A 72,089-nucleotide genomic window follows, 5' to 3' on the forward strand; every position below is an offset into this window, starting at 1 on the left:
CCGATTTGGAAAATTCAAGCGCCAATCGAAAGCTCTCTTCACGAACTACTAAAAAAATGTACTTAATTTAAAGTTTGAGGTCAAGGTCAAGGTCAGGTCAAGGGTACAAATTGCAACTTTCTACAGTATCGGCCTTGCACCGTAGTTGCCGAAGAATGGAGTCATGGACTGAGACTGATCGCCCAAAACGTGTTCTTAGGCTACCAAGACAATATTCGTTGCATACAATATCATTCAGAGGTCAAGGTCAAGGTCAGGTCAGGTCAGGTCAGGTCACCAAAAAACAAAATATAGAAAAGGGCATGTGCGACACATGTTTTATGGGTCATTTTACTCATAGAATTCAATAGGCACACTCAATAAGTGATATGGACCACCTCTGGATGAATTTCAGGTCGAGGTCAGGTCAAGGTCAGGTCAAGTGAGGTCAAATTTTGAAGTTAGTTGTTAAGGCCTAAAAAGGTGTCTATCTGATGCAGTTTTTCACGGCGAATTGAATGGTGCTACTTTTGTTTCCGTACGAGGTCTAGAACTTCCAAAAAAGTCATTTTTCAAAAATTTTGTGTGTCGTGACGTCATAAAATTTTGAATAACTCCCACATTTTTGAACCGATTCTCCTAAAATTTGGTATGTAGGTGCACATAGACCACTTCTCTGACATATATTCCGGTTTTTTCGATAGACTCAAAATTTTGGATTTTATAATGATTTTCCCAAAAAAGTCAGTTTTTTGAAAAAAATTAGGCCAAAATCCAAAATTTTCAAAAAACTGAGATAGCCATTTGATAGACAAAGTAAAATTACGTATAACCTTTTTTGTTACGTCTTGATTCCTTTAAAAATGAAGATGTTAGCGGCGTTTGAACTTTTGCCGTTTTTGAGGCGAAAATGGCGAACATGACGTCACTAAAACGTCAATTTCTCAAAAATTTTCCGACGGATTTCGCTCAAATTTTCAGGGAATGTGTCAAATTGATGTAAGAAAAGGTACTGAAAGTTTAGCGGCGCTGCGCGCCGCCGTTTTTGAGATATCGCAAAAATTCGCGAGGGGGGGTAAAATTTACCCCCCCCCCAGCCCCGCGCGGGTTAAGCCAGGGCCATAACTATAACTTATTTCGCTTTATCATTTCGATCGTTTAACACAGAAACAAAATATTTAACACTTCAACAGCTTTCCGTCGAGTCACAATGAATCCTCTGTCCCAGTTTCCAACATAAAAATCAGCCATCAGCCAGATCTCCCATTCACCCATCTCTCATCGCTCGGAGTCGTTTCCGTTGCCGCCGTTCCGGCGCGTGCCATGATCCGCGCGGACTCGTGCCGTGATTCCCGCGCGGACTCGTGCTGCCATTTGCCTGCAGTTCCGCCGGAAGCTATGACCGGTAGGTACGGTGGAAAAATGTGCCGCCACGTGACATGTGTGACAAGGATCTGCCGCTTGTGCGGCGCCGCGACGGAAGCGGGGTGATATTTTCGGCGCAGCGAGGACTGGTTTGTGTTTTGGTGGCACCGCTAAAATAGTCAGTACATGAGTGGTTTATTGTGTTTCGGGTTACGAACACGTATGGCTATCACGGAGATCTGTATTTCACGAAACGTAATAACGGACTTCAAAGAACGCCGTTTGGCCTGCATTATTCGCCAGTTCTTGTTGTTGATTACGATTTCTGGAGGCGGAGCTATTTTTGTCATTGTTCTTCACATTCGCTAAAACAGCAAAGAAATGAAACAATCAACAATCACATCATTTCTGACAAAGACCTAACCCGAAAAGCTGTTGAATGCCACTTTGGGCAAAACACATTTGCAAGTAGTAATAAATGGACAAGTATTGCATCGAGAGTACATGAACCTCCAGGCTCCACGAATCAAACAATTAAAACAGTTACATTAAAGGCGTACCGGTTTCTTCTATTAGACTTCTTCAGCGCCGTTGTATGAAACAAGGAACAAGAAGTCTTGTTCCTTGTTTGTTCCTTGTTTGTTCCTTCTTGTTCCTTGTTTCATACAACGGCGCTGAAGAAGTCTAATAGAAGAAACCGGTACGCCTTTAATGTAACTGTTTTAATTGTTTGATTCGTGGAGCCTGGAGGTTCATGTACTCTCGATGCAATACATTTGCAAGTGATAACAGTAGGTAGCCATCGAAAGATGGCTAACTATTCACTGGTTATATCGATATTACATACTTGCAGATAGGAGAATGGATTTATCTAGATTTAATATGGTCATTTATTTACGTATTGATCATTCATTCATCTACTCATCATTCATTGCATTTTATATATAATCTCGATTTATCGTTCAGGAGGAGGCGCAAACCTAGCATTTCACTGCCCCAATGCCCGAACACACTGGCCTCCTTAGTTGATGCACTACTAAAAACGATTGCACTTACGGACATTTTTGCTTCCTAGAGGCTAGAAGTGTGCACTTCCGCTGATCTGATTTCAGACACCACTTGAGACCAGTAATCCCGATGGGCCACTCTAATTCCCCAGCAATGAATCCAAACCACTGTCATCATCACAACAGACAACCACCTGAGGCGACACGCGAGTCGTTCATTTCCATCCCGCCCTGCCAGTTTTTGTTGGGTCGCCACAAAAGTCGCCGCCGCGCCGCGATCACCGCAATCTGCGCGGGCGCTCATTGACAGCGAAGGCCGCCCCCGGGGCCCATCACACACTTATCTTGATGGCCTCTTCTTGGAGCTGATCGGGAGGGGGAGGGGGCGGGGTGCTTCCAGCGAGCGATTGTGCGCAGTGCTCCTTGTTCTGGCATTGTAACAGCGAGGGCGGAGGGCGCATTGTGCAATGTGCAATTGCAGACCATTGCCACAGCAAGGGGATATCAGCCTGAATCCTCCCTGTGCTTGAACGAATAACACCACAGTGGAATGGTGCGAGCAGTGTGTCATGAAACCGCAAATGTCAGGCAGGCTTACTTATCCCGCAGGCCGCAACGTCTACCTAAAGGAAGGAAGGAGGGCAATACAAGATCTAAAATCAAATCAAAGTGACGCAGGAAGGCGCAAGTACCTACACTCACAGTAGATGCAGGCCTTCTACCGCCGTTTGAGCCTCTTGGTCGAAACACACGATAAAATATCCCCCGTAAAGAAGAAAGCCAAAGAAACACATTCAAAAGAAGAAAACAGGCATTTACATATATAAGAAGTATTGCCTCGATAGTGGTAGATAGATAAGCTTTATTTCAGACTCTGGGTCCATACTCCATACAGTGGTGACTTTATTAACCAACTTCTCTTGAAACACCCATCTCTATTTCATGTTTTTACATCCAAAGCGCTGCCCCTGGCACGGACCTCGCTTAGACCTCAATGGTAAAGCACACATGTAGAATTGAAGGCATGAAATTTGCCGAAGAACTACGCTGCGCTTGTAGCATGACCGCCAAATAAAGACCATTGCACGCGAATACGCGAAAAAGTCATCACGTGCTCAGTTATCCGTATATACCTCCGAACGGAGCGATGGAGATTAACCCGAATCATGCCGCCGGTAAACAATCTAGCCAACTTCATGCGAGCTTTGGAAATGGACTCACGGAACTCTTGATATGCATTCACAAAGTTTCGGAAAGGAGCGTTTCTCTGGTAAAACTGGGCTGAACGGGACCTGAATCATGAGGAGACTGCCCCAGACTGAGAATTTGTTTCAAATGTCGGGCTGGGCGCGCATCAACTGAGTTCTAGTCCATTGATAAATGAGCCCTCATTTTGTTTTCAGACATGCATAAGTCATAACGAAATTATTTGGACGCGCAATGCTAAAATAAGGGCCTTAACAATCCGAATATCCCAAAACATACAAGCGCAGCAACTGTCCACCAATCATTAGTATCCAGTATCCACATACCTTTAAAAAACTTGCATTTGTTTAGCATAATAGTTAGAATTACAGCCACATTAAGAACAACTGTAATTTTGAATCACCGCGAAATGCGTTATGTTTATGCCACGGTGCGCAGTGTCACTGGATCAATAATAAGGCTGGTAAACCTTACCACACGGAAACAGTCGTTGGCTTGCCATCTTTAGTTTCTTCCCGATGCTTCTGGGTATGAAAAGAACTTCTGGAAACTTCGACTCACAAGTAACAACCAACATCCCGTCTTCCAAAGTGACAATAGTGCACTAAAGTATCCGTCACGTAGACCTCAACAAAAAGAAGAGCCTAAACATTACCTCACGGTGCGTAGGTAATTGGAGCCATTCCAGGACCATCCCTGACCGGTGATGACCGCCTCGGGCAGCCGGGGATACCCGGCGCTGTGGAACCGGGGCACCATGGCGCCGCGGGGCGCGGGCCGAGCCTTCCGCTTCTCGGGAGAGCGCCTCGGAGCGCCGGCACTTCTGGCGCGCCGGCGGCGATTGCGCGAATCGCGTGGCGACGCACGCGGCGCGCCGCAGTGGCCGCAGAATGGAGAGAGCCGGAGGGGCAGCGAGATGAGGGTGGCCGGGAGGAGGGAGAGGTCGGGAGGGGGAGATCGGACACTGTGGAGGTGGACTCATGTCCAGCTCCGTTTAGAAGTCCTGAAATGGTTTCCTGGATATGAGCCGAATTCGTCAGAGAAGATGTTTTATCTCCCAGCACTGAACTTCTCTGATAAGAAGACACCATGCACAAATTATTGCAGACATGTTGGTGAGGAGTGAGGACAGTGCATCTAAGCTCACGTTTGTCGAGTGTGCCCATTGTTCAACGCCCATCACATTCATGTCCAATTTTGTGCAAACAGAAAACTCAGACCGTCGCATCTAGCAGAGACAGAGCTCGTTCGATTCTTCGCTTGAAACATACACGACGTAGGAGCAATATAAGCTTAAAGCTTTAGCAAATTTCCGGATATCTAGCGAGCCCGACCCTGTGTTACCGTGGTTTATGAAACAGTCTTTTCGTTGAAAACTCATACCCGACAGGGCATGGCGTTCTGCCCTCACTGCATGAAGTCATGTTTCTGGCTACCGTCCGCCGCCCTGTTTAATGTCACCCGGTGTTCCGGCAGACGATGGCTAATGCACGACTCAGTTCAGGATGTCGTCAATGGGCAACAAGTGTCTCTGTGAAATATGGACACTTACACGGCAGCAAATTGCATATAATCGGGTCGATAAAGGAATGCGTGCGGACTGAAGGGACACGCCAGGTGTAATTTCATTATTTTTGTTGAAAGGTGTTGCATAAAAATAATCATCAATCATTATGTTCATTGGTAAGGAGGGCTGTAATTGTAATTGTTCCACTATCGCTCTATTCATAGGTAACCTTGAAACACCAAATGCGAGCAAAGATTTCCGGCCATTTCTTTTTATTTCTTTCATTTTTGTCAACAACTCGACAAGCGACGCTTTCAGAAATGCACGATGTGGTAGCGATACAACCAAATAACCAAGAAACCATTTCCAACTGTTATTTTGAGGTTTAATAGCGTCTTTTTACGCTGAAATGTCTACAGTAGGTGAGCAATACGCATCCACATCGATAAGGGAGGGAAACACCTTGGCAAACAAAGTCATACAGCATTTGCAAATGATGATGCGAACAGGGCGGCGATGCGTTAAATATGTAATTGCAGCGTTATCAGTGCATGACTCGAACCGAAAGTGATAGCCACTGCGCTTCGAACCGTTTGCATGGGCGCTGCATGACTCGAGTCACCGTCGGCGACTCGGTGGACCTCGGACTGCAGCCGCCGGCGCGGTCCTTCGCCGGCCCACCGTCCCCGGTTTGTATCCTGCCGGTCCTGCGCCTTGTACCGCCCCGGTGTCGGCACACATCCTCCCTGAGCGGAATACCCCGGCCACGTCAGAGCCAGCCGACGGACGGACCCGGCTAACGGGCACACGCGGAGTTTCCTGCTGCTCGGAACGCCCGATCACAGACCCCCCACCGTTTTCCCCACCGGCTGTGTGAGCCACACCAGCGCCAAAGAACCACTCTGGAAAGGGAGTTCGGAGTGGTAAAAGCACAGTCACTTGTGGCCATTGTTTGCCACATGTGAAACCAGGCTTAGCCCGATACTTAAAACGCAGAGCAAGTTCAACTTTCAAAATTGTTTTTTTTTTCTTTTATGCGCGCACGGCGCAATGCTTGTGGCATACACTTCAAGACAATATTTCCTAATCCTCCAAGTTCAAAATAAAAACCCAGAGTCCCAACCAAATACTGTCACCTAATCTGAAAAAAACGCAAGCGCCTCTGTCTGGGCTTCTTCAGATCCCATCAAATGCATCTCACAACGCGCGTCTCGGTCGATACTCGATACCGCAGACGGGCGGAGGAGCCCGCAATCTTTCGGTCACGTTCGGTTTCACAGTAACCTTGACAACGGTACGGCGGGTTTCCCGAGTTCGACGCCTTTCCTGTGGCGGTGGCGTCGGCGTTCTAGATCAATCTCTGGCGACTGGACCACGCCGACCACACTGGATTGGACTAGTTTAACCACAGGTGGAAACAGACTGTGATGTCTCCATGACAGCCTTCGAGGATTAGAGAAGACACCCTCAGTGGACTCTGAGACAGTTGGACCAGTCGCCTGGCGGAGACAGCCGTCACCGAGAGGAAATCGGTCGAGATCTGCGGTCAAACGGTTAGATATACGGATCCACAGCTCCAGGAACGCAGTTGGCGGACCGGACCAGCAGATGGTAGGGACAGGTGACTGTGTCTGGCCCGGTTGGATCTGAGTGATAAAGGCATATTATTCGGCGAATAATACAAGTACCAACTGATAACAGGCCAAAAACTTCAAACGCTGTCTTCTCCCAAACATGTCTTGAAATGTTTCGAAGCAGATTAATTCGCAGCTAGGTATACCTACGTTTCGCTGACAATATCGTAAAAGCATGGCTTTCACCATATGTTTTCTTCTTTCCCTATCGTTATGGTCAGATGACTGATGAGTGACTGACTAGACCTGAAGCGGCACAGAAAACAGCTATCTTGAAGAGCCGCACGTTCGTTGATGGTTCACTTTCCCACGGACTGTATTAATATTACAGACGCAGTCCGCTGCATGCATGTAAAAACTGAGCTATTTATATCAACAGCTGATGTACCTACTACCTAGCCTATACTAAAGGACCTTTCACCTTGCTTAGCCATACACCACGACTGCCAGCCGTCTCTGGGTGCTGCCAGCCCAGTCACCGAGGGTGTGGCCCAGGAAGCTCACTCCACCAGCGGTCTGGTCATGCGGTCTGTCGCCGCCTGAGCGCCTTTGCATAGGCCGTATCGCGCTTTGTTCCGGCTGCTTGTCGGCGCCGGAGCAAGCGCCAAACATGCTACCTGTTGTGTTGGAGCACGGGCACTGATTCCATCAGTGTCCGCTGAGTGTTCTGCATACACTCAGCTGGGAGATGGCGGAGTCTGGTCCGGTGCGGGCGCGGCCGGTGCAAATTGAACACCTGGATCTGCTGGGGTCAGGTGGCGAGGGGATGTCGACAATCCACAGCCCTCGGACTCAGTTCACAGACGTTCAGGGTCGTCCAACTTTGCTTGGGAGTAAGTTGTTTCCAAACAGACTTCGCATGTTTGCGAGTTTCGAAGCTTCAAGTCTTCTACAAACCGCTTACAACTATCCTATCTGCATTTGTCTACAGACATCCTTAGTCGCTCCGTCAACGTTTGCTCGCATTTGTCTACGACCCATCCACAATCCACTCCACATCCCTTCCACCACCTTCATTTAACCTCCATCCACCAAGATGGCACAGTTGTGGAGACAAAGCCTCTCAGAAACTTGTCTACCATCGTGGACATGCAACAATCCTAGGTTGCCAGCTCCTTCATGACGCACCGAGGTTGGCGAGGGTGAGTCGAAGTCGACTCGACTACTCGCCCGGCGAGGGCGAGCCGCGAACTCGACTCGCCCGGCGAGGGCGAGACGGCGGCGAGGTCGGTGAGCTCGCGCCGAGCCGGCCCGCCGCCTGATCAATAGGCCCCGATGAGTTCAGCGCGTCGTACCGGGAATGACAGATGTCAATAATCGATGGCTACGATGACGGGAGGCGCGCACCGACCAGACGTCGACGTCGACACGGGTCGAGAGAGAGAGAGAGAGAGAGAGAGAGAGAGAGAGAGAGAGAGAGAGAGAGAGAGAGAGAGAGAGAGAGAGAGAGAGAGAGAGAGAGAGAGAGAGAGAGAGAGAGAGAGAGAGAGAGAGAGAGAGAGAGAGAGAGAGAGAGAGAGAGAGAGAGAGAGAGAGAGAGAGAGAGAGAGAGAGAGAGAGGGAGAGAGAGAGAGAGAGAGAGAGAGAGAGAGAGAGAGAGAGAGCGACGCGCCGACAGGCGGGCGGGGGTTGATGGACGCGCGCGACTCGCGTGAAAGAGTGAGACGGGAGTATAGACACATGGACAGCTACGGCACACACTACGCAGTCGGGCCACGAACACACGAAACGGACTAATAACGGACAGAGTTCACTTGTACAAAAGAAGCTTAGGAGTAGGTACGGCACAAAGAAGTAACAAAGATTGGGCACGGAGGCACAGACGGAGCACAGACGGCGATACAGACAATGCCACGAAACACTCATAGCACAGCGATACAGAGCCTAAACACAGAGCAGTCATACACACACACGGAATGTAAAGCAGACGATGGACTGGGTCCTGCACTCGAACGGTGCGAGCTTAGAATCCGGATACATGGGGCTCAATGAAATAAAACTGAGTGTCTCTCTGTACGCTCCGTGTCTGTAACACCTGACAAAGTTTGAATGTGCGGCTTCCGATATGGATGGCTGGGTAAATCCGTAAAACCAATTACGTCTGGTTTAACGAGCAAAAGGAAAACAAGACGCGAATTTCATAAGCACGAAGGTGCATTTCAAAACAGCGGAAAAGCATGATAAAGTGAAGCTGCTTACTTTGCGATAAAACATGACCTACAAGCACATCAGATAGCCCATGTTTGCGCCCACAAACACTTTTACCCTATCTTCATCAACAATTACACCAAAACTGCGCCTACCAACTGCGCCATTTTCCAGCTGGGCGCCCTGACAACAGCTCAAGGTGAGAGCCGGCCGGCCGGCGTCAGCGGGGCGTGCTCTGAACGGGCCCGGCACGCCAGCGGGCCGGCCCGCCGGATCCCCAAACTCGGCCGCAGGACCGGTCAGCCCGACCCAGACCGTGCCATACAGATCGTGGGGTGGTATATACCGGACCGGTAGGACTGAGCCGTATCCGCCGTCAGGCTCAGAGGCTGTATAAGGCAGCGCGCCCTGTCACTATGCCGAACTACATGGCCCAAACTGGATGTGTCAGCGCAGATGTTAGCGCAGATTTAAGCAAGGTCGCAACTTGGAGCAAAAGAAGTAAGAGACATTTCTGCTGTGCTGTAAGCGTCCGTGGAACAGGCACGCAAACAGTCACCACATGTCAGCTAAAAACATATTCATTTGCACACCAGCTTCCTTCGCCAGCTCTTTTTACGTTTCTATGTCTTTGCTGTCAGGTTTCTTTTTGCCCTCAGTCAGCAGTCTCTCTGCTCTGATCTTCATCTCTTTCTCTTGACCCCTACTGCTTCTCCCACTCCTACACTATCCTTCTCCTGTCCCATCTTCTCTGTCTCTCTCTGTCTCTCTCTGTCTCTCTGTCTCTCTCTCTCTCTCTGTCTCTCTCTGTCTCTCTGTCGCTCTCTGTCTCTCTCTCTGTCTCTCTCTGTCTCTCTCTGTCTCTCTGTCTCTCTCTGTCTCTCTGTCTCTCTCGCTCGCTCTCTCGCTCTCTCTCTATCTATCTCTCTCTCTCTCCCTCTCTCTCTCTCTCTCTCTCTCTCTCTCTCTCTCTCTCTCTCTCTCTCTCTCTCCCTCTCTCTCTCGGAACGCCATGCCTGCACTGCAGCGCCGGCGGCCTTTCCATGAGCCGCCCACAACTGCCGACTCGGACCGACCGCGCACCGATTCCCAGCACACAGTCGGCCACCCGGATTCAGAGGAACATCTCTCGTCTCTCTGGGCTGCCCGCGGCATCTGCGGAGCGCTGCCGGTGATCGATCACCCGGGGAGCTGGCGCTCTGTCAATGCCCAGAAATATGCACCGAGGCAGCTGCACAGACTGCAGTGTGCGGGTTTACCGGTGTGGGGGGGGGGTATGATGGTTAGGTATGTACTCGTATATAAGCAGCGAGAGAACGCAAGTCTGTGAGGATCTTGAGCTCTTGTAACAAAGGATGGCGAGAATTCGGTTTCCATCAACGCAACAAAGAGATCATCAAACTTCTAAAGAGCGTGACCAGATTGAATCCAGATGACACAGAAGACTTACAAACATCAAATCACATCCATGGGAGAGTATGGCTAGCAGGCGATTTGCCCCATTCCGTTCATCGTTGACAGTTGATTTTGTGGCGATGCCTCATAAGGCGAACTGGCCAGCTACAAGTTCCACATAGAGTCTATCAGGTCTGGCGAGGGTGACATCAGGGTTCCCGGGAATACGGGGGGGGGGGGGGGGGGTCAGCGGGACCTGTCCGAGCCCAGATACCAAGGATGGCGAGGTAGCCTACAAGACACGATAAAGACAGCGAGGCACGTGGGACGTGAGACACCGTCGGCTTGCCTCAGTGAGTCACAGAATATCAGACATGGCTGCCGACTGCACGTGAGTAAATCCCAGTGCATACTCCGTGTGAACTCAGAGATGCTCTTCAGCTGTCTTTAAGAAGCTGTTGATGCTGGTTGGCTGGAATTTCAGATCAACTGGTGACTTGGAATCAAGATGTTTTGCCCATCCAAGACATCATGCTGGCTAATCCCCATGCTCAGTGTTTAGAATAGTATATAGTATTCACGCAGTAACTGATCATTTGGAGGGACAACGGAATCGAGCTTCCAATGTTAAAAGATCACAAGATGCGCATATATTTCAATCTAAAGGAAGCGCGCCCGGCATCGAGCGCGGTCGACTCTAAGGTCGAAAGTGACGAATAGTAGGTACTGTGGCTCTTTTCAATGTTATTAAAATCAATATAATCGATTTGAACGATTCGATAGTTGGTAACGCATCATTTATACAGACCCGCGTTACCCTTTTAAAAGGCCCTCCCAGCGGTGAAGCAGGGCCCCTCTTTAGACCCTCCCCTCCCCATGGTTCGACCCGGCGTTTCCCCGAGCTGTATTTTCGTTACTACACCGTCCCGTCGGGACCCCCAATACACCGGCCGTCACCAGGAGACGTGAATAATTCACCCTAACCACCAACATAAATAGTTAGCGCGCGCGCGCGAGCCGCTTCACCCGAATTCAGCCGGACGTGCCAGATCTATAAGGAGCTTGACGAAGGGTTACCAGATGGGTGGCCGGTTGCCAGGTGCTATACTGGGCTCGGTCGGCTGAAACGCGTCATGAGTTGTGACGCGGGGGGTCAGGGGGAGGAAGGGCACGTGCGGGGGAGCGGCGAAACATGGGCGAGGTCGTCGTAAATGAAACAGCTGCCCATTGCCCAGGGTGCATACCCAGTGGTGCGTACGAACAGGAAACATGACAAAAGCCATAAAATGAATTATAAAAATACAATTTTGAGCATAGGAATCGTTCATAGTAGTGCACGACCGTATAAAAGTAAATTGTTCTTCCCCATAACTTGACCTCCGAATCCTCTACTGTCTTCAGTGTAAGCAGGGACTACATTGTTTACCCAGCCTCTCCCAGAGAATAGCGGTTCCACTCCAACAATAATTCATGACTGAATCGGAACTTTCTCACAAAGAGCACAGACACTTGCATCAGAGCACCATGCCACGTATAGCGTGTTTATCACAGAGCCATTCCACCAATGACGTCACAGAGCAGGGCTTCCATCAGCCCGACCTGCGGTGCCTCGGGATGATAGGGGAAAGTGGGGTAAGACGGGCACCTTAACTTTGGAGCCATTTTTCGGCCGGTTAGAAACATCATAGAAACGGGAAACTGGGTGAAAACCTTTTTCAGACATTTTACTTTCATTTGCCAGAAGATGAGACTTAGACCTGATTCAACAAATAAACTGCAGCTATTTTTGCAAAACCTTGCAAAAACCCGTCTTACCCCACCCCATGGGGTAAGACGGTCACATGGGTAGGGCAAGACGGCCAGCTTCTTTCACCGATCAGCGCAGCTCGCAACAAATGCCCGAGATTAGCCGCATTTATACAGTCGCTCGTTGGTCTCAAGTGCTTCGGAAATGGCAGTATACGAGATTCGTGCAGAAGGCGTATGCTCCTATATAGGCCCTAGTTCAGAAGCCATGTAGAACCGTTTTTCACATTCATTATTCGAGAATAAACTGTGCCGAAGGAATATTGCTAACATGTCTGTGAGTATCGGAATCGAACATATTCTTATTAGAAATGCTTCTTTTTTCCTACAGCAACAAAAATATTTTCACCATTACAGACCCATTGGGTTCATAGTTGCCCGTCTTACCCCAAACTCAATGTCAGAAGTTCAGCACGATTTTTCGCTGTGGACAATTTGATGCAGACAAAGCAAATCCGCCGTAAATGAACACTGTTGGCATATGAGTGTACCACAAGTGATTGCGAGTTTTTAACTCTATAGTGCTGTACACAAAAGCTTGCACAATACATTATGGATGTTTTCAATGAAATGAGTGTTTTAAAGAAATCAAAATAAAAGATTATCGACTGAACACAAATTCACCAGACTTGAATGGTGGTGTGTAGTGGGAAAGGCAATTCTGGTCCTAACTTTTCTTGCTCGTAGCGCTATTGGTTTGGTCTGCAGAAGGGGTGCCCGTCTTACCTACCCTGACCGTCTTACCCCACTTTCCCCTACATGGTGGCTGTCAAACACATGTGCCACCTTCTGGTAACCAGGACCCGTCTCCATACGGAAGGAACATTAATTTAGGCAAAGATGGTGTGCCGCGTTGTACGCGACTCGTTGTTTTGAGGATTTGATGATGTGGTAGGCCTACTGTGTCTTGCGAGTTGCGAGTTGCGACTGCCTGTTTCACAAATAATAAATGAGTTGTGTATAATACGACTTCCTGTTACAATGAATAAGTCACAGTAACAGAAGCGTTTCATTGACAATCGAAATGGTCCAGGATTTGAAGCACTTCCTACTCCGATCCACCATGAAAATGAATGCATGCATGCATGAATGAATGAATGAATGAATGAATGAATGAATGAATGAATGAATAAGAATGTGCAGAGTCAAATAAAAGGAGCTGATTATAATTCAACTCATTTATGGTTCCGGTTTGAGTTGCTGAAGCCTCTCGATTCGCAGAGCTGCGTGCGAGCCAATTATTTTGCAAGCAGAAGCTCATCTTTCCACTTTACAACGAATGACGCCGATCATCGCAACTTACAAACGGTAAAACCGGCGCATCTTCGAAATGACGCGCATTGGTCGAACACTACGCGCAGCGACCAATCAGAGCCCAGGATGCTGCAGTGTGACGTCAGCGGAAGGCGTGCTGACGTCAGCGCATGAGTGGCCGCCGCCATTGTTGGAAGACTGGGCGGCCGGCTGATGTTGGAACAATGACGTCACGCGAGTACCTCGGAATGACCGGCGACCTGGGGACTGGGGTGGCGAGGTGGGCTTCGAGACACGAATGGACTGGACTGCACTGAACTGCACTGATGGATGGACACTGGACCGTGGCGATGATTCCGACAACTGTTTCAATCCAGTTCTTCGCGCAGAAATCAGACATTGCAATGAGGCCCTGGCCGAACTATTTCTTGTACGAAATTTGCGCGTACCGTTGAGCTTTTTTTGGAGTAAGGTAAGTGCACATGAGTGATTGATGCATTTTAATTCACATGGGTACCAGAACTTAGTTAGACTGCCTACCTATTGGCATTCAGTGAAGATATGGTCGGCCCGTCGCAGCTGCCACTTATCGTGTGTTTATCGTGTTTATTTGATGTTTATCGGGACCATGATTTCTCGAGTGTCTCCTAGCCTGACAACGGCTCCATTATGAGACACTAACACTAGATTAGCTGCGCTAACCGACATTAAAAGTCGGCCACTACGGCCAATCAATCTGGGTAAGCCCGCATCCGAGTGGAGGGGTCGTTATAAAACATTGAAACGCTTAGTTCTCCCACTACTCATTGGACCCACCGGCAGCTGAAACTGTTATCTCAATTTAGCTGACCGTCTTCCGAAGTGACCCAAACCAAAACCAGCTGTACACCGACCAAACTGTTTGGAGAATGTCTTTATTATTCCGGGAAACTTTCTACAAATGGACATCCGTTCAACGTATTGCAATGGTCATTCGCGCGGCGAAATTACCGTCGGTAATTAGCTGATTCGTTTACGTAACGTTCTATTTATAGAAACTGACAGTACTCGCGTCTGACATCATTGCCCAGAAAGGGAATCATTTCCGGACACCTGTGCCCACCATTCGCGGTACGCCGCCCACACCAGGCAGGCAACGATAAGGGGCAAGGGACTTCCACGAGGATCAACACTGCCTTAGTCAATATCTGACATGTTCCAATGTCAACAGCTGAGGTCTAGTTTGAATCCCCGCCCATATTACCGGCCCTCTGAGAGGTGGCAAGACGTTCTCAGGCGAAACAAACTAGCAGAGGCCCCACCTCAGTTTGCTTTCACCCACGCATTTCAGTGTCCTCAAATGAACCAACACCGTCCTTGATGACGCCACCCTGTCCTCGATGACGTCACACCCTGTCACCGATGACGTCACCGCCGCCGTCCGCTGACTCAGGGGTCGGCGCCGGGTAACGGGCCGCAGTCGCGTCTCGCGGAAAGTCGGTCCATCCGGTCCGGCGGCCGGTGTGCAGACCGGAAATATCCCCCCCGGATGTCCCCCCCCCCCCGAGGTGACCCGTTGTCAGGATGTGGTTTACGGATGTGGTATAAGAGATAAGGCCAGTTCACACATGGTTCGGTTCAGGTGGCTGCCTAACTATAGGTGCTGCATTTTTTTCCCCAATTTACTTTTGACAAGAAAAATGAGGGTGACGAGGGGTGGGGTCTCATCCGTCAGTGGGCGTTCCATAATGCCTTCGCGTCTTCTTCAAAGATATTACAAGCTAAAAGGGTTGGAAATCGTATTTAAGTAGGCATCATAGCGATGCGTAAGCATAACAAATTTAACTTATGGGGGTCCGATGGACCCCTCCCTCGGTTTTTCGCGAATGTCTCGCGTGAAAAGCGTCGGCTTGCGACACAACATTCAGTGCTCTCTTTCATCTACTCTGAAAATCGAATTACCCTGGCCCAAATGCCCGGTGACCTAAGACCAGTTTATCGAGACTGTCAGGCCAGAATTGCGATTCGGCGTATGTCAGCGAACTTTATCGGTGCGGTTCCAGACTTTGGCGATAAAAATCGGTCACTTTAACAAGTCCACCACGTTCATAATAGGAACTAAGACTCCTTCCACTGTGTATTCGTTATAGAGCCGTTTGCTCGACTCAGTTAAGACCATCACTTCCCAAATCCAGCACAGCGAGCTTGAACCGAACGCAAGGACATCGCTATAGAAGGTGCTTTTTCCTAAAACATCCCACCTAATGCCCGAGACCTGTTCCTAATCTCCTTCCAGAAGTCAGTGCCATTAAAAATGACCGCATCCTTCCCCGAACCACTCTGGAGCAATTCATCCCCATTTAGCGCGCGTTGGACTTGCCGACCGTTGTCCAAATGGCGAATTATCCGGCGAATTTTTCACGTCGAAAGAGCTGTCTCCAGGTCTGAACGCTGCGCCGATTTCGGAGCGGGAAGGGCCAGCGGCTTGGTCACCTTTCTGCTCTATTTCTGTCCCGTTCAATTCAATATACCCTGGTCCGCCCAGCCTGTCTATTTTGGTTTGCTCGCGTTTCGCTGGCTGGGCGCTGGGCGCTATTGACCTATTGACGCTATTGACTTGACCTGACCGACCCGCGGGGTCTCAGCTGGTTTGTTTCTCACAGCACGTGCAGTTGTGTGCCGCAGTGTCTCCGATTCCGGCCGGACCGTGTATTTTCAGCCACCGACTACGAAAGCACTGGCCGACACTTTTCACTGTACCAGGAGGAAAACATGTCCGCGCAGGCCTTGTAAGGTACGTCAAAGCAGCTCCTCTGGACAACTCGGGGGATCCTCCGCCGCCGGCCGGCCGCGGATTATCGTGTAAGCCCTTGCAGCCGTTTTTATTTTCGGTTACAGTGGGTCCACTTGGTCGCCATGCTCACAATAATCGTGTTTCGCCTGGATAAAGGTCCCATTGAAGCCACGGTAAACAGTGAAAAACGGCACGAAACGCGGTTCGCGGCTCTGCAAAACAATTCAGCACGCAGATTTAGCTGGTTTTGCGATGGCCACCGGACATATGTGTGGCTATGATGTAATGAGGTTGATATGCACTCCAGTACAACCCAAGCAGGTGGCATACATATAAGGTAAATTGCAACGTTCTTATCACAAGATATCATACTCACTAGAAGGCGTATAAAGGCTATTCGATTCTCCAATTCTACCGACCCCTGATATCATTCAAGTACGTGGAACTCACAATTCGCGATACAAAGCGGCGACCCATTTCTCATCCCTATCACTAGCGAATCGGCGAGAGGAAAACCGGCGAGGAAAAGCACCGCCTATCGCCGGCCACTCGGTCGCTGGAACGACTGGCCATGGCGCAGAGTCCCGGCTCACTGGAATCACTACACGGCCGGGGCAGGGCGAACATCTGTCCGCCCGAGTTCGGACAGCGCGCGCAGATGTGGATTAGGGTGAGAGGGAACGACCGTTTGTCATTGGAGATGGGTGGAGGGACGCCGATTTGTTGGCGGTCTTGGAGAAATGGGGCAGCAGTGCTATCCGTCAGGGAAGTGGGCAGCGATGCCACCCAAACACTTGTTGCACGGGTAGAAAAATGTCGACTGATGGAATCACCGATGGTTGAACTGATTTCCCAGCGAAGGAAAACGCTCGATCTTCATCAGAACTTCGACGAGGAATCAGCAACAGCAGACCTCAACGCAGCCTGCCGAACAGAGCAAGATGGCGTCAGCAGCCTCCACAATACAACACCTCACTTACAACTATCACTCAAAGGGAGAAGTTACGAACACTTAGATCTACTACATATGTCCAGAGCTGCAAACAGAAAGCATACGTCCCGGCGACAGCGGTTCGAGCACTCAGAGTTACACCGCACCGCAAAATATCCTGGAAATCCCTGCCCGGCAACAGGCCGCACAGCCTCACGGGCCTAAAGCCGCTGCGGTACGACGTCAAAACGTAGCAGTCAGCGACAGAATCGTCAAGATGCGCTGCCGGGAAGTCCTGAAGGCTGAAAATGTCACGTGGCATAATCACAACTCGAAACAACGCTAACTTTGCTGACGTGGTCTATCAACTTGCTATCAACTAACGAACTGCTGAAGGTCAAGGAACACAACAACAACAAACAACAACAAAGTCGGCGGCTGAAAGATCAAAGAGTCAAAACACACGACAAAGGAGTGCGACATTTCGTGGCGCATTGCAAGTGCAACATGCACACTCAATGCGATTGTTTTCGTGGAATGTGCATGAAGTTCATTATCTAACGGTCCGCCCTATCATGGTAATGGCCCGATAAGGTCCAGTGTCTGAGCCCAGGACTGAGGTTGCAGGACAAAGTGCCGAAATTTGAGCTCTGAATAGCTACAGACAACACGACAGGTGCTATCACCAGTGTAATGGTTCCCCTGCAATTGGTTTATGGGCTGTATGCTAGGAAAGCCACCAGTTAGTAGCTAAGTAGTGAGACAGCAGCTTTAGTTTGTAAATCATTTGGTTAGGTTGGGTTAGGTTTTCCAAAGACTTTTTAGTGAAGGTTTGGTTTTCCCTTCACGTGTGGCAATGCAAACATATCTGTTTTTCCCTTCACACTTGATAATCAGATGGGAAAGTTGGCCGAGGACCTCCAAACCTTGGAATACCCCACCGTCATTTTGATGACTTATGTAATCGGAACTTCTACCCCCAAGAAGCTAGATCCTACGCCATCATTACATACGAGTAATAGCGGATGCGTCAAAATCACCCATCGTTTTGTTCTTATTCATCAATTATCCCGACCGATTAATGCGAAATCCACACTTTATTAATTGCATTTAACGTTTCGGAAACCCCTATGTTTCGCCAGGTGGTACGAAAAACAGCCAACATCAGACCGACCCGCTCGCTTAGTTATCCTGTCACCAAACGGACTTTGCAAAGCCAGCCACACACACCTGCTTGTCAAGCTGCGACGGAACGGCATCAATCGAGCGCTGGAGTGACTCAGGATAGATTGAGTGAAGTAGCGACTGCTGCTAGCCGGACATCGGTCCGACTCTCGCCAATGATACTCGCTATCAGAGAACGGTGACGTCAGCGCGCGGCGACAGGTGACGTCACACACAACGTGCCGTTGTGGTGACATCACCTCTGGGCGACTGATCGGTTTCCCATAAAACCAAACGCGCGGTGGCTGCGGCCGCGGCCGTGACAAAGGTTTGATCAGACGTCCCTGGTCGGTCGGTCGGGCGGTCGGAGGTCGGCTTGCGGTCGGTCGGTCGGTCGGTCGGTTGAGCGGTCGGAGGCCGGTCTGCGGTCGAAACCGTCACCACCGTCGGTGAAATCACACAGGGCGGATGAGATCCCGTTAGTGGGGGGTTAGTCCGCGAGCGGTCGCGGGGCAAGTCGATAGCACACAGTCCAATCCCGGGCCAAACCGGCAGACAGGTTTGTTTAATACATTACTTCGCTAGCCATGACTTGCATTGCAATGCAGGCATCGCGCGAAAATGTACCATTTTGGCAGCTGGCATTTGGATTAAGGCAGTGCGAGTGGGGACTGACGTCAATTCAGATGGACTGGAATTAATTCTAGGATAGACGACTGGTGATTGAATGTATTCCGTGGATTCGCAGTGCATTCGGTGGGCTCAGAGCCACTGAACGCCGGGTCATGTTGAAAACAGGGGGATCTGTGTCGTTCATGGAACATGGAAACAGTCACTAGTTCAGTTCTCACAGTTCCTGATTGGTTGCACAATTGTTAAGGCCAACTGTCAGCTATTCTTAACATGAGACAGGAACATTCGGATTGGAAGGTAACCATTGAAATGAGACCCAATTCCCGGACGGAAACGAATACAGAAGGAATTCGTACCTGATAAGTTTTTTTAGTCTGTAAAAGATTGTTAAGTGTCTGCACTGTAAGGAAGCACGGAAATAACTCTGCGCACACAATACTTCTGCGAATCCTCCCAGCCGAATGTAAGGCCTCATCATCGTCCAAAACCACCATACCAAGACATTTTAATGAAATCCCTCGTGGCTCGCCCATCGAGATGCCATCAATCACCGACTCTATGACGGCTGCCACCCACCCACCGCAGGACCGGCTCCCAGTTCTGTGGCACGTCCTTCCCCCAGTTGCGTCACCTCCGCTGGACCGAATGTATGACGTCACACCCGACTGGCTGCCCTCCCGTGGCGCGCCGATTGGTTCCCCGAACCCAGCAATGACCCCGCTGTGTAAGTGCTGCGGCGGGGCCGCCCGTCCGTCCCACTGTCTGTCTGTCTGTCTGTCTGTCTGTCTGTCTGTCTGTCTGTCTGTCTGTCTGTCTGTCTGTCTGTCTGTCTGTCTGTCTGTCTGTCTGTCTGTCTGTCTGGGGGCTAGTCGATATGTCTGTGTGTCTGTCTGTCTGTGTTTGTCAGTGGGGGAAACTGTGGTCAAATCTTCTATTTTTGGAAGCCTTCCATTTTTGGAAGGACCTTCCATAAATGGGTATGCATTTTCCAAAAATGGAAGGCTTCCAAAATTGGAAGGTCTAATCTCAGTGTTCCCAACTGTGATTCACATTCTTTGATTTAAGTTACGGCCTTTTTAAATGTGTAACATTAATAGTTGATTTTGCCATTTATGATCATTGATATAAGGAGAAGCAGCAGTGCTAGTGTTGGTAATACAGGCATGCTATGTCAATGTACATAGTGATATAATAGCATGGTGTCCTGGCGCACTGCTCTCTTTTTCTACTTCTAGAGGACACATAGAAATTCAGAAGAGAAAACAGCTGGTCAATAACCAACCAGGAGGAACACAGCTATAGCCCTGACAAAAAAATGGTTTAAATTAAACTTACTATTCCTCATATAAATTGAAGATTCATGCTCCTTCGATAGAAATTAGAAAGTAACACGAAAAACGGCGCAGCAACGCCTATTTAATTCGTCCCATATTCCGGAAAAAAAAAAAAAACATTGAAAAATGACGAGACCTCCACCCAAATGTTTGGCAAAAGCCTTAAAAATTGAAATCAACCACACAATATGCTAATAAATGCAGAAAACGGCAACAAATACAAGTTTTACTCGCCACTACACTCCCGAAACCGCCGCACTCTGTCCAGACAATTCCGCACTGTAAATAAAGTCGGCGGTATCGAACAAGCATGGCCCGTCACTAAAGTACTTTTAAGGATATTTACTTTTCGTTTTTGATGCTTTTTGCTTACAAAATGTTTGATAAAGTCTTATAAAACCATCGTTTGTCGGTAAATTTTTGTCAATTTTCCACGACTCATTACTTTGAAAAATTACCTAAAATACATCCACGCTAGGATTTAGACATCCACGCTAGATTATGGACACTTCACTATGGCGAATAGAAAGCGACCAGGGGCGATAGTCGCATTTGCCTCATGTTCGGCGGAAATCGGTAAGTTCCAACATATGCGCAACATTTTCTATATTTGGGTACGATGACGTCGTCAGCGTACCCATTTTTGGAAGGTGCGTACCCATATATAGAAAATCCTTCCAAAAATGGAAGGCTTTCTAAAAATGGAAGATTTGACCACAGTTTCCCCGACTGCTGTCAGTAAGTCTACTCTCGTTTGATATGGCCTAGTGAGGTCAGGCCAGGTCATAAGATGAGGTAAAATAAGGCGAGGTCAGGTAAGATCAAGTGAGGTTTGATCAATTCTAGTGTCCTTATATGATATTAGACAAAGTCAATTATCAGCATAACTTGAGGCTTGCCGACATGTCTACTGTCTGTCCGTCCATCCATCCATCCATCCGTCCGTCCGTCCATCCATCCGTCCGTCCGTCCATCCATCCGTCCATCCATCCATCCATCCATCCGTCCGTCCGTCCATCCATCCGTCCGTCCGTCCATCCATCCGTCCATCCATCCATCCATCCGTCCGTCCGTCCGTCCATCCGTCCGTCCGTCCATTCCCTGCTCGCTAGTTGAACCGGACATACCCGTCGCTGCCCATTCCCTGCTAATAGCCTGCACACTGCCGACACTAAAACACGAATAATCATACGGCGGGCGGTGCGGCCCAGGGGTCACGAGTGGGCCGGGGGGGGGGGGGGCTGTTCTCGGTACCGAACCGCCCCCCCCCCAGTGCGTGCAGTCGAGTCGTTGGAGCGGAACGGAATGATCAGTGGGGCCGCCCGCCAGACGGAGGGTCATTAGAGAGGGTCCCTGCAGACAGCGGGGGGGGGGGGCGGTGTCAATGGGAGGGGGTGGCGACTCGGGGCTGGGGTGGCAACAGCTGAAACTAAAATAAAAGGCTTCGGACTGGAGGGTGACTGGATCCCTTTAATTATTTCACTTGTCTTGAATCATATAACTGCAATGAAAACCGTAAGCCACATGCTAATAATTATATTCAAAATAGGGCTAAGAAAATAAGACAACTGTTTAATTCGTGCATAGCACATCGTCAATCAAATGAAGCTGAATGCGTTCCAGGTTGTGATTGGGTAAAGACAATGTGATGGAGCGGAAATCCGGTTGCGTTTTGGTTGTATTGCATGGCTCATATTTAATCGAGCAGATAGATGTAAGATAACTTGTGTGGCATCTTGAGGAAGGACCGAAGTCGGAACATGCCCCCAATGGAAACAAGTAGGTATGGAAACCAGGCAACACCTGTGGTAACTTGTAACGCCATGCCGGCCAGGGTGTGAAATAAAATACCGGCGCAGATGCAGGAACTAGCCGAAATTCGTGCCACAAAGGACACTCCCCATTTATGCGAACAATATCCTGCTGAATGCATCACAAGGATATGCAAAATTAGCCTATGCAAAAAAGCACGTGTGAAGATGAGGGCGAGATACGTAGAGCTACATAAAACATAGCTCGCCCATTTACATGCGATCCGTGGATACATTATGAGTTTTTATTATTTCCTTGTTGAACATTGCTCCATTTAGATGTCGAAACACATTTCGCCTGTTCAAAATTCAGCGAGGACTACTAGCCCCAGTAGGACCCTGCCCGGGTCATCTTCATTTGAACAAGCGCTGTTGCTACGCTGTATTCAGTATGAATTCCTAGCATTACACTTGTGAGTAACTTATAGGAAGCACGGCATTACACTGAACATACGAGCCTCAGCATTCTAAAAAAGGCTTAAGAAATGTTCTCGGAATTTAAAAATTCAAATATTTAGGTGATGAGGTGATTGAGCTTTATAAGCCTAATGAACTTCAAAGAAGAACATTCGACATTTAAATTAAACAGAATGCATAGATGTCGACGTAATAATCACCGTTTCAAGTCAATGATCAGTGTTAATTTCCTTCTCCATCGACCCTACTGAAGCAGACCGTGGGTATTGCCCTGCTCTCCCCTTGGTCTCCCTTACTAGAAAAATGGTATAGCCGGGGTCTTACCCCTGGCGCACACACCCACTCCTCGTCTGCCCGTGTCACGTTAGCCAACAGCGCCCGCGTCAACGGTCCAATACGGAGGGAGGGGAAGCACCTTCCACACCGCCCGATCGTCATGTCTTGCACAAGTCATCATGTTAACACAGGTCGACTGATGACATTGACAAACACCCCAGGCGGCTGGCCGGTCACATAACCTGCAGTGACTGGGCCAGGCCTGAGCAATGACAATCAGCAGCAGCGGCGGAACACCTTCAATTAAGGGGGAGGGGGCACTGCCGACTTTTGGTCCCATTCTTTCCATGTAACGCCCATAGGGCTAATGTTAAAATGCCAAAATCAAAGGGGGCACGGTGCCCCGGTGCCCTCCCCGTTCCGCCGCCTAGGAGTCCTAAGCAATGCCAATGGTGTCCTTTCCCTAATTAGTGTATTGAGGCTCACTAAGATTGAGTGATTGGAACTATTCCTTGTGTTATTGTTGGGCAGATAGTCGATAAAATTTCGTTAAATTATATGCTCTTCTTGGCAAAGATTGGCAAATAATGGCGCAATTTTTCAAGTACAAATTTTGGTTTAACGTTAGGTATTGTGCGTAGCTGGTAGAAAGGGCGAGGCGCATCTGTTTACCTGATAAGGGTCTCGCTTCCACGCCGATATTGCCAGAAATTATGGCTAAAAATGTTCAGAGATAGCCTCGGATATAAATGTACCGAGGTTAGGTTACCTCGGCTAAAAATGTGCGGCAGATCAAAGTCTGCCACATGCCCCACGCGGCACCTATTTTTGGAGAACACCGTTAGTATTTTGGTAGAGCGATACTCCTGCAAAGGCTTATCGCGCCGGATATCAAATCATGTGGGCTGCCATTTCAATAAAAGATCGCTCCTGCAGATCTCAGCCGATACCTTCTGTATCTGAGTTCAGAGAGTCAGCAGCCGTGCTTAGCAAATCAAACTGAGTCACTGCATTCGAAAGTTGCATCACTAGCAGCCACAAGCATGGGCAAAGGGAAGTTGACATGACAAGACCAGTTGGAGACCGACCAGACTATTAATGGTCATATGATCCTCGTCTCTACGAGAATTAGATACTCAGCATAGAAATAAGGGCAAAAACTGAGCAGAGACGAGACCTATGTCGGTAACAGCAGAACACAGTCAAGGCTGGAACACAGTTTTCACGCGTGCAGATCGCTCATCGCTCCTCCCCTGGAAATACACGACATGTTTCTCCAGCGCCGTCAGTCAGTGACGGTCCAGACGGACCTCTGTCAGTCAGATACAGTCATATGTCAGTAGCAGCCGCTGACAGCAGCGTCCCCGGCCTAGTGGCAGTCCAGATAGGAGCGGTAGCAGGCCGACGACAGACGCGTTCATAAACAGCGCCGATTCTGGGGAGCGACCGTCGCGTGGCCGCCGCGCGAGGAGCGTTCCCGGTACGGGGGCGGCGCGTCCCTCTTCTGGGACGGAGAGACAGGGGCCTCTCTGGACTGTGTCCTCAGGCCTCCGGCGCCGGCCCGGAACGCCAGGCCCGCTCCGGCACCAGCGGCGTGTCGCTCGGCCGCGCTGCTAGCGTCCCGTTTTGGCCCAAAGCCGCGGCTTTTCATAGCCACCGCTCGGACGTCACATTACCTGGAAGACCGGCCTCGGCGAGGTCCGTCATGGCACAACATGCAGGCGGAGGCGACCAAAACAACTGTGTGATCGGTTAGCGGGCACCGATTCAGCTGGGGGCAGGCAGATCCAGCGGTGCTGATCACTGTGTGGGTTCCAGCAGGACCGAAGGAAGGCCTGACAGACAAGTTCGCGGAGCGACGCAAAAGGAGATGGTCGGAGACCAGTTCTGGGAACACACCGGGCCATCGCGCGCGCTGGTTATAAATGTCAGCAGCGAAGTGTGTGTGTTGTTCAGACCACATCATCACCGAATTCTCAGTGGCACATCGGCATAAAAATCCAAGACCCACAGGAAAAGCAAGACAACAACGCATCATTTCCAAGCAAAAGCCAAAGCAGATAACGGCAATAACCAACTGCCCGAAACGAAAGCCGAACGTGCCGTTGTGCTGGCGCCACTTCAGCTTCCGGCACACGGAGTCACGTCTTCATCCAGCACACCTCCCGCGGCCTGGCGGCATTCACAATCACCCCCGCCTCTGCCAACAAAGGGCCAGACTTTCCTGGGCGGCCACAAAGCCAGCCTCTGGTGACCGGCGATCGGAGCCCAAGTTCGTCATCAAAGTCGCCAGGCGCCGGCTAATTTTCCTCTCTGAGAATGCGAAGCCATCGGGGCTTAGTGGAATCAGCGGGCCGGAAGTGTGCATGGCCTCGGGCGCGCTAACAGTGGTGGGAATAGACGGTCACGTCTGTTCCTGCCGATGTGGTACAGAGGTCAGGTCAGGCGACCCCTGTCGACACGGCACAGAAGTCGCACCGCCCAGGTGAGTGGTATATAAATATTGGTAGGTGGAGCGACTGCTTTGGAGATGACGGCCATGGGGAGATACTGGGACTGGGGAGATACCCAAACAAACTATGACCAACAGGCGACATGATCAGAGAACAAACGACAAACTGCCGGACAAGAACCATTGTTAGAACCATTGCTACACCAGCGGAGAGATGCATGATAAGAAGGTAAGCAAAATAACGAAAGCGCACACAGAAATAAAGGCGCAAAAAGATTAAAATATAGGTAAGAGAAATCGAAAGCAGTAATCGAAGAAACCCTAAAAAAAATGGGACAGGTGACAGGCAGAATGCACACAGACCCACACAAAGAAACACATTAGATAGATATAGCCATAGGCCTGTAAGTCGAGAAAGGGGGATTGTTCCTCCAGAGGCATGAGAAGCGGCATCCCCGTCCCCCGGAGCACCAGCCTGGTGTGCTGAGTAGCGGCGGCAGCAGCGTCCCATTTCAATGACATCACCCCCGTGCCATTTGTGGTCCTCCGGCGGTCAGCCCGCGGACCAAATCGGTCCGTAGACCAAATCGGTCCGTGGACCGGCCGGATTTGGAGGCCGCGTCTGACAGACCCGGCATCAGTGCCACCGACCAGGGAAACAAACAGACAGCGGAGATATGCTACCCCAGGGAGTGAAAAACTCGTCACCAGCGGCGGACTTCTACTAAACGCCGCGCGGCAAAACTTCGCGGCAGGGAACCGACCGATGGTAAACTTCTGGATAAGGAAGAGAAGCGCAGTGAGTTATGCTTCACGCCAGCTTTGTTTAAATCAAGAAATCAGCTCTCTGTTTTTCTTGCTCAACAAACACCGGGAAATGGCATGCTAACTTACGTTCAGAATAAGCGCAAGCTTGCATCAGACGGAACGGAGCATTTCAACGGAACAGCTGTTATCCGCTATGAAGAAATACTCCCTGAAGCTGAAAGATAGAGCTATCTCATCTTTCCGCCTCGTTGCCATTCCGATAACAAATGCAAGCCTCGATTACGGTGTGAGGCAGGCACTGTCAGTGGTGCCCAGAAGGGCCGGGTGCTAAGTAAGGATTGACGCAATGATAAGCGTTGAACCAATGTCGAGTTTCGAGCGCAAGAGCAGGGAAGCGAGAGGGAATCGGTGCTGAAATGGAAAATAGTGGCGTGCGGTAGGTACTGTAGCATCCAACATAATTCACAGACGTTTTAAGTTTCCATCACGAATCGGTAAATGCAACCGTCTCAGGTGAAACGATTGCATGTTTACATTCAGCTGCTTGGAGGGCTACCTCATGATAAAAGCTAAAAGTACAGTAGGTAAGGTATGCCAGCAAATGTCGAACGCCAAACCAGAATACACAAAAAGGTAACCACGTCACAAAGCTCCGGGTATATGGTCTGAATAAAAAGCTTCCAACATGAGTTTGAAGTTGCGTTCCTTCACCTGAACAGTAGCAGAGCAGATACACATTACATATGAGTCCGCGACTAGCAGACCAAACTATGAAATGGGGAGACAGCCGACTTACCCCTCATCTCCTCACCGCATTACTATGATACCTTGGAAAACAGCTGAGCTAGTGATGGGACCAGTTTAAAACTGGTTATATGTAAGAGGAGAGGCCCCATCCATCAGTTTAGAAACAGGAATTGTGCTCGCTCTGCAAGCATCACATCACCACATTATTGCTGATCGGCTTTTGCACACATAGGTGCCTGCAAACGATATAACAAATCCAAAATACATATGCCAAAGGCCTGCACAGTGCACATATTCTAAAAGTCCTTCATATAAAGATGAACGACGCCATTTCTACGCCCGGTAAATATTTATCCAGTCTGATGTGCGCAGAAGTGCGCCCTTCATTCACGCTGTCCTCCTGGCGCGCAGAACACGTGCATTTGCAGTGAAATTCCACCCAGCAAAGTTTTGCCCAGGGCTTTTTGCAGCTTAGCAACCACGGGGCATGCAACATTTCTGCACGAGTGTTAAAGAAAACGGCAACATATGCGCACTTCGCCAACCGGACAGGACGCGCATTTTCAGCGCATATGACGTCCACATTCACAACATTTCCGTCCGACGCAGCTATATGAACTGAGGTATTCTGACCAGCCGGAGCGAACCGCACTCGTAAATACCCTCTCACAAAGGGGCCTTTGTCCATGGCACCCCGGGGCGGGGCCGTTCTCGGCGTGTTCTGGCCCTCGGGAAGTGCCAGGCCGCGCAGGGCGGCTCGGCCGCGGACCGGCGGGACTTCACTGCGCCTCGTGAGTTCGGCGAAGTGCGGAACCCGCCGGGGGCGGCGGCCCGCGCAGCTGACGGACGGTGGAAGTGTAACGGGGCTGACTCAGGACTAGGGGAGGTCAAACGGGGGACGAACTCCAATTGCTAATCGACGAAGGGCTGACCACCACCCATCCCAGCCGGCTAATATAGAGCCGTTTTCGGGTCATAATTCAACGCAGCCGCTCGCCCAAACAACGAAGGCACCCCGGGTAGGCGAATCCACCCGCGTGACCCCTCGCTGAGGCTATAAAGAACCCTCCCACCTCCTTGCACCCCTACCCCACCTCTCTGCACCTCCCCCCCCCCCCTCGGACATTCCACGCAAGCCGCGGCGTTTCGCCCACTGCGCCGGGCGCATCAAACCCTGCAATCAGACGAGCAGCCGCGCAGCCTCGGCGCCGGCCGGCCGACCGACCGCACCGTCCTGCCCCGCTCGGCCGGTCGGCCGTTCCCCGTAGTCGGCCGCTCGCCGATACCGGGAGCGCCGCGGCGGCCGCGCGAGCCGCTCTCCTTCCGAGAAGCGTGCGGCCGCGCGGCGGCGGCCACCTGCCGGCGACGCGCCTGCCATCTGTCGGCGGCGGCGTGAACTAGCCAGCCGGCTGAGGCGAGGGATCACGGGATGATGAATGACTGACACGGTAAAAAAAAAAAAACGGAGAGCCGATTCAATGCAGTGTGAGAGGAGCTGAGCTGATGGCGACGAGGTTATGGCTGTTAATTCTTACACCGCTAGATGCATCTTCCAGCCAGCTTTCCGACAGCGGCGCTGCATACATTTCTTCCGCTGCTTGACTAAAAGAAGTGGTGGCGATGAACTTATGAAAATATCGTCAGCAATCGTGATTTTAACCTGTTTTAGAGTCACCACGAATCGATATATTTCACGCAAGCCGCAGCATACATTCGTGGCCCGTTTGCGAAACATTCGAGGATTTTAGTTATGTGACTCAGACTGATACATCACCTGACCTGATTTCGAGCCGTGACCTCGGGTCAGTACACCTATCCGTGCTTCTATCCTCAGGAAACTGAAATCCTTCTCCTCCACGCCACAACCCCCTTCCGGGCTGGACAGGCAACTTTATCTCATGCGGGCTGCTCCCTTGGAGCGGCACCGCTGCTCCCGAGGGAGCGCACCCCGTAGCCGGGTGCAGTGAGTGCCTTGGGGCTGGGTGGCCTGTCCTCTGGACGGGCTCAGCCCCGGCGACTCACTAGGGTGCCTGCCCAGACCAATGTCTCCCCCTAAATCCTATCATCCTTCCGGCTCTGCAATGGTCTTGTCGAGCGAAAGGGCCTAACCCAACAAAACAAACAAACAATCGGGTCAGTACGAGCCGGGGTCAGAGGCTGGGAAAATGATGACGCGCAGGAGCGGAGAGCGAGACAGGGACCACACACACAGCTCCTCCAGGTGCCGATTTCCGCCAAACGCTGAAACGATTTTGAGCTTGTGCAAAACCTCTTGCCTGCGAAGTGCCAGATACGCATAACACCCCGTGAGATAGTACCGGCAAATATTTTATCCAGAAATGTTTAAAGGGACCATCCCACCTTAACATTAGTTTTGAGTTGAGATAGCCAAGTTTGCGGCCAGGCTCAGAAACCACCATTTATCCTGGTCGCAACCCCCGCAGGTTTATGGTGTTCAAGAAATTTCTTCCCTTTACTTGCAGGGTGGGACCAGCTTAGTCCCTATCTCTTAACCATTAGCGGTTTTTTTATGACGTCAGCAGTCATTTCAACGCCCGCCATTCCTTGAACCCGAGTTTTGCTGACCTTGAGCTCCCTTTTTTATCAACGTGAAATCCGTCCTCGGCGCTGAGAAAGCCTATTGCTTTTCATTTTAATTTGAATATTAGAAGATACCCACCACTGGAACTTGGACTGATATTATACCAAGGCCGAAGATGATCAAGCTGCCTGCTATATCTGGAGCTTGGTGTTCAACTTCAACATGGAATAAAAAACAAAAGTCAAAATATCAAAGCAAACTGGATATGGTACTGCAAGTTAAAGTCCAAAGAAATTTGAAGAGCTGACAATTGACATTAATTCTTTTCCTGCAAGGTTTCCATATGGAGATCACAGTCACACCATGAAGAAATATTTTTGATGTTAACAGTTGAAAGGGGATTTATCTTCCAGTTTTGACGAAAGACGCTGCTGACTGTCTTTGGAAAAGGATGTCGGCATGAGGTGCAATTGTGCTTGTGAAGTGGTTATAACTGGTCTTTTCACAGTATTAAATTAAATGTGCCATTGCAGCCAAGTGTGTTATCATGTAAGGTAAAATCAAAACTACAATGTTGGTTTTACGAGCATTGAGAAGGCTGGTAGGTAACACCTGCCTGTGCTCGTAAATCATGCTGCCAGAGTATTCTAAATTAATTTTATCATACACTTTTGTTGTCCAGAATGGTTGCACTATTGTTTGGTATCATATTCCATGTAAATATGGTAGTGTAAAGTCCGACCAACATGTTACCAGATTTGAAGCTGTTACGTTACCTAAGTACCTGTTTTTTACTGGCGTGGTGAATGTCACCTGGATTTTGTTTTGAGGTGCAGACCTAGTAACTCTGACTACATGGGTTTGAAGCTATTATCTATTCTGTTTTTACTGGCCTGGTGAATGGCGACTGATGTTGTCCGTGGATGGCACTGAAACAAATTTTGAGTGTTTTGTACAGTGTTTTAATACAATGCTGAGGGCTGAAAGTTCTCTTGTTTAGAGTGGTGAAAGTTCAGGATATGCCAGCCACCATGGTGGGTCAGAGTTAAATGTGTTGCAGTCAGTTCGGCTTCGGCAAGCACACGGATGGGCATACGCATCAAGACCTGCTCTGCCATACTTTCAGCCAATTTTACCTAGGTAAGTCTTTTCTTTTTTCTGCCAAAAGCTATGACATTGTTAATTTCAGCACTGTGGCCTGTGTGTAGCTTTCAGGAAAGCAATGCTAAATAAAGCTCTGATAAAGTGCAAAATCAGCAATGCAGCCCTCTATTACATTTTCTACAACATCTTACTTGTTCCTTGCATGGAGAGAAAAATGCAATGTTATGAATTCGTTTATTCACATAATTTGACAAGCATGCAGTTACCTGCTACTATCACTGCACAAAACAGAGCAGAAAACATCAGTTGATCAAACACAAGACATAACAGAAGTTTACAACATAGGGCTGCCGAACCTGCTTCCTCCCACCACAGTTGATGCCATTTCCTAGCCTGGCTTGATGTGAGCACTGAATAGCTGCTTTGTCTAATTACAGCTCACTACCATTCAACTTAAACTACTCTCTTTAAAGTAAGAGTGAGAGCGTTCAGTGTTCATAGCAGCTCGACAGACGACAGACAACAAACATCTTGACAAACCAACCAGTATTTGATTTGGCTAATGATTTATGTGCTTGTTGTATCATGGCCAAACTACTTTAACAGCAATAATCCCTGTTTCATCTTGATCTTGCTTTTATTTCCATTTGAACTCAGATCTTGAAACAATCATCTGAAGTGATATCAGATACTGGCTTCTGTTTCTCTTGAAAGCAAGTTAAAACAACAATGATAAACTAAGGCAGGAGATGTGAGTTGTGGCAGTAGATTTTTGATTCAACATATGTCAACCTTATATTGCTTGAGACCTCTGTGACAGACAAATATTTATAGTTTTTTGATAGTTTGGATTCTTGGCTTGATTTAGCAGATCAGCTGTGAATCTTGACTTTGAAATCACATAAATGTCATGGTACCCGAACGAATCCTCGCATGACATTTCTTCGTAGCACAATTTTTCGTCCGCATTTCTTCGTCTACAAATCTTCGTCGGTGCATTTATTTGTCCCTCAATGCTTACTCTTGCATATATTTGCGTTGAAGAAGAAATGTGAGCCGATTTTCATATACCCTGGTGCGAGACAAAGTAATGCGATAGGTACGAATAAATGCCCCGACGAAGATTTGCAGACGAAGAATTGCGATACGAAGAAATGCCATAAGAATTGTCCTGGAATCCTTTATTGGCCATCATATATTGACCTTGATAAGATAAACGCATCATTCGCGCAATATTTGTCGCACTTTGATACCAAACTATTGCTTCCAAATGCCGACGTAAAGAAAACCTTTATGTGACGTCATAGAAACAGCGGATTTCCCAAAAAGTAAACAAAAATAAAAGTCTTATATCTCGAAAACGGGTGAATATTTTCCGGTAAAATTTGGTAGATGTTCATTTTCGCTCTTTGTGATTCACGCTACATCACTTTTATGCCAATTCATTAACTTTTTTGAAGGTGGGAGGGTCCCTTTAAGCTTCTGCCAACAAATTCACTTACCAAGAAGTTGCCAAGAAGTAAATCGTAGGACTCAAAATGAAAATGTGATTGATAATGGGATGGGAACCAATGATGACTATGCAGGTAAGTTCAACCGGCATCTTGCGCAAACTTTTAGCAAATCGGCGCCCCATTTAATCCCAACTATTCCCGACTAGACCAAGGCCACTAGACTATCTCAATAAACACACAACTGCATTTCCTGCGTAAGACTAATCACGTCATCAGCGCTCTGACGTCATAGGAGGAGGGTGGCGTAGTTATACTGACATCGTACATCAATTACCCCCTACATCACCCTCGCTTCGACACCATCCCAATTCCCAGCGCAGTGGCGCACGTCAGTTGAGCTATTACTCATCTAGCAGAGCCCACCGGCAAATGTGTATATGTCGTGTGCATATGTGTATATGCACGGTATGTGTATATGTACTTATGTGGGGGTGTAGGGCGCCAGAGCTCCCAGGAAGCGTATCAACACCCCCTGGAGACCGGCTATGAATTTTGGAGAGCTGTCACCCCCCCCCCCCCCCCAGCTGACAGCTAGGGCAGAGATGACTATCAGGAAGGCAGGAAGAGAAGGACAGGAAGGTCTGATATTGGTAAAATAGCGAAATGGAATGAAGTAGAAATGAAAAAAGAAAAATACTTCAACAAAAAAGCATGACAGAGTTATCATAATAAATATCGTTTAAATGGCGAATAAGATCAATAGTTTTATCGTCTAGCCGGTGAATAGCTCCTTCGGACTATAAGAACATTAACATCTCCAACTCAGTTCACTCGCTGTCCATAGAGAAATGACTGTCACCCGGTTCACCAAATGGAAAACCGCGCTCTCCTGGGAACCAAGCGTAGGATCTTTACCGTGTCACGCCTGTCCACATGCACAGTTCTGAGAGCAAAGTCGTCAACAGCTCAGAGGCACTTCAGAACTACCCCGAAGGCATAGTGTGCAATGTACAGTTCAATACTGCGTAACTCACCATGCATTAAAGCATTTGGAGAGTAGAACAAATTCAACGCATTCTTGTAAGCGCTTGGGCGCAAAACACAGCCGGGGACCCACATTTGTGACGGAGTGAAGGTACCCGGAGCCACACGTCAGGTGCAGGATCTCCAGTCAAAATTCTGTCGGCGGCAGGCGCCGCACACTGCCGCATATCAGGGCCGAATCACGGAGCTATTGCGAGTCTGGATATTCCGGACCCGGCCCAACAGCCGCCGGATGCATCCATTTTCCGACCGGCCGGGCGTCAACACGCGGCACCTGGAAATTCTCACCACAATGACCGATGGCGATGACTGCCCGCGTTGCTGAGTGCCCGTCCGAGGCACTATAACCATATCCAATTCGATTGCAAACACCTTTGACCCTAAAGAGGCCGTCCACGCGACAAAGTGCATGCGACAACAAATGGCCAATGGCTGAGCATTGGCCGTTTGCTAATTAGGATCAACAAGGAATATCAATCGTTGCTCACCACGACTGATGGGGTTTATTATACATAACGCAATAGGAGATAATTGAAACAATTCCGCAGCTATTCAACATACAACTTCTTGATTGTGAGCATTTTACTTCACTTTTGAACAACAATTTTATCCGTCACATTCATTCCAGAGTTCATTTCCATTTCGGAGACCATACAGAGACAAGGGAAGCCCTAGTCGACTTTATATTACGGTTTTCTGAGTGAACGTGCACGTACATTTAATCGCCTGCAGTCAGTCTGTGTGTTGCAGAATCAACAGCGGCCGTTACTCGCTCCACCTCCCAGAAATGTTGACACAGCCGGTAAGGTGGGGGGAGGGGGGGGAGGTGGAGGGGTGTTATTGCCGGGAAAGTGAGGAAGTAAATTACGGCCAGTTCGTTCCGGTGTAAGTGAAACACCTCGGCAATCAAAGCGGGTGATAGCACAAAATCCCACGAGGCCGAGTCATGTGCATTGTGCAATATGGATAGGTTCGTGGCTAAATGTCGACATCAAAAGATATCTCTTGGAAATTTAAATATGTCCAAAGAGGCTCGGCAGATTCTCAAAATATGACTTTGTTGCGGAACGCTTGTGCGAATATAACGACATCAAGTCGATAAATTGTGAAAGATAGAGGCTCAGTTCATATGTGCCATATTTGTGCAACACATTCCGTGTAAATTGTTGAGCGGGGCCACGTGCCCTGCACCAAGGTCACATAGCGACCATACCAGCACCCCACCGAAATTCTCCGTACCGACCCGACGCCGAGTGAACTTTGGCTGAGGCGCAGACATGCGCTGTTACCAGCGGGTCAGGAGCTAGCCTGCCAAGTGAACCAATGTCTGACCGAGCTAACTGGCAGCTAGAGTCGCCTAGCAAACGCAATGGTGAGAGAGTTCCAGTCATGGTGCGGTACAGAGAACGGTTTCTGAGATCCGGGCCCCGTGAGGAACACAATGAGCTCAGGAGACGCTAGGTCAGTAGGGCAAGGGCGCCGAGACCTCCGCACTGTGCTGTGAGGTGTCATTTCGTGAGGTGGAAAGGTATGATTCATTCAGGAGGTGGATACGAGCCGTCGAGGCTAGTCATTTCCTCCAGGCAGGCGGATGGCCTTTCAAGCCCGCTGGAAAAGATACCAGACCAAACTGTACCACAGCCGCCGGACAACAGGGCACGATTCCAGTTCCCTCTGGTACTGTGACGACCCTGGATGCCTATTGCCTAGTCCATATAGCGATATCAAACAGGGATTTGGGAGTCCCCGGTTTGGGGTCTGAGGACCACTGAGTCGGCCCGGGTTTGAGAGCCCCCGGTTTGGGAGCCACTGCGCTGACCCTGACCTGATAGTGGGGCGGCAGGCCGTCAGCGTTGTCGCAGAGCCGGCGCAGCTGAACCACCGCTGAGCTGATCGGGCGGCACTGCTGATCAGCGGATCTCAGCAGGAAGATGCAGCAGTCAGCAGCCTGGCAAACCTGCCAACACACACAGACATGACATGAGTGTAAACGAAAAGAAAAAAAGAAACATAATGGTGTTGATGCCTGAATACTTCTTGGAATCCGGTGTGAAAAAGTCATCAGACGCCTCAATAAGTTTTTTTGTCTTTTTGCGATGACTATGTGTTTTCCATTCCCATTTTCAATAAGGCAATATCCTTTCCCGCGTCGCTTATTACGCTTCTAAGAACCCAGTTGCTTTCCATACCGGACCAACGCTCGTTCTACCTGCCCCCGGCTCCATTTTCAACAACAGACAGCCTCCAAAACGCGCGCGAGGCAGTTCCAAAATTCGCCGCCACTCGACATTACCGGTCTCTCCACGCAGCACAAACACTTCCGGGAAGCTTCTAGCGCGCTGCGCCGGCACAGCTCGGAGAGCCGCCCGAGCTGCGGGAGCTTCGACAACAAATCAGTGGCGCGCGCCAAGAGCGCGCCAATTGGCTTCCGGGAACGGCCGAGGCCGAAACGGCGTAAACAGCGTGCTGATTGCGCGAGATGCAGGCGGCGGCTCGGAGCGCGCGCGAGCGGCGCACACAGATGAATTTATGGATGAGGAGAGGCGGGCGGAAAAACAACCGTGCTCGGCGGGAGAGGAGAACAAGGTAGGTCAAAAGCTTGGTGCGGGAGCAATACCTATAGGGAGAGTTTGCATTCATGTGTTTTTGGAAAATAAATGTTATGGAAAAAAAATTCCCGTCCTAAAAATAAAAAAAGAAATATGCGAAAGAGAGAAGTTGTAAAAAAGGTAAAATTAGCAATAAGTTACGTGTAATATTGGTAAGATCTATGTTTATCGTTTAGTCCTTTTTATTACGCAGATTTTTCCCCATCTGTCATATTTTCTGACAATAGGCATATGCATTCGCATTTCATGCCTACTCGCACGGTCCTATACCTATCATCAAAGGACATAAAAACTTGCCACCCCTAGGCCATTTCATTTCCAGAAGTCACCACAGGTCGACAACTGATTCCGTCCTGGGCCCGGGGCTGACATGGCGATATTTGTCACCAATCATTTCCCACCAATCGCAATCAGAGACCGCCCCAAACGGCTCCACAGCGACAGCCCAAACCATCCGGCAGAAAAAAAAACTGAACCCAAAAGTCAAAACCGGCTCCCTCTAGAAATCAGATGGAGCCGCCCACGCCCAAACCGCTTAGTGACGAAGCTGTTAGCTGGTTAGTCGTTTTTACCCCCTCGCTCTCTCTTTCCTCTATCGCTCCTTCTTTTTCTTTTCTATTTCTCTTGCTCTTTTAAAATTTTCTTTTGTTATTTATGTCTTTCTTTTCCCCTCTCTCTCCCGGCTCATCTCTCTTCATCCTGTTACCCTCCCTCCCATACTCTCTTTTAATTTCCTACTTCTCTTTCTTTCTTTCTTTCTTTCTTCTTTCTTTCTTACGTTATTTCTCGTCTCGTCTCGTCTCGTCTCGTCTCTCTCCCTCCCTCCCTCCCTTCATCCCTCCCTCAGTCTCCTTGCTCGGTCTTCTCACCGAGGACCAATCTCCGTTTTCCAGAAATTCGTCGCCGGCGGTCGTCGGCAGTGATTTTCTTTGCCCGGCGCCGAAGGCCGGCGGTACCTAATCGGCTCGCTCGCGCCGGCACCGGTCCGCCGCGCGTTCGGCGAACTGTCCCCGACAGCACAGCACGCGGCCGAGGTCAATTACGGCCACCAAAAAATCCCCGAATAGAGGTTTTGTGTTCGCCTCGGAGATGGGACCAAAGGAAGCGGAAACTGGGGGTGGGGAGGAGGGAAAACGGGCGGCGGAGAGACGCGGGGGGGATTCTCAGGAGAAACGGTTTGGTGGTAACGGACGCCTGTTACGCGCCGTTATCCGTTAGTGTCAAACAGCTCGCATTAAAGGGACTATCCCACCTTTAACATGGGGTTTGAGTTGAGATAGCCAAGTTTGCGGCGAGGTTCAGAAACCACTATCTATCTAGGTTGCAACCCCCGCGGCCTCTTGGTGTTGAAGAAATTCGTTTCCTTCATTTGAAAATGGGCCTTGCGCAAGGCCCTATCTTCAACATGGAGCGACCGTTAGTGTGACGTCACCTCGTTTAGTCATTCTGATTTAAATGGGTTTGTTCGTTGAAAAATCGCTTAAAACTTGGTCTGAACTTTGTTGTGGTGCCTACAGAGTAAAAAGAATCAGCTTTATGACAGTAATGTGGCCTGGGGAAGGAGGTAATTTTGGGCTGTGACGTCACATATTTGAAAGTTTGTGTTTGTAATATGGGAAGCCTAACATGTTTAATGAAAAATAAATGCCAGAACCGTGTTCCTGGTCATCCAATCTATAAAGTCGGGCACAATTTAACTGGTTTTAACAACATTTTAGAAGGTGGGATAGTTCCTTTAACGGATGGGGTTGCCTTTGTTTGAGGCCATGAACTGGGCCACAGAGCCCAATAGGCCGCCGTGAAACATGGAAGCACAGACACTGAGCATATGGAACTTGGCATACCGTGGGTCATCGGGACAGTGAGCTAGAAACTTCAAGAAAACCAGCATCAATGTGCGATTTTAGAGACGGAACAGGCTAGAAATCAATTCAAAATGGAAGTAGACGTCCCGTTTTTCGGGGCTATTTCCTCACCAGGCAATAAAAGTCGCAATTTTAGCTCGTGTGTAACTATCCAGTACTCGGTATGGTGGCCCTACCCTACCTGGCCCTACCACTGGAAGCATTTTGAAGTGCCGCTTCCCTTACGCCGAAGCCTTTGAGCTGTGACTTTATCGACTATGATACATACGCTGAAAGCACATGTTTCCTCCATTCCCTTGCATAGCGAATGTGGAAATGTCGCAAGGCGAAGGGCTGATGTAAGTTTACCAAGAAGAGAGAATGACATTAGTTCATGGGTATGACATGGCCGAATGACTTTCTTCCCGGAATGAATGTGATTGAAAGGTGGCTTCATTGTTCACAGCCAAGAAACAGAATCAAGCCTCGATTCATACTATTCGGCAAGATTCACGAGCTGACCGTTCCACCTCACCCACTCAAGGAAAGTCTTCTCTGTTTATTTCCGAGACGAAAAGCCCTCGCTCCTTGCCTCACAGTTCCCGTACTACGACGCAGTATGTTGGCGAGGTCTGTGCTTTGAATACCGAGTGGCCCGAGGATTGCCCACGGTACAGCGCGGGCGCCTTATCTCTGCACAGAGCGTGCATTAGTGACTGGGCCGGCCGGCCGGCGCGATCTGCCCGCCGCCGTTAGGTGCGCGGTTAGAGCTCGGAATGGAGATCGACCCGCGTGGTGAAACGGCACAGAGCGCCAGCACGCGAGGCGCGGCAATACCGGCGCCTTTGTGAACTCGGTGCAATGAAAACAGATGGTGCGACGCCTGTCTATGTAAAACATGACGAAGAAGAAAAAACTATACATCATCGTATACAGTAAACCGTCCATCTGCAGGTGAACGACACAACGATACATGAATAGAGCGTTACAAAAATCACTGACAGTTTCTCCCAAGCATTCGTTTAATCAACCACAATCAATCGCATTACAATCGCTTTGATAATGCCTTGCAGCCACCGACCGAAACCAATAAACTTCATGTACCGAAGCCACAGTTCCCTCGGTAACCAGCAGCTCACAAACCACGGTTACCAAACCGGATAAAACCGGACAAATCTGGCCCGAATACCTCGGCTCGTGGGTGCGGAACGTCCGAAATCATGGCTGCAGGACGCCCGTACCTACTCTTCGGTCGCGGGACGCCCAACTCTTGGGTAGGGGACGCCCAGAGTCATGGGTGAGGGGCGCAGACGGACGCGTCCGTCACAGAGACGAACATTTTTCGAGTGTTTAATCTACATGTTATAAATGCTTCACCTGTGCATTTTACGGTGCGCACTGCTATATCAGCGTTTTAAGTATAATGTAGCAGTAAGAAAACGGCAAATCGAGTGGAGTTCAAACACAGGAAGACACAAACGGCGAAGCAGTACCGCGCCGATAACTTGACTTGACGTTAGCTTTGGCGCGTTTTAGCTCCTGTTTCATCTATGAAATCGTTTTGCGATCTCAGACACGGCTCGGTAAACAGGTGAGGCCAGGGGGAACTAGATTGTGTAGGTATTCAACAGTTCGAGAGGGCCGGTGGTGGCAGCACATCCGCCGCCCGGTCGGTCGGCGCGGCTCTCACGGGGCGGCCTCGTATACGAAGAACAGGCGCGCCGGCTGAGCGCGACAAGCACACCGCGGCACGCCAACCGGCAATACCGAGCTCCATTACAGAGCGAGAAACGAGCCGGCCGCCGCCGTACAGGGAACGCGGACCGTGCAGCGCTGTGGAGCGCCCGCCGGGGAGGCCGCGGGCGGCGCCGGGCTGCAGAGGGGCGCCGCGCCGCGCGCACGGCCGGCCGCTCATGACAGGTGAGCACGAGAGAGGCGGCCGCTGTGACACGGCGGGGGGATGGAACGGGCCAGGAATGGTCTGCCAGAGGAGTGGCGAGCTGTCTTCATGGAGTCGATATGCACTGTAATGCACGGTGTTTGGTAAAGTACTCGTACATGTATGATGGCGGTGTTGGCAAAGGTGCATCTGTTTCAACTCATCCGGTACAAAATTATATCCACGCTTTGGGGTTGCGCCACAAGCTCCGCAGAGGGTACTTTCGACCCAGTTCGGAGGGGACCTCCTCAACTAATGGGACTAAACTGATAAAAATGTGTGGTAGAAGAATATCTGCATTACCTCAAAATAATACCTACGTCCCACGTGACCAACACTATTCGACTTAAAATACCGTTACATCTTCGACTTTTGTCAAAGACATCTTCGACTTTTGACACTTTCCCTGCAGTGGCTCTTGATAAATTTTCGTCCGATTTAAGTACGTTCTTTTAGGCGTCCCAACAAACCCTTCCTTGCAACTTTGTCTAATTGACCTAACTCGCAAACAAAAGACGAACCATAAGATCTAACTTTCACACACAATTCTGAGACAGACTGCATCAGGCGGAGCTCACTCGATCCTCCCGGGGCAAACCACAGCGGCTGAGGGAATTGCCAATTATTGCGCCTCCAATGCACTGTGGCTGTATTATTTGCATAGAGATAGCTGATTAAAGTTCACTCCGTTTCCCAGAACAAACTGAGGCTCGACCACACACAAGGCGACACGGTTTGCATTTGTCCCGAATAGCTCTGTACCTACGCGTTTCAGGGAAAAGAAATAGTCAGGATTCTGAAGAAATTTTCTGAAGAAATTGAAGAAAAAATTCAGCCATTTATAAATGCCAAAGCAAACATACATTCATCCTGGTAAGACCAAACTGATGAATTCAGTATTCAGTGTTCACACAGTTTGTGCGACGAGTGATAAGTTCCGCTAAAGTTAAAGAGGTTTTATTTAAATTCAAGCATCATCGTTTACCGATAAAAATGGCGTTTGCAACGCTTATCTGTATCGGAAACATGCGTCAGGATTGGTAGCAAGCACTTAATTCAGGTGCGATTATGTTTATATGCTTCAGACAGTCGATTTTCATGAGCATTAACCCCGTAGCGCATTTTCCAAATAGCTCTTTTCAGAACACTTCCTTTCAGCACTGTGGAGCGTTTAGCGATAACTCGTTAAACGATGAAGCCACTTAGTGATCCAAAGAAAGAAGCTATGGCGAGCAACAAAAGAAGTCGTTCTATCCGTATCAGTAACAATAAACCTAATCAATGCGAGCGCTCTCTTCTGAGACGCGCGATCAATCGCCTTTGAGACGTTCCGAGACTGAGGGTATCTAGCTCATCAGGTCCGCTATTCAGTTCTACCAGTTCAGTGCCATTCAGAAAGTGTCGGATTCCAATAAAGCTCATATGATTGGCATAAGGAAAATTGTCATTTAATATACCTACTGCTGCACTATTTCATTATCATTTAACGTTCTAATTCCCTTTCAAATTGCACTGAATCTCTTACTTGAAAAAGATACAAAAACACCTTTGAAAATACTACATCAAAAGGAAGGATATGATAGAAACAGTCATCCAACAGTAAATGACAAATGCACTTCCTTTGAAATGAATCAAACAGTGCGACTCTATTTGCACCTTGCGCAGACTAATCGAGAACAAAAAAAGGATTAACTGTAATCAAAAGGACTTGCCATAACTCGGATATACATAAACAAACATTTTCTTTCTTTTTATACCTAATGAAAAGTGACGAATGAAAAACGCAAAGTGACGAATGAAAAACGCAAATTTACCAAAATGAACAGAACATCCACCAGCGCCTAACTGAAGGCGCGGAGTAGCCTTCTGGATAGAGCGGCTCGCCATTCTCCCACGGCCGGCCGGCCGGCCTCAGGTCGGCGGCGGGTCGCTGAGAGCGGCGCTTCCTGCGATCTCGGCGGCTTCTGCCACTCTGGGAAGCACTCCAAGTTATTATCAGGTTCCGACTAGCCCGGCGCGCCGCGCTTACAGGCTCAATCGGCTGTAACGGGAACGGAGCCGATACGGGCGAAACGGGCTCAATGTCTGCCCTCCCGGTCATCAAAGGTCACAGACAGTCAGGACGCTGGAGGTCACAGACAGTCAGGACGCTGGAGGTCACAGACGGAGGACGCTGGAGGTCACAGACAGAGGCAGACAGAGGTCACAGACAGAGGTCACAGACAGAGGCAGACAGAGGTCAGACAAAGGTCACAGACAGAGGTCAGACAGACAGACAGACAGAGGTAACCGTCAAAGGTCAGACAGAGGGCGTCAGAGGTCACTGTCAGGGGCAGACAGAGGTCACAGACAGAAGTCGCCAGAGGACGCAGACATTGACTGGCAAAAGAGTGGAAAGAAATCGTTAGAATGGAACGCAAGAAGTCGCTTGAGGTTGCACCAGCAAGTCATTAGACGCCTGCTCCATCGGAAGTATTCAGACCGAGAAAAGCTGCCAGAAAACTCCGCAGGAGGTCATAAGAGGTCAACGAAAGAAGTTGCTTGATGTCACACCCAGAAGTCATCAGAAATGAAAGCCAGAGGACACCGTCATAGGACGTCAGATATCATTAGTTGCCATTATTTAATGTCGACTCAGGTCACTGGCAAAAGTAATCAGAGGTCGTTCAGAGGTCGCTACAGGCTGACTTAAGGTCACTGGCAAACACGGCTCCGCCAGGTGTCCCCAAACTGTGATGTTTTTAAATGAGAACCGTCTACGGTAACGCGAAGACAAGACCGTATCTAGTCTCTACAGACGATACCGCCCAAGTGCACACCGTTCCGTGCTTCTATCCTCAGGATACTGAAATCCTTCTCCTCCACGCCGCTACCCCCCTCCGGGCTGGACAGGCAACTTTATCTCATGCGAGCTGCTCCCTTGGAGCGGCACCGCTGCTCCCGAGGGAGCGCACCCCGTCGCGTAGCCGGGTGCAGTGAGTGCCTTGGGGCTGGGTGGCCTGTCCTCTGGACGGGCTCAGCCCCGGCGACTCACTAGGGTGCCTGCCCAGACCAATGTCTCCCCCTATATCCTATCATCCTCCCGGCTCTGAAATGGTCTTATTGGACCGAAAGGGCCTAACCCAACAAAGCAAAGCAAAGCCGAAGTGCAAATGAGTTGACAGAATCGACGGGCAACCGGTTTATTACAGGGTATTGACAACTGTTCAAGATGGCTTCTGGCTATGGGAGCTTTCAATGTAATGAGGCTTTTTTAACCGCACAAACCTAACGGAAAATCGGCTCAAACGGTCGGACAAAGTGAGTCATGATAGTTTTTGTCATTAATTACTAGTTAGTTCCAGTAAAACAAGTACGTTTATCAGATAACGACTGCATGTAATCACGAATACAATGCGTTTTTACCGCACATAAGACCACAGGTCGGCAGAGTTCAACTAACTACAAAAGGAATTTTATGCAGCTCTGGCATATCATCTTCAGGCGAGCTGTATATTGTAACTATATCTGATTTTTCTTTTAAATCGTTAACTTTCAAAGAAATTTGGCAGCAACATCCGCGCAATGACATCCTTTTTCACGACCTTAAATCAGGCTCAGCGGTAGGACGCCCGAGCCCCATATTTCCCAGCGATACTTTCTCACGTTAATCTTCTAGCACAAAGTACAACCTGAGCACAAAGGCACAGGTCTGAACAAAACATCGAATCAAACAAGAAACATTACAAATTATGCGGTAGTACGAAATGCTAATCATCATATCTACATTCTACACGTCAATTTCAGAAGAATATTAGTCTCCCAACTTGTGTGCAGCATAGCGAACATCATAGACGCAGGGCTCAGGGGAACCATTCGTCTCAGAAGTGGCCAAGACAGATCTAACACGCGTCTCATTTCTCAATTTAGCCCAACTCCCGTCGACGTCGCGTTTCATCCCACAAAGCCCTCCGGTCGGCTGCGAATTTCACTCCGGATCGCACGCCGGATCAATGTCTGCCATAGCGAGAATCGGAGTAGTCGGAACCGGGAGCCAATCAGACGGGGGAGCAGGTGAGCCCCCCCTGCCCCCCCCCCCCTCAGGTCAGGTCGAGACGGGTTCGTAGAAGGTCGCCGGCGCAGCTGTCTCAGAATGTCGCGGACAAAGGGAGGTGGCGTCCGTGCGTCGCTCCCGAGAGGCCGCCGCGGCGGCGCAGCGGCGGGTTTTTGGCTGCATAGTTCTGCTCTAATGAGGGGCCGCACAATGCCAGCTCCGGGGTATCCGAGTCTAGGAGATTTTCGGGTGATGGGGGTTCGTGGTACTCGTTTGTTGGGTTCGTGGTACTCATTTATCAATAAGCAATTTGAGAAACAATATGTAGGTACCAGTTGGAGTGTGCCCACAACTCCATTTGGACTCGTGTTCTTTTTTCATCAAGTTTTTGCATTTCTTAATTCGTTTCCTTTTCTAGCATTATTGCATTCACTGAGTGTCAATAAAACCCCATGTTCTATGGCTTTGTCACGTTTACAAAATCTAAACTACAGGGTGTCTCAAAAGTTCGCTTACAGGTACCAGCCATGCTTTTTTGTCAATAATTCTGAATCAACAAGAAATTAACAGTCGAAATTTTGCATGGGCATTGGTAACAACCTTCCTCAAGCAGCTTCATTGTTTTCAAGCGCATTCGACCCTTCATGAGCTCACAAAAAGGGTTCACCTCTGACCATGGATCAGGCATGAAAATGGAGGTCGCATACTCGGGTCGGCTGAGAAACTCTCTGCTTCACGAGTAATGGGAATGGTTAGGTCGGAAATGACTATTGGTGCCAATCGGAATTTCTTTTCTTGGAATTCCAATTTTTGTCCAATTCCAATTTGGAATTTGGACGGAATTCTTAACATTTTTTGGAAATTAATCGGAACACAAGGCCTTTAAAATTTAAAATTTTAAAACGGAGGCCTTTAAAACGCTTTTAAACACTTTTAAAATTTACGCAAAAAATGCAAAAATCGTTAAGGATTGGAATAGCCCCCGCTTTGGACAAAATTGGAAATTTACTTGGCAATTTCTTGGAATTGGATCGGAATTGGAATTGAAATTTCATGAAATTGGCACCACTAGAAATGACACATGGTAAAGTGTCGGCGAGGATGAGTACAACATGATGGTCATCTAATAAAAACGGTGGCTAAAATTTTTGAAGGACAAAACCATGCGAGACTAACAGCGCTTTGAACGACCCTTGTACCGCAGCAGACTCGTGCTCCGGAAAGCAGCTGGAAATGCAGTCCTAACTATTGAAAACTGACTAGAAGCTCACAGACAGAGGTTACCCAGTTTCAAAAATTGCAGGTCATCATAAAATAAAGACCAGGGCCTCCTCTAAGGATTTTTCACTGGGTGGGCAAAATTTTTCGCCGCTCCCCTGCCCAAGGGCAGATCCAGTCACTTGTTTTGGGGTGCAACCATTTTCACCTGCGACTGGGGGGGGGGGGGGGGGCGGGTTAAGGCCTATGTCACTTTCACAGTCAACCAACTGTGCCATTTATAGTTTAACGTTTGTCGTGTGTGATATGGTATTTCGTGTGTATTTCACCTTATAGGTATGCCTATTGTTTACATTAGTGATATCAATAACGGAAAATCAGGATACCGATACCAAACCAAATGCCAACCAAAACCATGAAAAATACCGAAACCAAACCAACTTGGGAACATGAGGGAAATACCAACTTTTTACCGAATTCGTATCCTCTTATACATTAGCCAGATTCGTAATACCAACAAAATACCAACAACATTAGGATCAAAATACCAAATACCAAGTTGGTATCAGTTTGGTATCGGTATACCAAAAAGTTGGTATCCGATTGACATCTCTAGTCTACATACATTTAAAATTTTAAGAAGACTGCAAAAGTGCAGAGTTAACCTTACTATGATTGTTCCTTGAACCAGAAATCGAATAGGTAGGTGATGCTCGCTGCCTCTCTTTAGGAGGCATGGTCAGCTTACTCTTGGCGCGTCCTCTTGATCTAAATACGGCTTTTATTGACCTTAATCTACTTGTAATACATCCTTGGCCTTGTAGCGCGCTACCCTGCTGGCCCATGCCGGTCTTTGAGGGTCCCACACTGACCTCTGAGGCCCCATGCTGGCCTGTAAAGGCCCATATTAGCCTCTGAGGGCCCCGCACTGGATTCTGAAGACCCGATGCCGGCCTTTAACCATCCCCTGTATTGGTGTTTTTCCAGCCGCGAACGTAGGTACTCGTATAGGGGGGGGGGGGGGGGCGTTTGACCTCCCTTGCCGTTTCGCCCCTGATCGAGCTAGAGCTTCGCGGAAAAAAAAACAAGCGTGCTGCCCGTGACGAGAGGAAGCCGATGATACCCAATTTTAACCCTCGCCGGCACAGGCCATTGCGTCCTTCGGCGGCACGACCCCCCCCCCCCCTCGCGTTTGGCCCCTGATCAAGCTAGAGCTTCACGGAAAAAACGAGCGTGTTGCCCGTTACGAGAGGAAGCCGATGATACACAATTTTAAGGTCCTAGGTCATCGGATGACCTTCCAGGTCAGGTCAATGACCCGAAAACCGGGAAAATCGGGACCTGTTAGAAAGTCGTAAAGTGTGGCTTCTATGTGGTTTTCCGGGGTGCTGATCACGAATATCGTGTTAGTTTTGATCAGAGATGATGTTTTAAGCATTTAGACCAGGTCGGGTCAGGTCAGGTCAGGTCAACCGGTAGGGGTTGTGACGGGTATTCGTATTACGTGTCAACCGCCTCTGACAGCTTCGTAACATGTTACGAAGGCACCAAAACTACTTCGTAAATGTTCAAATGGTTGCTAAATTCGAATTCAGCTAAAAAACTAGCCTAGAACATGAAAAAACTCGAAAAAGTGAACCGAGGTCACCCGAGGTCACCAAAGGTCAATGACGTGACCTGACCTTCAGGTGACCTTGACACCCACCCTTATGTATGGGAGCAACATCAAATCACATGTTTGAACGTTTGAAATCACGAAAAGCTTGCAAACGCGCGGCTAATGCGAGCCGACATACGCCGAATCGCGATTTCGGCCAAACATGGTCACGGAAAAGAGGTCACAGGTCGCGAGTTATTCGCAAAAAAATCGAGGGGGGTCCGTTCGACTCCCCCCTATACGGGCGAGGGTTACCCCCCGAGTTGCTGGGGGGGGGGGCGTTAAACGCCCCCACTTTTTTCGCTGGACCATAGCAAAAAAAAAAAAAACGGCGCGCCGCAGGCACGCCAAATTTTGAGTGCCTCTAGGGAATTGTTTGACGTTTATTGTGACAAAATTTCAAGAAAATCGGCCGGAAAATTTTTGAGATCGAGGTTTCAGTGACGTCATGATTTCTTGGTTTTCGACCAAACACGTTATATGTTCAAAAAATCATATAAAATCACAGAATAGACATACAGACACGCCGTAAACGCCATTAGACTGCCAATACCATGAACAATCAAATGGCTATCTTCGATTATTGATTATCGTTCCGCATTTTCCAAAATCTTGAACTGAATCTTGGCAATTTCTCATGACTACTTCACGACCATGATACATGCATTTCTTAATTTGAACTTTTTGACCCAAACACGTACACATATGATAAAATGAATATCACCATCGTGTTCTACGCCCCAAATTACCCATAAAACATGTGTCACAGGCTGCGAATATCAGTTTTGATTTTCGGGGACATGTGTCTACCCGGTTTACCTGACCTTGACCCTGGTCCCTGACCTATGCTTGACTGACCCCTACATGGAGCTGACACTCTTGTAGGCCTTATATGATGGATTGTGCACCGTTTTGACAGAGTTTATGACGGGAGGCGCCCATTGTGAAGTCCTGAAGTCCATGCTACTGAAAGTCCGATTTCAGGTGTTTGACGTGACCTTGACCCGACCTGTGACCTCAAAATTCAACTTTAAAGTACTCATCTGAAGCGTCTCGTCGCGTTCTTTCGTTTGCCGCCTCGTGCGTTTCGCTGCGCCTATTGGTTCTCGAGTTATCGGCTGAGGGCGTTTAACGCCCCCCCCCCCCAGCAAACGGTGGGTGGCGAAATACCCCAGCAACTGCCGGGTTAACCCGCGCCCTGCTGGGGGTCCTGGATTTCCACGCCCTGCTGGGGGGGGGTGTTTGAACACCCCCCCCCCCTTCTAACTCGGCTCCTGGGCCACGTAGCGATACGCGGAAGGCGGCGTTCGAAAGAGCGTAAAAAATAATGACGAAATCACTTCGGTCAATTTTTTGGTCAGGTCAAAGGTCAGGTCACCAGAGGTCATTGAAGGCAAAATTTCGCCGATTTCCAGGTCGAATGTCGAAAATTTCCAAGAAGCCAACGCATAACTCGGGAACCAAAAGAGCTACAGCACCGCGGAAAAGTGCATTCGATAGCCCTACTAACGCCCTTTCTGAGTAATTCTCTCAGATTTGACCTAACGTCAGCGGTTTTGCCTGCAGGGGGCAAAAACTGCAAAAATAGCCGATTTTTTCGGAAACAGTTTTTCTGCAATAACTTTTGAACCAAGCCTTGTACGAGCTTACTTTCACCGGCATCGTGTTCCTCTCGTCAAGACGCATCGAATGAACTATAACTTGACCTTGAAAGGTCAACTTGAAAATTTGACCTCAGGTCAAGGTCATGACCTGACCGGAAAGGGTCATGTTGCATATCAGTCGATCCGTATCGTCGAGCTGAACACATATAAGGCATTTTCATCGCTCTAGCATGCCTCTATCAAAAGTTATTTGCGAAAAACTGTTAGATACCATTCGTGACCTAAGATGACCTCAGGGCATAAACAAGGGTCACGGACACCATTTTCATGTTCAGTGTGTCTAAACCACTTGTAATTCGGTGTTTGGGAGTGTTTATAATGTCTTTCGTCCAAAAGAGACGCATTTCATTTTTCTCCCATTGACTTATAATGGGGAGGTCGCAAAATTGACCTGACCTTAGGTCATCGATATCAAAATTCTGAGATATACATTTTGTACATGCTATTGCTCTTAGCAATCGCTGAAAGTTTCAAAGCGATCGGTCGCTCGGTGTAGCTATGACAGACATTGAAACTTTTTATGAGGTGAGGTCACTTCAAGTGACTTGGTGACCTGACCTTGAATGACCTTGGTCTGAAATTTTCACAACATGTGTAGAATTGATGTATGATAAGGTGTACCAAAAACGGCGGCGCTCCGCGCCGCCGTTTTTGAGATATTCGCGAAAAACCACAAGGGGGGTGTTCAAACACCCCCCCCCCCAGCAGGGCGCGGGTTAAGGACCTGCATCGGCTCTGAGGGCTCAACTTGGCCTTTTCTGGACTCTGGGGTCCAACACCAGCCCAAGCCTGTCTTTTAGGGTGCCACACTGACCCCTGAGGGTCCCATCCTTGCCTCAAGGACCCGCATTAGCCTTTGAGAGCCTAAGTCGGCCTCTGATGGCCTCAAACTGCCATTTTCAGGCCCTGTACTGGTCTCTGAGGGCCTTAAACTGGCCTCTGAGGGCACAAACCGACCTCTAAAGGTCCCACACCGGTTTCTGATGGCCCATTTTCTGCCTCTGAGATCCAAGACTGAGCCTTTTGTGCCTCTGAGGGCCCCGTACTGGCTTCTGAAGGATCGATGCCGGTCTCTGAGGACCAATGTCAGTCTTATAAGGGCCTCACACTGATATCTGAGGCCCACATTTGCCTCTGATGGCTCCAAATTGAGGCCCTATTTAGTCCCCAATCAGCCTATAAGGTCTCTGATGGCCCTATTTTGTTGTCTGGCTGGGGACCCATGGCTTACACCTTTAGGCGTCACGCACTGGCCTCTGAGAGCCCACATCGGCCTCTGGGGTTCCATACGGGCCTTTGAGGCCGCTATGGCCATGAGCCCCTGTAAGCTAGCACCGCCCCCCGCCCCCTCCGGGGGTTGGCAAAGTTGCCAAGTTGCCCCCACCCCCAAACGCCAAGTCTGCTACCGTCCCTGCATTCAGATGCATCCATTGTAAAAAAAAATAACTTGCACAGCAGTGATTGGGGGCTGGGGCACTGGCTGCTAGCAAGTTTTTTTTTCCGGGAAACCGAAGTGGTAGTTCCTACCGGACGTCTGACCGGACCTTTATTTTTGCATTTGCTTCTGGGTGGGCAAATCGACGCCACTGGGTGGGCAATTGTGGTGACTGGGTAGGCATTTGCCCACCCAGTGGGTATGTTAGAGGAGGCCCTGATAAAGACAAAATATCATTTAAAATTGTTTATAATATCAATAACGCTAAATTTTGAGGGAAAATAATGCGAAAATCGTCAATGCCGAGGACAAATGACCCTCCAAAAGTGTCAATTAATGTTAAGTTTTATCTAACGAAGTTTCAAGAGGTAGATCTGGAGCAAATAGCTTTCTTTTACACACAAAATCCGGACAAAACCGCACGATGGACAGGTTTTGGCCGTTTACAAAGCAGAACCTCTCCTGAGGAAAACACTCCGGAACCCAGCGAAGGTCTTGGCATTGGGAATGACGAGCGTTCGGGATTTGCAAAATTTGCAAAATGTGTCTAAGAAACAGATGGCCGACACATTCTGCTACGATATGCTGCGAAAAAATTTACCCCTGGCACTTCCCATTTGTTCAGGAATGGGATTGTTTTGAAAAGGAAAATGGTGCTTGGGAAGTCGGCGCCAGTCATTCATGAAGGAGTTAGCGCCAGAGAAGACCTACAAAATACTCACGGATGGTGTCGATGCAAGATGTCGGCTTTGAGGGAGAAGCGGATGTTGCCGGGGAGCTCGTCAAACCTAAATCCGACGCAGAAACTGCAGGGGATTCCCCTACAAGAGCTTGAAAGCAGGTAACCTTTTATCAGCCTCCGGCAGCTGACGGAGTGACGAAAATCGGTATGGGCAAATATTTTTGGAGATACAGAAAAAGGTTTGGTTTCCAACCTTCCGAATCAGTTGTCAAAGCATGCATATTTGTCTAGTGTACACACGGACACCAAAACCTTAGATTTTTTGCCGGTTCTTATATGCTTTATTGACATGGGAAATGTGTAAACGAACTTTTGAGACACCCTGTACATACATAAATCGCACGTTTATGGGACAACTCATGTCACAGCTCGCTGATATTTCTCAATACATGCAGCATTTTTGAAATACGAGCCGTCTAACAAGTTGATGACGGCGGGCCAACTGATAATGCTAACAATATCACCATCAGCCACCCACCACTATCGTCGTCTGCTCTGCCACGGGTCAACTCGCGCTATCAGTGGCATATTTACCGACGGCTACAGCCAAATTTACTACCAGAACTGCCATATTCAGTGACCGAATGGCACATTAGTGTCCAGGTAGCAGATTTAGTATGATATCAGGCGATTTAGGGGCGCCGCGCCACCGGCGTGTCCCGCCGCCATAACGGACGTAACGGGCGCGGCCGCGTTACGACGCCGTCGTTACGGCCGCTAATGGTCGATACGACACTGGTGTGCCGTCACTTACGAGCGTCGGCGGCGGTACGGCCCGTCAGCGCCCCGTGATGGAGGAGCGCCAGTCAGAACACGGGGCGGATGGGGAGCGGCACGTGCAGAGATGGACAGATGACACGTGGAGACGAGAGAAAAACGAACAGAGCGACAACAAACGAGACACGTGGAGAGAAAGGCAACGAAAAAGTCATGAAATAAGAGAGAATGAGACACAGGGACGGAAAGGAGATTAGAAGAGTTCGACATTGTTTTTTCGCAGACAGTGACAATACTATAACAATGTAAATGGACAAAAATTGAGACGAAAAAGAGACACGATAACTGAAAGAACAGATAGAACTGACAGAGGAGACACATGCCGAATGAAGAGACATACAGAGACGGAGAACATGAGGAGACACGACTACATCGAGGATAAGTGGAAAGACAAAGGCTAAAGAGAAAAAGTCGGTTGACGCGACTAGAGAAGAGAAGAGTTGAGAGAGTGAAGATAAGTGATGAGGGGAGGGAGGGAGAGGGGGAGGAGGAGGGGGAGGGAGAGGGAGAGGGAGAGGGACAGGGAGAGGGAGAGGGAGAGGGAGAGGGAGAGGGAGAGGGAGAGGGAGAGGGAGAGGGAGAGGGAGAGGGAGAGGGAGAGGGAGAGGGAGAGGGAGAGGGAGAGGGAGAGGGAGAGGGAGAGGGAGAGGGAGAGGGAGAGGGAGAGGGAGAGGGAGAGGGAGAGGGAGAGAGGGAGAGAGAGAGAGAGAGAGAGAGAGAGAGAGAGAGAGAGAGAGAGAGAGAGAGAGAGAGAGAGAGAGAGAGAGAGAGAGAGAGAGAGAGAGAGAGAGAGAGAGAGAGAGAGAGAGAGAGAGAGAGAGAGAGAGGAGAGAGAGAGACGGGGACAATGAGACGCAGCACGTTAGGGAGTTGGCGTGAAATGAAAACAGTTGAAGAACGCACCGCGACACACCGTCAGTTTAGTGTGCCAAGTCAATTCACGTTTCGTGGAAAACCTTTCGTGAATATTGCATCACGGTGAAAATAGCGCGGGTACCGCGACGAAAAGTCCACGCCGCGGAGAACACGATGAGGCGGCCACTCTCTGCCGCCACTAATGGCTTCTAATGTTCTTTAATGAGCCTCTAATGCCAGCCTTTGCGACCGTTTCAAAAACACATACCCAGAAGTGCATTTTCGCAATAGCAGCCACGACTAATCGTCCCTCCGAGTCTCCCAGGTGCCGATTCGAGTCGCAGTCGACACGCCACGACCGGCAGCGGCCCGGGCAGGCACTCAAAGCGCGCCGGAACCATGGGTGGCGCAGATGGGACGGATGCGGCGCGGCGCGCCACCAGTCACCAGAACGGTGGCGAATCGTTAATGACAGCCTTCAGACACGACACGCCACCAAACGAAACGCCGCATGGGCGTAACCCGCCGACGGGGCGGCGCGCGGAATCGCGCGTGCAAGCGCAGTTCGTGTTTACGAGTTTCTGTATTGCTGCAATGGCGTTCGAGTGTGGCGGCGGCAAATGAACAAAGTCACCGCCGGTACCGGCGACGGCAGTTCACCGAAACCAATCCACAGAACGGCGCCCGCCGCGTCCCGACTTCACAGAACGCCGCCCGACGGGGCCCGACGGCAATGGACCAATCAGCGGCCGGGCCGGCCGCGGGCGGCCAATCAGCGGCCGCCACCGGCGGCGACGGCCAATGACAGCGCGCGGTCAGTGACCTGGCAATGACACGGCCGGTGGACGAGCGCGGCGCACGCGCGGCTGTGGCTGCGGCGCCCCCGGACCGGAGAGAGCCAATGGGTTCCACGGAACAGCCGGCGGCCGCAGTGAACGGCACGCAGGCCGACCACACACCCCGAGGCAGAAACAAACGACAAAAACTGGCAACAAGTGATCCCAAGAACTGGTCAATGTCGAGCTCCGGGAAGGAGGGAGCTAATTAAAATATCATTGTTGTGAAAAGGCCAAATAAAGTTTGCAAATGAGGTTGCGTTAAATGGAACAACGTTCATTAGATCATTTACATCATCCGATTGAGAGACATAATGAGGTGGTCAACATGTTCCAAATAGATGCGAAATAATTTAACCCGCGCCCTGGTGGGGTCTGTTTATAACGCGACCTGGTGGGGGGGGCTATTTTTTGCCCCCCCTCGTATCTCCGAAACTACTGAACGGATCCGAAAAATTCAAACGGCGTTCGAAAGGCCTGTCAAATTTGTCGAGGGAAACCAAATTTTATTGACCTCGGGGTCACCGATGACGTCACAGGTCAGGTCAAAGATGAAATGTTTCACCGTTCACGGGTCTTCTAGGGAATGCGCTATAACACCGAGAAAAACGCATTTTGTCGGGAATCAGCGATAGGGCGTCAGTTGCCTAGTAGATATGTTGCTGTTAGAGGTCACTGGTCATACCAGGTCAGGTCACAGGTCAGGTCACCAAAGGTCACCAAGGGTCACCACATGAACCCAACTTTACTAAGGTTATGCGATGCATGTTTTATGGCCAGTTTTTCATTTCCAACTCAATGGTGTTGGTTATAAGACCATCAGGTACGGTTTAGGTCACTTTCTGGTGGAGGTCAGGTCAAGGTCAGGTCAAAAAAGGTCAAATTTCAAAGTTGATATTTTTGCATAAAATGGGTATTGATTCGATGCAGCTCGTCACGGGGAGTCTAATGGTGGTCTTTGTTTTGCGCTACGAGGTCTAGAATTGCTGAAAATTGAGTTTGAAAATTTGACGTCATCAATTTTGAACAGTTTTTTCGCTATAACTTGGCCAAAAAAAGAGGTATCGATCTCAAATTTGGTATGTAGATAGAAGGCGGTAAGGACTATCACATGTATTCCGGTTTTTTTTGAAATTCAAAAAACTTTTTGGATTTTTTGGCTATTATATTCAAAAAATCTATTTTTTAATTTTTGGGGGTCAAAATCCAAAAATTTCTAAAATCCGAGATAGCAGTTTTGTAGCCCTGTTCATTCTACAGCTTTTATGTCTGTATCATTTTTCTGTATTTGCAAAGCTATAGGCCTGAAAGCTCTTCCCGCGAAACCCTTTTTTGAGTCGAAAACGGCAGAACATGACGTCACTCTGACGTCATTTCCGGCCAACCTATCATAGCCTTTGGAAAAAATTTTGGTCACAATGTGTAAAATTGATGTCCGGGAGGGTACTGAAAGTTTGGTGACGATCGGCGAAGTGGTTCTGGAGATATATCGAAAAGTCTGGAGGGGGGGCAAAAAATAGCCCCCCCCCCCACCAGGGCGCGGGTTAATTGCCGTGCACGGTAAACAAGTAATAAACGTAAAGCGTGTTACTGTTCATTAACTTTCTCACATCGTGCTCGTGTTTTGTTTTGCAAGATTAATTCAAACCTCCATAACCCGAGCATAAATAATGTTTCCAGTAAGTCATACGCAGCGAGCAAAAAGTGGTAAGCACCCACACAAACGCCTGTCTCGCTCAGCACCGGCCACTAATGGTGCCGCCTCGTACCGGGAACCTCCTGCCGACCGGTGATAATTTAGTGAAACATTGCCGGGCCATTAGCGTTTTACAGTCGCACTCGCTCGCTGTGGAACTCGGCGTGCACTGACGCGCCGCGTGAACCGGGCGTGTTTCGGCCGTGTGCAGTCGTCCAATTTCCAGCGCGCAGTAGATGTACGGAGAACGCCGCGCCGGCGACGCGATGGGCCGCTCTCACGGAACTGGCGCTGGGTGTGGGGGCAGTCGGGGGCGGCGTTACCGCGCTGGGGGCGCCGGAGACCGACGAGCGATTCATCGTCCAATGGAGGCAACATCGCCCTAAACAGCACCAGCATTCACTGTCCAAAAATCGGCCTACAATTGCCTGGGCACTGATCTGACAGCACCTAAATATTACGCTAACATCGCCCACTAAACTATCGTCAAACCACGTCGCTCTAACATCATTGTTCATCATCCAAGCGTCGCCAAAGCATCGCTTTAATATGCCCGAAGCATCGACTAGACATTGCACCATAACATCGGCAAGCATTTCCATCGCCATCAACTGCCTTGCCCAAATCTCCTGATATCGTCCTACTAGTAACTAAGCCCATCGCTACACCACCACCCTCCGGAACGCCCGATCAACATCATGCTCTACCGGCTGAGTGCCCTGCTAACTATTGCTCAGCATTCTATCGTGTCAACAATCTCTATCACCATGCCCCATGTGGCTATCTCTTGCCCACACATTGCCTTTTTCCTGTCCTAGCATTCTCATAACTATAAGCGTCCTAATATTTCCGTACACACTACACCACTGCCCCCTACAAACCACACTAAAATCCCCTACAAACCCCCACCAAAACCCCCTACCATCATCCTGACAAACCCCTACGACCGTCCTGACATTCTCCTACTACCGCCCATATATTCCCCTACAAACCCCCACCAAAATCCCCTACCATCGCCCTGACAAACCCCTCCCACCGACCCAGTCGTTACATCCCTTGCTTTAGTACCGAGTGCCGCGGGCACTGCGGGGTCGCTACAAATGGTTCCCGGAGCCGGCCGATCACTGCTGTACGGATAATTAGTCGGGGGAATGTCCGTCCACGTGATTAGTGGGGGAATGTCGGAGGGGAGAGAGAGGGAGAAAGAGGGAGAGAGAGAGGGGGTGCAGCGAAATAAATGAGAACACCTGACAGGTTAAGCATTGATAGAGCTATCATCTGAAGATATGAAAAAAGATGAACGCTCGAGTTGGGATGCAATACGCTCTAATTTTCAACGAATCGTCTTAAAAGTTGGAGTGTGAAGTTATTTCCTTCTCCATAGCAAACAATGAAATAGCATGTCATGACTAGCTGTTGCCTGGTATGTCACCGAGTGTATAAGCATATCACACGGAATCATGCAAGACTACCTTCCAAAAGGTACTGTTAAATAATGATGGCTATCAAATAATGAATGATGCAGAAGAAACGACATCAGCGCGTTTTCATTCACCGACAGAACTATACACTGACCTGAGCCCGGCTCAGTGGCGATTGGCTGACAAGATGTGACGTCACAGTTTTGATGACGTCATCGGCCAGTGAGTTGATTTCGGCCAGCAGTTGCGGATCGCCGCCGTACAGAACGTCGTTGGAATCAACTGCAACACAACGGTCAACTGCTGTCAGAGGGAGCAGGGTGGGCTGTGCTGACCTGACCCGTATCGCACTGAGCACGGTACGAGAAGTTACGACTGTACACGCCGACTATATATATTATCGAGTCGACATCGAGACAATGATATGAAAAAGAACAGATCACCAGTACGGACACATCATGAGGTGTTTTTTTTTTTTTTTTAACGACCATTTACTATAAAAAGGCCATACTGACACTATATTGAAGTACCGGACGGAAAACATTCCGGTTGCCGAATGAAAGGGCCCAAGACAAGAAAGCAATTATCATACGTAGTCATGTCAAAAGGCAACTCCTTATATGTCAGTCATCAATGGAAAACACATCAGAAAGAAAGTTTTACATAGAGGTTCATACAAATACTGTGTTACATAAATCGTACTGCGTTACATAACTAGTGAGCATTTTGAACAAATGTTGAGATAGAACATCCGCAACACGAGCTATATCGAGCGTATTTATTACTGTGACATGGAAGCGACATGTTTTTCGGGTTTTGGGTAGCTAAACAGACATATCAAAGTTATGCTATAAAACATAGGAAGCCTTTCCACCTATGGGGTCCACGAAGTACGAACCTTTGTAAAATAAATCTAAGAGCAAGTTAGAACCTGGCAATTCATTACAAAGAAAAGAATATTAGATCAACAACCGGTACTTTTCCGCTATCACATCTATCTTACTATTTGAACAGGATCCATCTGTCTGTCTGTCTGTTTGTCCGCCACGCCGTGTAGTGGGTTCAATTTAGCCGGCCTACAGGGCAGACGGTATATCGTAGGGGGTTGAAATTTGCACACCTTATAGGTGACAGAGCGGGTCAGCGCCTTTTCTAGGTTCCGACTCGCTGGGGTGCACGGTTCGCGCGTGGGGCGCGCTGGAAGAACGCCAATGAAATTTTGATCGGTTCGTAGATCTTCATTGAGAGCCGGGGTCGACAAACTTTGTGGACTAAATGCATGCCGATCGGCGGCGAGTGCCTCGCATTGGCGGATCGGCAAGTTATTAATTTGAATGAAAAGTGGCGAAAAAATGTGTTGATTTTCGTTCAATGGAAACAGTTTGTGATACGAGTATACAAATGCACCGTGTTTGCCGCAATGCGCCACTTTGATGACAAGGCGCCATTTTTGCCGCAAATCGCATAGTTTTGTCAAATATGACCCGATAAGGGTACAATTTGGTGCAAGGGTGCATGCTCAAACAACAGGTACAGATGCGCCGCATTTGCCGCAATGCGCCACATTTGCCACAAAGCGCCATTTCCGACAAAATCGAGTAAAAGCAATGGAATGGCACGAATTATTCTGTGACCTGACATGACCCAGCGGTGTTGGTAGGGGTAGGGGTAGGGGTAGGGGTAGGGGTAGGGGTAGGGGTAGGGGTAGTGTAGTGGTAGGGGTAGGGGTAGTGGTAGGAGTAGTAGTAGGGGTAGGGGTAGTGGTAGGGGTAGTAGTAGGGGTAGTGGTAGGGGTAGTGGTAGGGGTAGTGGTAGGGGTAGGAGTATGGGTAGTAGTAGTGGTAGGGGTAGGGGTAGATGTAGTGGTAGGGGTAGGGGTAGTGGTAGGGGTAGTGGTAGGGGTAGGGGTAGTGGTAGGGGTAGTGGTAGGGGTAGTGGTAGGGGTAGGGGTAGTGGTAGGGTAGTGGTGGAGGCAAAAGCAGAACAGTGGCCCGGGCTGATCCCAGCGGACGAGAGGTGACCATGTGACCTGGCTTGACCCAAAGCGACCGGGGCTGACCCCTTTGACCCGTCTTGACCCCGTATCACCCAAATTTCATCCAACAACGCCCTCAGAACAGTTCTTTTTTTAAAGTCTCTTCACATTTCCGTCCATATCTATGCTTCTAGACGACACATCGACATGAATCAAACACCATTCGAAAGCAAATTGGCTGGTGCCGCAATTTTTTCTACCACGCAGCAAAGCAAGTGGCGCAGCCGCTTGTCTAACTTACTATTTGAACAGGATCCATCTGTCTGTTTGTTTGTCTGTCCGCCACGCCGTGTAGTGGGTTCAATTTAGCCGGCCTACAGGGCAGACGGTATATCGTAGGGGGTTGAAATTTGCACACCTTATAGGTGACAGAACGGGTCAGTGCCTTTTCTAGGTTTCGGCTCGCTGGGGTGCACGGTTCGCGCGTGGGGCGCGCTGGAAGAACGCCAATGAAATTTTGATCGGTTCGTAGATCTTCATTGAGAGCCGGGGTCGACAAACTTTGTGGACTAAATGCATGCCGATCGGCGGCGAGTGCCTCGCATTGGCGGATGGGCAAGTTTTAATTTGAATAAAAAGTGGCGAAAAATGTGTTGATTTTCGTTCAATGGGAACAATTTGTGATACGAGTATACAAATGCACCGCGTTTGCCGCAATCCGTCACATTGGTCACAAGGCGTCATTTTTGCCGCAAATCGCACAGTTTTGTCAAATATGGTCCGATATGGGTGCAATTTGGTGCCAAGATGCATGCTCAAACAACAGGTACAGATGCGCCGCATTTGCCGCAATGCGCCACATTTGCCACAAAGCGCCATTTCCGACAAAATCGAGTAAGGGCAATGGAATGGCACGAATTATTCTGTGACCTGACATGACCCAGCGGTGTTAGTAGGGGTAGGGGTAGTGGTAGGAGTAGTAGTAGGGGTAGGGGTAGTGGTAGGGGTAGGAGTATGGGTAGTAGTAGTGGTAGGGGTAGATGTAGTGGTAGGGGTAGGGGTAGGGGTAGGGGTAGGGGTAGTGGTAGGGGTAGTGGTAGGGGTAGGGGTAGGGGTAGTGGTAGGGTAGGGGTAGTGGTAGGGGTAGTGGTAGGGGAAGGGGTAGTGGTGGAGACAAAAGCAGAACAGTGGCCCGGGCTGATCCCAGCGGACGAGAGGTGACCTATGTGACCTGGCCTGACCCAAAGTGACCGAGGCTGACCCCTTTGACCCGTATTGACCCCGTATCACCCAAATTTCATCCAACAACGCCCTCAGAACAGTTCTTTTTAAATTCTTTTCACATTTCCGTCCATATCTATGCTTCTAGACGACACATCGACATGAATCAAACACCATTCGAAAGCACATTGGCTGGTGCCGCAATTTTTCCTACCACGCAGCAAAGCAAGTGGCGCAGCCGCTTGTCTATATTACTATTTGAGGAGGGCGTAGTTTCTGTCTATTACGAAGGTCGCGACATGGTGCTACGTAGCGCGGGTTACAGGTCACACCGTTGCACCTACCGCGCTGAAATTTGCGCAAGTTATAGAACAAGGATGGACAACGTGCCTTTGAGCGGTCTCGGCTCGATCGGATCGATAGCGAGCGCGAGGCGCGTGCCCAAAAAGTGCAAATTCGCGTCATAGACTTTACATGTATAAATTGGCTGGCAAAAACGGGCGAAAATGGCTAAATTTGCCCGACACGGGTCCGTTCCCCGTGCAATATCTCGGTAGCCGTGCGCCCGATCGGCACGGGGAAAACAGCATCGTGTAGAGAATCGAACGGGCAATCGAATAGTGTGCGGTGCAAGGGTGGCACGCGCCACGTGCAAGTGTGAGGGCAATTTCATTTCAAAAAGTGCCATTTTAAACGCATTTTGGATTTTATTTTATTTTCCCGTGACCATCAGACTGAGAGAGTTGAAACAACGTCAATTGCCAAGAGAAATGTACCGCCTCTCATGGAAAAATTGTGGACAGCTAATTGATCAAAAACAATGTGGAAAAATCGCTGAATTAAAATGGTATTTGTCCATAATGTGCCACTAAAAAGGTACACGGGATTTGTTGCTTAACCTGATACGCTTGACAATTGAAAATGCTATCATTAGAAAGAGCATTCAATTCTCTCCAAGATCCAATCATCACGTTTGCATGACAAGCAACAGTATTCTTAAAAATATAAATGTTTTAAACCTCTGCAAAACGATTTTTAGCGAAAATTATCTACGCCTTTCATTTGTCTTAAAACTACGCACCTCAATTATAAAGCACATTTGACAGATTTTGAAGTAAAAAGCATGCTTATCAGACACGGGCACCTCGATGCGATGGATATTCTTTCCAAACCAAATCATTTAGCCATCAAAAAGCAATCGACCGAAATGGATAGATAACCAAACCGACACAAGAACAACCAAACATCCGTCAATCGAAAATACCCCTTTTCGCGTTGCGGAGCACGCGGGTCACCCTAGTATCCCCTATTATTCAAAATCAATTAAGGTTTAAATAGCACACGGGGACGTTGGCCTAAAGCAGCACGTTTACCACGAACTGTGCTGCGTACGGCATACCGCGTAGCACAGCCTGGAAAGTGGGACGGTGCGACACAGACAGACACACACACAGACAGGAGCGCGTTCGGAGAACGGCCGGTGAAGAGCCGTTGGACGGAGGCGCGCACACGCCAGTCATGGTTCCCGGTATCCGCCCGGGCCACGGAGACTGGTAACTGTGAGTGTCTTCTTTACTCGTGGTGTGTTCCAGTTTCACATTGTCTCCAACTCCCCGTCCCCTCCCAGCAGTGCATAAACGCATTCATACAGCGACCGTTCTTTGATAGCTGAGTCGATTTTTTTCTTTCAATGGGCAAACAAGTGATGCGTTTCAATGAGCCAATGTCTTCCCACGGTACCCCTCGTCCACACGATGGTGTACGATCAAAATGCCACCTTTCATAAACAGTCGATTTCCTAGCGTTCCAACTCATTGAACTTAGTTAACTAGTGACCTCCCCCCCCCACCCCCCACAGTCCTCACACACATACACATCCTACAGGCTGCTGACTGACATCCTGCTTACAGCCATTGTCCTCAAATGTCCCCCTCTAATCCCCCTCTAATACCCAATACCACTCACACACGGAAAACAGGTCCTTTTAGCCTTCTTTCAGGACGACAGTCGATCATGAATCAAAATTCAGTCAGCTCAAAATACAAAGAGAGGTTACGATAGCCAAAACTACCATTCGAATTGTCACAATCCAAAAGATATCACTTCATATTATAATAGAGAATAAAAATGCGAGTGAACCACAAACGATCCAACCATAGGACACATAACCATGGACAACTTATTCCTTCTTCAGGTTTTTACGCATAGCTTTGGTCAGAGTCCAGCATTCAAGTCTGGAACGCAAGTTTATTTTGTTTACTTTTGTAGCCTTTATCGATATTGTAGTCCAATGGCGAAATATGAAGCAACGTATAAACGAAATAAATCCGATCAAACGAAGATGGCCTGATCAAGTTCTGGACATTATCATCCTTTGATTGGCTCACTTTTCACACCGACATATACAGTTACACCCTAATACAGATTCCCTCCACCCACCTCAGCCTACTGGAAAACACGAAAACCTTCCCCGCCTTCCTCTAAAGCATTCGTTTCATCAACACGGTATAAATGTAACATAAAACAATTCCCAGTACTCAGTCCATCCCTGTCTACCAGCAGACCTGGAAATCTCCCTCAGCCCCGAATACTGGGGATTCATCGCTTCGACATTACACGCATGTCACCACTAACCCATCAGTCAATGCCAGCCCGCCATCCGACCCCGGCCTTCCCTATGTCTTCCACCCGGGCCGTTCCACTCCTCTGTTTGACGGCAGTGGTCAGCTGGGCGTGACACCGGGTTTTCCAGACGCTCTCAGCGTTTGAAAGCAGCGACGGTGACAGAAACACCACTGGTGACGGCCTGTATGCTGTACGGTACTGGGAAGTGAGGCGCAGGAAGCGGAGAACTACCAGATACATTAGCGCCCACTGCGATATCCAGGAATCCGAGACAGGACAGAGCATAACACAGACATCGGAGTCTGACACCAAAGCCGAGACCTATACAGATTCATCGGTAGGTACACTAGAAATCACCACAGAGACTTTTGCAAATGGTGGCAAAACCTCAACCATTAGCCTGAGTAGAAGAAAAGAAACTCGCGTCGGTACTATACGTCTCGCTACGTCTCGCAACCATCAGTGTCTGAGGTGTCTGCTGAGGCTGCACCGGCGACGGTAGGTGAGCCAGGAGCCGCGACTGACGCGGTCGAATCGAGTGAGGAGACGTCGACCGAGTCGCCCGAGCTGGAGGCGTCACCTGCTTCGCCTGCTCCGGAGTCCATGGGGACGCCGTCGACTTCGCTGAGCGATGCCGCTGAGCCGTCCCAGCCGGTAACGGACGACGGTGAGACTGCCGCCGCTGGAGGTAAGCACGGGAAGCGGGTCGGTAAAACCCGCAAAACCCGAGCGGACAAAGTAAAGAAAAAGTAAACAATGAATGTTGTGTAGTGCCACGGTACTTGGACTTGACTGTTGATGTCCACTGCTTTCACTGAGCGGCAGGTCGCCCGCTCAGGGCGCTTCTATATACTTACCCGGATGATATGTAGTTAGTAAGTTATTCCGAGTGCTGCGGCAAGTAACTCGCTTCGTGTCTGTTTTTCGGTCAGTTTGACCCAGTTAATTTCAGTTAACTCAGATGGTAGGTTGAAGAGTGTGTTTTTCCCTTTTATTTTGTGTCGAGGTGTCTGGTTTCGATGACAGGTCGATGGATTGGTTTAGTCATTGATTGGTTTAGTCATTGATTGATAACGAGTGTGTCCGTTTGATGATTTTGATGTCCGTGATTGATAACGAGTGCGTTAAAGGGACCATCCCACCTTAACATTAGTTTTGAGTTGAGATAGCCAAGTTTGCGGCCAGGCTCAGAAACCACCATTTATCCTGGTCGCAACCCCCGCAGCTTTATGGTGTTCAAGAAATTTCTTCCCTTTACTTGCAGGGTGGGACCAGCTTAGTCCCTATCTCTTAACCATTAGCGGTTTCTTGATGACGTCAGCAGTCATTTCAACGCCCGCCATTCCTTGAACCCGAGTTTTGCTGACCTTGAGCTCCCTTTGTTATCAACGTGAAATCCGTCGTCGGCGCTGAGAAAGCCTATTGCTTTTCATTTTAATTTGAATATTAGAAGATACCCACCACTGGAACTTGGACTGATATTATACCAAGGCCGAAGATGATCAAGCTGCCTGCTATATCTGGAGCTTGGTGTTCAACTTCAACATGGAATAAAAAACAAAATATCAAAGCAAACTGGATATTGATATGGTACTCCAAGTTAAAGTCCAAAGAAATTTTGAAGAGCTAACAATTGACATTAATTCTTTTCCTGCAAGGTTTCCATATGGAGATCACACCATGAAGAAATATTTTTGATGTTAACAGTTGAAAGGGGATTGATCATCCAGTTTTGACGAAAGACGCTGCTGACTGTCTTTGGTAAAGGATGTCGGCATGAGGTGCAATTGTGCTTGTGAAGTGGTTATAACTGGTCTTTTCACAGTATTAAATTAAATGTGCCATTGCAGCCAAGTGTGTTATCATGTAAGGTAAAATCAAAACCACAATGTTGGTTTTACGAGCATTGAGAAGGCTGGTAGGTAACACCTGCCTGTGCTCGTAAATCATGCTGCCAAAGTTTTCTAAATTAATTTTATCATACACTTTTGTTATCCAGAATGGTTGCACTATTGTTTGGTATCATATTATTCCATGTAAATATGGTAGTGTAAAGTCCGACCAACATGTTACCAGATTTGAAGCTGTTACGTTACCTAAGTACCTGTTTTTTACTGGCGTGGTGAATGTCACCTGGATTTTGTTTTGAGGTGCAGACCTAGTAACTCTGACTACATGGGTGTGAAGCTATTATCTATTCTGTTTTTACTGGCCTGGTGAATGGCGACTGATGTTGTCCGTGGATGGCACTGAAACAAATTTTGAGTGTCATGTAAAGTGTTTTAATACAATGCTGAGGGCTGAAAGTTGTCTTGTTTAGAGTGGTGAAAGTTCAGGATATGCCAGCCACCATGGTGGGTCAGAGTTAATGTGTTGCAGTCAGTTCGGCTTCGGCAAGCACACGGATGGGCATACGCATCAAGACCTGCTCTGCCATACTTTCAGCCAATTTTACCTAGGTAAGTCTTTTCTTTTTTTCTGCCAAAAGCTATGACATTGTGAATTTCAGTACTGTGGCCTGTGTGTAGCTTTCAGGAAAGCAATTCTAAATAAAGCTCTGATAAAGTGCAAAATCAGCAATGCAGCCCTCTATTACATTTTCTACAACATCTTACTTGTTCCTTGCACGGAGAGAAAAATGCAATGTTATGAATTCGTTTATTCACATAATTTGACAAGCATGCAGTTACCTGCTACTATCACTGCACAAAACAGCAGAAAACATCAGTTGATCAAACACAAGACACAACAGAAGTTTACAACATATAGGGCTGCCGAACCTGCTTCCTCCCACCACAGTTGATGCCATTTCCTAGCCTGGCTTGATGTGAGCACTGAATAGCTGCTTTGTCTAATTACAGCTCACTACCATTCAACTTAAAGAGTGAGAGCGTTCAGTGTTCATAGCAGCTCGACAGACGACAGACAACAAACATCTTGACAAACCAACCAGTATTTGATTTGGCTAATGATTTATGTGCTTGTTGTATCATGGCCAAACTACTTGAACAGCAATAATCCCTGTTTCATCTTGATCTTGCTTTTATTTCCATTTGAACTCAGATCTTGAAACAATCATCTGAAGTGATATCAGATACTGGCTTCCGTTTCTCTTGAAAGCAAGTTAAAACAACAATGATAAACTAAGGCAGGAGATGTGAGTTGTGGCAGTAGATTTTTGATTCAACATATGTAAACCTTATATTGCTTGAGACCTCTGTGACAGACAAACAAATATTTATAGTTTTTTGATAGTTTGGATTCTTGGCTTGATTTAGCAAATCAGCTGTGAACCTTGACTTTGAAATCACATAAATGTCATGGTACCCGAACAAATCCTCGCATGACATTTCTTCGTAGCACAATTTTTCGTCCGCATTTCTTCGTCTACAAATCTTCGTCGGTGCATTTATTTGTCCCTCAATGCTTACTCTTGCATATATTTGCATTGAAGAAGAAATGCGAGCCGATTTTCATATACCCTGATGCGAGACAAAGTAATGCGATACGAATAAATGCCCTGACGAAGATTTGCAGACGAAGAATTGCGATACGAAGAAATGCCATAAGAAGAATTGTCCTGGAATCCTTCATTGGCCATCATATATTGACCTTGATAAGATAAACGCATCATTCGCGCAATATTTGTCGCACTTTGATACCAAATTATTGCTTCCAAATGCCGACGTAAAGAAAACCTTTATGTGACGTCATAGAAACAGCGGAGTTCCCAAAAAGTAAACAAAAATAAAAGTCTTATATCTCGAAAACGGGTGAATATTTTCCGGTAAAATTTGGTAGATGTTCATTTTCGCTCTTTGTGATTCACGCTACATCACTTTTATGCCAATTCATTAACTTTTTTGAAGGTGGGAGGGTCCCTTTAAGTCCTCGACCGCTGTATTTTTGTTCCCCGTATATTTATTTATGATTTGGCTGTATCTGCATAGTAGTTTATCATATATCTATTCCAACTACTTGCGAGCTTCGCGATTGGCCGCCCGCCCAACGACCCGGGCGCTCGGCCCGCCCCACCTGTGACTTTTGTCCCTGCGCCGGGCCACCGTCCGACTGCGGAACATCCCTCATCCCGGTCCTATTTTTCCTTTCTTTCTCTGAAACGTTGTTATACTACTTTGTTCTCCGTCAGCTTCATTGATCCCCTGACCCAATTGCATAGTGTATCTCTGCACGTTTGCTCCTCCTCTCTTTCGTCCGGACCGCGGTGGACGCCCCGCCGCCCTCTAGCACACGCTCAGGCCGCCTCTCCCCTCCTCTCCTTTCCCCCAACGCTTCCCAAAACCCGCTTCAACCTTACCCAATTCTCTCCCGATTCTGTGTCAAATCATGCATCATCGAAACTGTTTAATTATCCTCCAGACATGCGTATTCTTTTGATTATCGGAGGAATTGAATCGATCCCTGGGCCAATAAATAACAAGAAATTATCGAATAATATTACGATAGCCCATGTAAATATAAACAGTATAACGGCCACTGGCAAGGTCCAAGAGCTAACAAATTTTGTCGACGTTAATAAAATCACAATTCTCGCACTCACTGAAACTAAATTGGACGACTCAATTAACCCGAACCTTTATACTATTGACAATTTTCATCCACCCATTACAAGACACAGAGACAGACACGGAGGAGGCACGGCAGTATACATTCACAGCTCACTTACATTTTCCAGAATTTCCTCACTCGAATTGCCTGGTGAAGAATGGATTTGGATAAAAATAAAAACAAAAGACTCTACATTTTTACTGTGCTCAATCTATCTCCCACCCAATATTCCAGCACATCGACAAGAAGAGTTTATAGACAGACTAACCGACAGTGTGACTCGTGCACATCTCTACTCCCCAAATGTATTATTGACAGGCGACTTAAATGTTGGCAACCTCTTCCTCCCTCCAGATACCTATCAACATAGTGGACTGACAGCTTTCGACCGAAAATTAAGAGACGCAACTGACACCATTGGACTAACGCAACTCATCGACCAACCTACGCGTATTGAAAATGACACATACAACCTACGAGACCTCTTTTTTACATCCAATACTAAATTTATCATTGATAGCGGACTTCTCTCTTCATTTTCAACACTTGACCACTTTCCTGTATTTGTGACGCTATCAATCCAGGGAGAAAGGAATGATGACAAATATGTAACCGAGTACTGGGACTATGCAAATACAGACGCCGATAAATTAACACACATTTTACAACAAACAGACTGGACAACAATTCTTAACAAGGACACTGATGACGCAGCGACTGATTTTACTAACCGTATAATTGACGCAGCCAAAGAGTGCATACCGATAAAACAAAGCAAACGAAGAAATGACAAACCTTGGGTGACACCAGAACTTCTGAAGGAAATTAGGAAACGTGAACGTTTATTTAATGCTGCCCGAAAACGAAAAACCGACAAACAAGCGTGGGCAAAATGGAAAACCCAACGCAAATTCGTGACAAATTTGAATAGACAACTTTACGACGAACATGTAAAAAATAAAGTATCACTTCTACTTCAGAACAAACACGACCCTCACAAATATCATAAAATTTTAAGAGACATAACAGGTCATAAACAAAACCATTCCATACCGACACTCATACAACACGATGGCACAACAGCGACAACTGACACTGACAAAGCCACCATGCTGAATACATACTTTGCCTCACAAACACAACTTGACATCACAAACGCACACATTGCACAACTTCAAACATACACAGCAAGAAACACTGAACCAGTACCCACTCTCAGCAGCATTGACATCACCCCTGGTGAAGTCCTTCGAACCCTGAACAGCTTAGACGCTAATAAAGCTTGTGGTTCAGACAGATTGCCTACGAAAATTTTAAAAATGACAGCATTACTGATTTACGAACCTTTGACACAACTTTTTAACAAATCTCTCACCACCGGAATATACCCCACATCTTGGAAAAATGCTAAAGTTCGACCAATATTTAAGCGAAAGGGAACTCCGTCTGAATTAAATAATTATCGCCCAATCAGTTTACTTCCGTGCATATCAAAAGTTTTTGAAAAAATTATATTCGCTCATATATATCAACACATTACTGAATTTTCGCTTCTAACCGACAGACAAAGTGGATACCGACCAGGACACAACACTCAACTGCAACTTACATACATGACAGACTTACTGTACAAATCTCTCGACAACGGACGCGACTTCACCACAATATACTTAGACATTTCTCGATATTTTGAAAAGATTTGGCACAAGGGTCTTCTTATTAAGTGTATGAAGCGATTTAGAACTCCTGCTTCCACGTAACCAAGAAAACTATATTCCGCTCTCCTCCGAGCCTCTCAGCCAACTGCCCAGCAATCACACTCCCAACCAGACCATAGCTCTCACGCACACGTCATCGCGCATCATCATTAGCCAATCACATTGTCATACGTCATCCCCAGTGCAACTGATCAGGGGGCGTAACCCGGCCGCCCCGACGTCCGGCGGCGGCGGCGGATGACTCACACTGGGTCACCGGGTCACGTCCCGCAGCTCAGTCTCGCCGCGCGCCTGACTCATACGCTACTCACATTCCTTATTGTGTCCATCATGCTACATCACCCCCTGGTTCTAAAGAACCACATCACACATCATGTCATTCACTCAACTCATCAAGTACATCCCCCGTCACAACAATACCATATCTGTCTGGTTCCCGTCGCTCACGTACGCTGCGTCGCAATGTAACGGTCGCGGGTGATTCTCCCTCGGACAATTCGCCGTCTATTGGCTCGCTCCATTCCGTAGACACCTCAGACTGGGTCGGTGGATCGACCCTCGCGGTCTGATCGACGGTCGGCGGCCGCGTGTGTGTCTCCGTTACATCAGTCGGAGGTGTTGCCATATACATGCCATCACATTCATTGTCACTGTCCTCGCACCGCTCCGCCGTCGGGGCGTGCACAGTCACCGGTCTCGGGGCATCAGTCATGGTCAAACGGTGGCGGAGATTGCGCACATGACGCGGCACATTGTCGACTTCGACTGTTTGAGCCGACACGACGCCTGTCACAGTTCCCTCGTCCGATTTCACAAAACATCGGTCGCCCCGCCGCCGGACCCACACTTTGTCCCCCACCTGGTACACACCTGGTGTTTTCAGCGGCAGGGCGTCGCACTGTTGTCCATTTGTTCGTCCGCGGGGCGTCACGTCAACGTCGCGGCCAGGGTGTCGGAACACCTCGTTGATCGGAGCTGTTGCCGGGTCGCTGCCATCTTTAGGTGTCACGTTGTAGCGGTGGACTGCCTCAGCGACGGAGCAGGCCTGCCGGGCCACCATCACTTTGATGGTCCGGTGATGGCGTTCTACAACGCCGTTACCGCCGGGCTCATAGGCGGCGCGGAATCGCATCGCCACGTCCCAGCGGGCCGCGAGCGCCATCATAGCCCGGCCGCGGAACTCCGTCGCATTGTCCGTGAGTATTTCGGCCGGGGCTCCACGCTCTAGAAACACGTCCTCGAGATGCTGGACGATCTCCAGAGCCCCCGACCGGCGCAGCCGGCGCCAGATGGCGTATCGCGACGGCCCGCAGTCCACCAACGTCAGGTACGGGTGGCCGTGCAGGTGGGTGACGTCCATGGCCAGGCGATCCCACGTACGTTCCGTCTCAAGTGACCCACCAAGCCAGCGTTCCGGAGCCGGGTCAATCGACGCGCACGTCTGACACCGCCTGACCACGTCCCGCACGGCCGTCTTCGTGACGCGCCTCACCCCCAGCTCCCGTCGGGCGTACCACAACGTCCTCCTCACGCCCTGGTGGCCAATGTTCTCGTGTATGGCGCGGATGTCGCCCGGCGAGGCACTCGATGTGATGGCTGCGACAGCAGCCGGTGGTGACTTGTCGGGCGAGTCGGCGGCCGGCCGATCGGCGGCCTGTAGCCAGGCGTTGGGCACCCGCGTCATCTCATCGGCGCGGTTGGCAGCTGAGCCGACCAGTTCGATGGTGACCTCAAGTTCGTACTCGGCGACCAGCTGACGGAAAACAGCCACGCGCCGTCGGATAAGCATTTCGGACTGCCCCTTGGTGCGCAGCCTTGCCTTGCCCGACAGCGCATCGCTCAGCCAGCGGTGCACAGTCACCGAGTCCGTCCGGAGCGTCAGGCGACGGAAGCCCCATGCCAGGGCCATATTGACGCCGTTGAGAGCGGCGTCCAACTCCGAGATGTTGATGTGAACGTCCCGCTCAGCTTCGGCCCGTAGCCAGGACGCATCCTCGATGATGGCGTCTGTGACAGGGTCGGCTAGGACGACGCCGCGAGCGATGGAGCTGGCGTCAGTCCACACGGTGACATTTGACCCTGTCACACACCACTGGCCGCATGCCGGGTCACAGGCTATCACCCTTCGCGACACTTCATCCACTTGGCGTTGCAGTTCCTCATTGACGATCGGAGTGTCCCAGTCCGGGCTGAGACGGTTGGCTGTCCGCTTCATCCACGCAGCGGCCGGCCGTAGCCAGCCCGCGACCGGCACGTGAGATGTCAGTTGGCCGGCCCACGCGAAGACAGTTCGTCGCGTCAGCACAGGTGGAGGCTGCGTGGGTGACCCTCCGTCCCTGGTCCACTGGAGCGCCGGCCCGTCACTTTCGGCGACACGGAGGCCCAGCATGCGTGCGCCGCTCGCAACTCGCTCCGGCGGCTTACACTCGAGTCCGAAACGGGCAAAATGCTGGGCCACCTCGTCAGCTGAAACGGCTGCTTCGTTGACCAGCAGATCATCGGCGTAGGGCCGCACCGCCTCAGCCAGCCTCGGGTTCTGCGCGAGCACCTCCCTGACCACCGACTTCATGATCAGAGGCGCTATGGAAAGCCCAAAGCCGACCCTCGTGAGGCAGTATCGTCGCCCCCGCACGATGACCGTCTGGTACGGCCACAGGGCCGGGTCCACACGGAGCTGAAGAAAAGCTTTCTTCAGGTCGAGGACCGCGACCCGGCGGCCGTGGCGTCGCCATCGTCGAAGCTCCTCCACGCAGACGTCCGCGTCAGCCGTGTGAGGCGTCAGGTGTTGATTAAGCTCTCGATAATCAAGCACCGGCCGCACCTTGTTCTTTGCCGCCTGAGTTACCGCCATTAACGGGAGCAGTCCCTGTGCCGGACCGCACACCGTCTCGTCATATTCACGTAGCCAGCCCTCACTTATCCACAATGACAGCTCGGCATCGAATTTCTCTCGCGCACCCCTCGGTATGCCGTACTGAGCCGTGGAGTTGCGAAGCGGTGGCGGGTCCACACCGCCCGCCCACTTCCAGCGAACCGTCCACACCCCGGCATCGAACACTGCCGTGAAGTCGGTCTCGTTGATCCTCAACTCTGGCCCCATGTCGACCGCTCGGCACGCCTCCCGCTCCGGTGGCGCCTCACGCTGCACGCCCGCAGCCGTGCCGACCGCTCGGCACGCCTCCCGCTCCGGCGGGGCCTCACGCTGCACGCCCGCAGCCGTGCCGACCGCTCGGCACACCTCCCGCTCCGGCGGAGCCTCACGCTGCACGCCCACAGCCGTGCCGACCGCTCGGCACACCTCCCGCTCCGGCGGGGCCTCACGCTGCACGCCTGCAGCCGTGCCGACCGCTCGGCACACCTCCCGCTCCGGCGGGGCCTCACGCTGCTCCGTAGCAGCCGGGTCTTCGCTCCCGAAGCGAACAGACCCCCCACTCACACTTACGCCACGCAGAGCGTCGATGCCTGTCATACCTAGCAACACGTCCACGCCTAACAACCGGGCCGGTACGACGACCGCCCGCACATTCACTGTCGTTCCGCGCACACCCAGGCTCACCGCAGCCTGCCCACAACACCGAACTGGGCTGTCGTTGACAGCCACCAAACTGGTGTCACTCTGCTCCCATTGGGACACCACACCCTTCCACACCACTGTCTCACTACATCCCGTGTCGACCAGTGCTCGGCACCTGTGCCCATTCACGGTGATGGCGATGATGGGCGTTCCCGGGCTGTTGCGGCGGCTGGCGACGGCGGAGCCCGTGGCGCTGATGTAGCGCCGTCGCCACGTCCGTTTGGGCAGAGCCGGGCGATGTGGCCCATCTGGCCACAGGTCCAGCACCGCAACGGTGGCCGGCGAGCAGTTCCTCTGGTCGCCCGCTGTTGCTGTACCGATGGTGGCGGCAGTTGGACGGCAGCCACCGGTGCAGCCGCTCTCTCCCTGGCAGTTATCGCCAACGTCGACCGGGCGATGGCGACCGCTCGCTCCAGGGTGAGCGTGCCATCTCCAACGCTGTTTCGTACCGTCAGCCGCACTTCCGCTGGCAGGCCTTGTAGGAAATGAGCCGTCATGACCGTGCTGGACACATAGCCGATTAGAGACATCAGACGTTTGATGGAGCCCAGGTAAGCATCAACAGACTCACCCGGCTCCAGACGTCGACGATATAGCTCTGACATTGCGGCGTCCGGTCCCATGGCAAAGGCGCTGTGCAGCTTGTCACGGACGATCTCAGCGTCTCGTTGCTCGGTCTCGGAGAGGCTGGCCCAAACTTCGTACGCCCGGTCCCGCAGGCGCGTCGGCAAAACAGCGGCCAGGGAAACGCGTCTCAGGGCGCACAGCTGTTTCGCCTGCTCCAGCCATTTGACGACGTCACCGGTACCGTTGAACTCTGGTATTGCCCGCAGATCGAAAGCAGGTGCAGGAAGTTCGGGTTCCGCCGCATTGGTATCGACCACCGCGGCACCACTCTCCTCTTCCACGTCAGACATTGTCACAAGCACT

General features: G+C 49.5%; 1 protein-coding gene and 1 long non-coding RNA gene across 2 annotated transcripts; both read right to left on the reverse strand.

Moving 5' to 3' along the window:
- Positions 1-16,391: 16,391 nt before the first annotated feature.
- On the reverse strand, positions 16,392-55,761 carry LOC122373242. The gene is made up of 3 exons (XR_006255010.1): positions 55,632-55,761; positions 34,577-34,708; positions 16,392-16,998 (listed from the first exon to the last, which is right to left on the reverse strand). It is a non-coding gene; the product is annotated as an uncharacterized LOC122373242 (long non-coding RNA).
- An 11,856-nt stretch (positions 55,762-67,617) lies between these two features.
- Positions 67,618-71,209, reverse strand: LOC122373243. The gene is made up of 2 exons (XM_043351104.1): positions 70,944-71,209; positions 67,618-70,823 (listed from the first exon to the last, which is right to left on the reverse strand). Exons 1-2 carry the CDS (start codon positions 71,052-71,054, stop codon positions 67,962-67,964), a joined length of 2,973 nt encoding a protein of 990 aa, XP_043207039.1. The 5' UTR covers positions 71,055-71,209; the 3' UTR covers positions 67,618-67,961.
- Between the last annotated feature and the right edge of the window lie 880 nt (positions 71,210-72,089).

The sequence above is a fragment of the Amphibalanus amphitrite genome, unplaced genomic scaffold (genome assembly GCF_019059575.1).
Source record: "Amphibalanus amphitrite isolate SeventyFive unplaced genomic scaffold, NRLGWU_Aamphi_draft 001465F_arrow, whole genome shotgun sequence".
Lineage (NCBI taxonomy): Eukaryota > Metazoa > Arthropoda > Thecostraca > Balanomorpha > Balanidae > Amphibalanus > Amphibalanus amphitrite.

Bases quoted from the DNA above. Each gene is read 5' to 3' on its own strand.
- LOC122373243 (XM_043351104.1), bottom strand. From the start codon at position 71,054: ATGACAGGCATCGACGCTCTGCGTGGCGTAAGTGTGAGTGGGGGGTCT. The intron at 70,824-70,943 runs GTGTGCCGAGCG...CCGGAGCGGGAG, and splicing joins AGGCCCCGCCGGAGCGGGAG to GTGTGCCGAGCGGTCGGCAC.